Consider the following 70,670-nt stretch of genomic DNA (forward strand, 5'->3'; position numbering starts at 1 on the left):
CTGCCTACACCTCCTGATCTCTAGCTTCTTCGTTACCTCCTCCCATGCTTACTTCCAGGATATCTCAGAGTCTTTCCCTTCCTCTAGAATCCCCTACCTCAATTTGTCTCCTACTCTGTCTACCTTTACGTAATCCCTGAAAATGAATTTTGCCAGGGAAACCTATTCCCACCACCAGCTAAACAATTGTACTCTTACCTTCTCCATTAACTCATCCCCACATGCTTATTACCTTTTGTAACACTTGCCCCTGAATCATAAGAAGAATATCATCAGTTTTAATATGAAAAAAATATGTTTTAGCTGTTTATTTATATATAAACAATATGTGAATAACAATCCAATAGTCGTGGTAATTCAAAACAAAAAAGCAAATAACAAAAAAATGCACGAAAAAAAATAGTCTTTGCTGAAAAACTCCAACCACCGTGCTTCTGGTGTTAAAGTGCATTAAGTGCTCCTTAGATTAGTGCTCTACCACAGTGTTTACAAATTGCACACTTACCAAACACATCTAGAGAATAAGCCTTATGTCGCTTACACACGACCGGACTTCTTCAACGGACTAGGTCCGATGGTCCACCCGACAGACTTTTGGCGGAGTTCCGATAGACTTTCCGAATGAATGGACTTGGCAACACACAATCACACCAAAGTCCGACGGATTTGAACGTGATGACGTACAACCGGACTAGAATAAGGAAGTTCATAGCCAATAACCAATAGCTACCCCAGCGTTGTTTTTTGTCCGTCGGACTAGCATACATACGAGCGGATTTCTCGATAGATTTTCTATGATAGGAACTGGGTTTAGCGGAGTTCTGGCGAAAAAATTTGAAACATGTTCTATTCCTAAAGTCCGTCAGATTGTTGGACAGCAAAGGTCCGATGGAGCCCATACACGATCGAATTGTCTGGCGGATTTGTTCCCGTCAGACCTTTGCTGCCAAAAGTCCAGTCGTGTGTATGCGGCAGAAGCATCTTAGGATACCACCCTTTTTCCAGTTGTATTCATGATGTTCCACATTTACAATGCATAATAGGAATATGGCAACCATTGTCCTCTCAAATGGTCATCCTCAAACCTCAATAGTTGAGACCCAGAAAAAATAATGGTCAAGGATAGTGTAATACAATTTCTTTTTAAAAGCCAAAGCAGAGATAAAAATACAAATTTTGCACTTACATTTACAGGTGCTATAGTCAGCACCAGCACAAACAGCCTGGTATTAGTTGTCCTGCAAGCCGGTCTGTCCGAACCGGCGTGCTTTCCATTAGACTAATTGTGCTATTCAGATTCACGTCTGCCATATGTGACGTAATTTCCTGTTGGATCTGTTTAGCATATTGACACACTCAATTTTTTTTAAGCTGCATAATATTATATAAAATCTCTTCCTTTATTGTTAAATACAAAATAAAATAGCTGTGTGGGGGTAATAAATTACAAATTCACCAAAATGTATCCAGGTGCAATTATCACAAGGGAAATTGGTGAATGGGATTTTACTAATCTCTCTCCCCTGTATATTGTACATGTCCAGCAATCCAACTGTCCTAGGTTTAGGGTGAAGACTGCCTGCATCCAGGGCCGATCACTCACATGTGATAGCATGTGATTAAATGCAAATGGGTAAGATTAGCTGCGAGAGTCTGCAGCCTCCCATTGTTTTTAATGGGGCTGCCTCTCACAACTAATCGCGAAATACTCCTGCTGGTGTTCTCACATATAATCACAGACAGGGGGCATTCGCAGGTGTGAATGCATGCTTAGGGGAGCCTGGGGATTACAAGGATGGGAGCATTAAATGCCGGTGTGCAGAAGAATTTGGCTGACTTTATGGCTGCAGAAATCACTTCCACTACCTAGGGAAAATCTGACTGTCAACAATGTTTGTGGCCATTTAATTGTTTCCAGCTTTTTACTACCTCGCTATTAATAGTTTTTGCGGTAGCAATAAAAAAGTTAAAGAGGACCTAAAACCAGACTTGTGGTCCACAACCTCAAACCAGGGTAGAGCATCCTCAGGATCGGAAACCCGTTGATTGCGATCTAGGCTTGCAGACCCACCATCCCAGAGCACAGTGGAGGGAGCAGGCGGCTGCAAAGGAAGCTGGAGCTGCATAAGCCGATGCTTCCTCTATAGTGCCAGCTCCTGTCCTAGGCAGAATAATGCCAAGTACACTCCACCTCTAATCCTTTCTATCAGCCTGGAGAGCGATGCCAGCAGATGCTGCAAGAGGAAAAGAAGTTCAGTGTATTAACCACCAGCCCTGGAAGGATTGACCCCCTTAACGGCCAGGCCATTTTTTGCAATATGGCACTGTGTTACTTTAACTGACAATTGTGCGGTCATGCGACATTGTACTCAAACAAAATTGATGCCCTTTTTTCCCATAAATATAGCTTTCTTTTGGCGGTATTTGATCATCTCTGCGTTTTTTATTTTTTGCGCTATAAACAAAAAAAAAACAAGAATTTTGAAAAAAAAAAACAATATTTTTTACTTTCTGCTATAAAACATATCCAATAAAAATATATAAAAAAATCTAATTTCTTCATCAGGGACGGGGCAGCGGAAGAGGTCGGAAGCGGGTCATGAATTACGGGCGGAGGAGTGTGGAGGAGCACTGAGGTTCAGTAATAACAGCATGATACACAATCCAACAATACTATAGGTTCCAACCGAGTGACCGCAAGAGAACTCTGTGAGAATGATGACCTGGCAACCAGCTTGGTGCTTGATCCTTTAGTGGGATTCCAAACACACAAAATGAATGTCGGTCCACTGCCATCTATAAGGAGACAGCATCATTTGAGAGAGGCACTGCACACATTCCGTAAGAAGCGAGACCTGGAGGCCGCATTCCGTGCTCTTATAACAGGGGCTAAGCATCACCTGAAAAACCAAATAACACAGCAGGAAGCTACATTGAAGGCACATATATTCTGGTACCTGCGAATGTTCCTGCCTTGCAATCGATACTCTCTGGAAACCAATGGAGCCAAAGTAGTTGCTACAAAACCTTGGTCAAAGAATGAGAAAATTGCTCTGCTTGTTGGCTGCATACCTGAATTAACCAAAGCTGATGAAAGCCTCCTTCCCTTTGGTGAGAATGACTTCAGTGTTATGTACTCCACCTGAAAGAAGTGTGCACAGCTTTGGCTGGGGCCAGCTGCTTTTATTAATCACAACTGTCGGCCCAACTGCAAGTTTGTTCCTACAGATGGAAATGCAGCTTGCATAAAAGTTACCGGGGCATTAAGCCAGGCGATGAAATCACCTGCTTCTACGGAGACAGTTTTTTCGGAGAAAAGAATGAGATGTGCGAGTGCTGCACTTGTGAAAGAAAAGGGGAGTGAGCATTCAGACTGCTGAAGAAAGATCTCAGTGAATCTACCTCATCAGAGAAATACCAGCTCAGAGAGACTGATGGTCATCTGCAAAGGTTGCAAGGTCAAAGAGACAAGCAAACCCAGCATGGCAATAAACAAAAACATGTTTCAAATTCAAGATGTAGATTATCACCAAGCCTCAAAAAGAGCCCTGTAAATTGCAAGAATAGCACTTTTCTGTCACGTCTAAGGTCGTCATTTTCATCTCCATATTCCCGTTCTTGCCATAGAGCTCAGCGCTCTCCTATTAACAGGTCACAAATGCCAGTGACGTTTGCATTGCCTCCAGCAACCATCATAAGAGACATCAGGGGCGGATCCAGAGGTGGGGGGGCAACGGGGCAATTGCCCCCTCTGAGAATACGGCCAGCGGATGACAGCGCGGCTGGTTCCCCACGGCCCCCCTTCCCCAAGGCACCCCCCATGTTGAGGGCACGCGGCCTGGTACGGCTCAGGAGGCAGGGGCGCTCGCTCGTCCCCACCGCCTTTCCTGACCAGCCGGGCTGCGTGCTCGGATAGGGGTCTGGTATGGATTTTGGGGGGGACCCCACGCCGTTTTTTTTTGGCAAAGGGGATTCCCCTTAAAATCCCTACCGGACCTAAGGGCCTGGTATGCCCCCGAGAAGGCATGCAGGCTTCATGAGTGAGGCGACATTATCGCCTTGCTCTGGCTGCTATAGGAAAATGACATTTTCCTATTGCAGCCATCGCAACGGGATTGCACTGGTTAGAGAAGCCTGTCGCCGGGAACCAGCGCGATACTGTTGCTCTGGAAACACAATATCGGCGGCACCTACTGTAGCAGAAGATAGCGGAGGAGTCCGGCGAAAAGACCCCCGAAGATGGAAGAAGACCCCCGGAGCTGTGCAATAAACTATTTTAACCCTTGTGTGTTTTTTTTTTTTTTACATTTTTTTTACAGGTGAATGAGAAGGGGTAGACTTGTGCGCAATGGAAAATTTTGTTTAGTTTTGGTTTGTTGTTATTCATAAAATACATAATTTCGTTCTGTTATATTCATTATGTTATGTTAATACATTTTCGGATAATTCGTTATTATTCGTAGAGTGTCGAATTCATTCGTTCGTATTCGTTGAAATTCGCTATTTATGTATTTATAGACATTCGTGATAATGATTCGTAGTTTGGAAAGTCATTTGTTTATTGAATCTTTTAACACACACAATGACAACGTCTCTTCTCCTCGGCTCAAATACAATACAACACCCTTGTAACTCAGTTCTCAGGAATGCACTTTGCCAGTAATCCAACCTCCGGCACAAAATTAATTAGCTGATTGGACTATAAGATTTACTTTGAGCTGACCTTTTGTTTCATTAGATCTTTAACCACTTGAGGACCGCCGTATTGCCATTGTACGTCAGCACAATGGCACAGGCAGGCATAATCACGTACATCTACGTGATTGCCTTCCAGCGGGTGGGGGGTCCGATCGGACCCCCTCCCGCTGGTTACGGCGGTCCGATTCGGTCCAGGAGCGCTCCGTGATGAGGGGATGGCCATTGGTTTTCGGCCACCCCCTCTGGATCGCTCCTGGCCAATGAGAAGCTTCCTCCCCTGTGTATTGTTTACACAGGAAGGAGGAAGTGATGTCATTCTCCTCGGGGCGGTCTTTTTGACCGGACTACGAGGAGAACAGTAAAAGTAAGTGTGCACCAACACTACACTGACATGTAGGTACACACAGGCACACAAACCCCCCCCGATCCCCCCCCCGATCGCCCCCCGATCCCCCCCCCCCCGCCCCCCTTCCCCCCCAGTCACAGTGTCACTGATTGCATTGATCATTTCTTTACTGATCAATGCATTCAGTGTCAGTTGTGACAGTAAAAACTGTCAGGACAGTTAGTGTTAGGTCCAGGGTAGCCCCCTATCACCCCCCAATAAAGATTTAACCCCCTGATTGCCCCTAGAGTTAACCCTTTCACCCCCTTTTGCCAGTGTCACTAAGCGATCATTTTTCTGATCGCTGCATGTGTCGCTAGTGTCGCTAGGTAGCTAGTTATTTTTTTAGGTTCACCGCCTGGTTTTTATAGCGCTAGGTACCCCGATATACTACCCAATAATGTTTTTAACCCCCTGATTGCCGCTAGTTAACCCTTTCACCCCCTTTTGCCAGTGTCACTAAGCGATCGTTTTTCTGATCGCTGCATTAGTGTCGCTACAGTCGCTAGGTAGCTAGTTATTTTTTTAGGTTCACCGCCAGGTTTTTATAGCGCTAGGTACCCCGATATACTACCCAATAATGTTTTTAACCCCCTGATTGCCGCTAGTTAACCCTTTCACCCCCTTTTGCCAGTGTCACTAAGCGATCATTTTTCTGATCGCTGCATGTGTCGCTAGGTAGCTAGTTATTTTTTTAGGTTCACCGCCAGGTTTTTATATCGCTAGGTACCCCGATATACTACCCAATAATGGTTTTAACCCCCTGATTGCCGCTAGTTAACCCTTTCACCCCCTTTTGCCAGTGTCACTAAGCGATCGTTTTTCTGATCGCTGCATTAGTGTCGCTACAGTCGCTAGGTAGCTAGTTATTTTTTTAGGTTCACCGCCAGGTTTTTATAGCGCTAGGTACCCCGATATACTACCCAATAATGTTTTTAACCCCCTGATTGCCGCTAGTTAACCCTTTCACCCCCTTTTGCCAGTGTCACTAAGCGATCATTTTTCTGATCGCTGCATGTGTCGCTAGGTAGCTAGTTATTTTTTTAGGTTCACCGCCAGGTTTTTATATCGCTAGGTACCCCGATATACTACCCAATAATGGTTTTAACCCCCTGATTGCCGCTAGTTAACCCTTTCACCCCCTTTTGCCAGTGTCACTAAGCAATCGTTTTTCTGATCGCTGCATTAGTGTCGCTACAGTCGCTAGGTAGCTAGTTATTTTTTTAGGTTCACCGCCAGGTTTTTATAGCGCTAGGTACCCCGATATACTACCCAATAATGGTTTTAACCCCCTGATTTCCGCTAGTTAACCCTTTCACCCCCTTTTGCCAGTGTCACTAAGCGATAATTTTTCTGAACGCTGCATCAGTGTCGCTAGTGTCGCTAGGTAGCTAGTTATTTTTTTAGGTTCACCGCCAGGTTTTTATAGCGCTAGGTACCCCGATATACTACCCAATAATGGTTTTAACCCCCTGATTGCTGCTAGTTAACCCTTTCACCCCCTTTCACCAGCGATCACAGTATAAGTGTCACTGGTGACGCTGGTTAGCCAGTTAGTTATTTAGGTTCCCCGTCAGGTTTTTATATAGCGCCAGGGACCCCCATATACTACCTAATAAAAATTTGAACCCCCTGATTGCCCCTAGTTAACCCTTTCACCACTGATCACCGTATAAGTGTTACGGGTGACTCTGGTTAGTTTGTTTTTTATAGCATTTTATATTCAAATCCGGAAGGCAGTGCTTGGTTTTCGGGGTCCCGTACGTGGCTAGGCTCCCAAAAAGTCCTCCACATGTGGTATCCCCGTACTCGGGAGAAGCAGCAGAATTTATTTTGGGGTGTAATTTGACTTCTGCACATAGCATGTGTGAGCAATATATCATTTAGTGACAACTTTGTGCAAAAAAAAAAAAAGTTTGTAATATTCCCGCAACTTTTGGCAAAATATAAAATATTCCATGGACTCAACATGCCTCTCAGTAAATAGCTTGGGGTGTCTACTTTCCAAAATGGGGTCATTTGGGGGGGTTTTGTGCTATTTTGGCATTTTATGGCCTTCGAAACTGTGATAGGTAGTGAGGAGTTAAATCAAAAATTTGCACCCTTAGAAATCCTGAAGGTGGTGATTGGTTTTCGGGGTGCCGTGCGCGACTAGACTCCCAAAAAGTCCCACACATGTGGTATCCCCGTACTCGGGAGAAGCAGCAGAATGTATTTTGGGGTGTTATTTCACATATGCCCATAGCATGTGTGAGCAATATATCATTTAGTGACAACTTGGTGCAAAAAAAAAAAGTTTGTAATATTCCCGCAACTTGTGGCAAAATATAAAATATTCCATGGACTCAACATGCCTCTCAGTAAATAGCTTGGGGTGTCTACTTTCCAAAATGGGGTCATTTTGGGGGGTTTTGTGCTATTTTGGCATTTTATGGCCTTCGAAACTGTGATAGGTAGTGAGGAGTTAAATCAAAAATTTGCACCCTTAGAAATCCTGAAGGTGGTGATTGGTTTTTGGGGGTGCCGTGCGCGACTAGACTCCCAAAAAGTCCCACACACGTGGTATCGCCATACTCGGGAGAAGTAGCGGAATATATTTTGGGGTGCAATTCCACATATAACCATGGCATGTGTGAGCAATATATCATTTAGTGACAACTTTTTGTAAAAAAAAATTTTTTTTTTTTTTTTTGTCATTATTCAATCCCTTAGGACAAAAAAAATAAATATTCAATGGGCTCAACATACCCATCAGCAATTTCCTTGGGGTGTCTACTTTCCAAAATGGGGTCATTTGGGGGGGATTTGTACTGCCCTGCCATTTTAGCACCTCAAGAAATGAGATCGGCAGTCATAAATTAAAAGCTGTGTAAATTCCAGAAAATGTACTCTAGTTTGTAGACGCTATAACTTTTGCGCAAACCAAAAAATATACGCTTATTGACATTTTTTTTACTAAAGACATGTGGCTAAATAAATTTTGCCCTCAATGTATGACTAAAATTTAGTTTATTCGATTTTTCTTATAACAAAAAGAAGAAAATATCTTTTTTTTTCAAAATTTTCGCTCTTTTTCCATTTATATCGCAAAAAAAAAAAATCGCAGAGGCAATCAAATACCATCAAAAGAAAGCTCTATTTGTGGGAAGAAAAGGACACAAATTTCGTTTGGGTGCAATATTGCATGACCGCGCAATTACCAGTTAAAGCAGCGCAGTGCGAAATTGCAAAAAGACCTCTGGTCCTTAAGGTGTTTATTGGTCCGGAGCTGAAGTGGTTAAAGAATTACAGAATCATGTCGAATTCATTCAAATTCATTCGTTATATTTCTTTCGTATTCGTTGTTATTCGTTATTTTTTTATTCAGACATTCGGATGCAAAATTCAGCTGAATTTCGATTCGTTATGAAACGAATTGCACAAGCCTAGGTAGGGGTATATTGTACCCCATACTCATTCACATAGGGTGGGGGTCGGTATCCGGGGGCCCCCTTATTAAAGGGGGCTCACGGATTCCGATAAGCCCTCCGCCCGCAGACCCCAACAACCAACGGCCAGGGTTGTCGGGAAGAGGCCCTTGTCCTCATCAACATGGGGACAAGGTGCTTTGGGGTGGGGAAGCCACGCGGCCCCCCTTCCCCAAAGCATCCCCCATGTTGAGGGCACATGGCCTGGTATGGCTCAGGAGGGGGGGGCTCGCTCATCCCCACACCCTTTCCTGGCCGGCCGGGTAGCGTGCTCGGATAAGGGTCTGATATGGACCTGGGGGGGACCCTCACGCCATTTTTTCAGCGTAGGGATTCCCCTTTAAGTCCATACCAGGTGACGGGGCCAGCGACGCTTCCTTCGCTGGTCCTGGCTACCTGGAGCCGGGCTCAAAATGAACGGACTTTCCTCCGTGTGTGTGTGGGCGAGTCCGTTCATTTCAAAAGTACGGCAGATAGTCCGGTGGTACGGCGGAAAGTCCGGCGGACTTAGTCCGCCGGACCTAGTCTACCGCAAAAATACCGTGTTTGGGCAGGTAGCTCGTTCGGAAAGTCCAACGGACAGTCCGGTGGTTTGTCCGCCAGACTAAGTCTGCCGGATAGTCTGATATGTGTGTACGCGGCATAAGATGGCAACATGTAAGTCCTAATAAGCTAAGATTTTACCAAGGTTTGGATCAAGCTCTTCACAATTCATCTCCACCAGCTCTTCAAGGCAAAACTAATTCTCTGGAGAAAAACGCCAAATGTCCTACTTTGAATTGTGCACTTTTTAATGAGCCTAGTGTGGCGGAGGAGCATTTAGATCTTGAATACCTCTTAGCCACCACCAACTTGGGTATAGATGAACTGGATGTAGATGTCTAAAATGTCTGAAAATCAAAACTCTGTATCTGATTCCATTTCAAACTCTGACAGACTGAGCACAAATGGCGCCAATATCTCCATGTTTCAACCAGAGTTAGATGTTTCTCCTTCCAACTCTAATAGATTATGTTAAACTGTTGTATCACAAATGCAGGATGCTAACTTTCCACCAGCTGGATCCTTACCTGAAAACACTGTGAACCTAAACATTTCAAGCTTTGGATTATTTTCAGATTCTATGTCACCTAAACAGTTTGGTTTTTTTTTTTTTTTTTTTTAGCCACGTCAGCGATTCATCAAGGAGACTAGAATCAACTTTACGTTCATCGCTGTCTCTTATTTATTTTCACATCATTGTAGCAAAAAAATTTTTTATTTTTTTATTTTATATTATTATTTTATTTTAAGATTGGAGTAACTCACTTTTATAGCTTTATTTCTTTATAATTTAAAATATAACATTATTACGTCACCCCACCTATTATATATAAATTTTTCTTCTACCCACCTCACCCCCCCCCCCACCCCACTCCCCCCACCCCGCAGTGTCAGTGGTGTTCCTCCTCTAAACGTCCTCCTCTGATTCTTATCTTTTTGGCCTTAGCTGTACTGCATAACTCCAGTTCTGTTTAAACTCATTCCATCCTTTCCATTTTTTTACAAATGCTATTCTTTCATCCTTATCATTCGTAGCTATACTTTCGCAATTAAATATTCCCTCCACCGCGTCTACCCATTCCCATATCGTTGGGCATTCAGCCTCACACCATTTCCTGGGAATCAGTTTTTTTGCGGCGTTTAAAAGATGTGGAATAATTGTATCTTGATATTGTTTAACTCCCCCCTCAATCCCGTGAAAAAGCACTATCCAGGGGTCCAGTTTTATGATTGTTTGGGTTATTTCCTTTATCCTTTGAAGGATCTCCTCCCAATAATTCTTGATTTTTACACAACCCCACCATATGTGTGTCATTGTTCCTATGGCTTTACAGCCCCGCCAGCACTCAGCCGTTATTCCTTGTTGGTATTTCACCATTTTATCTGGTGTATTGTACCACCGCGAGATGAGTTTATAATTCATCTCGGCTGTCTTATTATCTCTTGCCGAACTATGTGTTATTTTCAGTATTTTATTTAACCTCTCTTGGTTTATTTGTGTCCCTAATTCTTGTTCCCATTTTTTTATATAGGGCGGTATCTCCCTCTGGCTATCCAATATCAACAGTTTATATAACCTTGATATTATGCCCTTACTCCGATCTGCCTTACAGAGTTGTTCTAACCCCGTGAATTCATTTTCCACTCTGGGTGGCTGAGGCAGTCTTTGTATAAAGTGAGCCAGTTGTAGATATCGCCATCTGTCATTCACCATAAATCCAGTGCGTACTAATTCTTAAAGTGAGATTAATTTCCCATTTTTAAATATGTCATTTAATAGTGCCCCTTCTTTTTTTATCCAATTCCCCGCTATCTTACTTTTACCTGGGGGAAAATATTCATTCTCCCTTAAAACTATCATCGGTGAGTTATAGTGTCCATTTAATCTTTTATATACCCCGTCCCACATCTTAAGTGCCAACCGTGTCAACTCATTTGTATTCATATCCAGTGCTCTATATTTCGGGGGACTCCACACTATCTCCCCGAGTCGTGCCTTACTGTATATACATTCCAGATTCACCCACCTTTTTTCATACCTTTTTCCCCTTACCCATTCGACTATCCTAGACAATAAGATTGCTTGGTAATAGAAGTACAGATCCGGTACTGCCAGCCCCCCTTTCCTTTTCTCCTGTTTTAATACCCTGTGGGAGATCCTAGGTTTTTTATTATTCCATATATATTTACTCATTAACGAGTTTAATCTTAAAAAATAACTGGAGGGTATATTAATCTGCAACATCTGGAATTTGTAAAGTATTTTGGGAAGGATGAACATTTTAAATACATTTATTCGGCCAAGCCAAGAAATAGATCCGTTAGCTACCTTCCTAAGTTCCGCTTTAATTTCGTTTAATAATGGAATATAGTTTAAGTGGAACATCTTCTCCAGCGTACGTGCTAGTTTTATTCCCAAATATTTCAGTTCTTTTGCCCACTTAAATCTACATTTTCCCTGAATTACTTGTTCTTCCTGTTTGCTAACGTTTATATTAAGGATTTCCGATTTTGTTTGCTTTATCTTAAAATTTGATATTTTACCGTATTCATCAAGGGCCTCTATAACTTTTAATAATGAACTTTGGGGGTTGCTGATGTAAAATAGCACATCATCTGCATATGCAGCAAGTTTGTGCTCCTCCTGTCCTGCCATAATTCCCGTTATTTCTGGGTTATTTCTGATCGTCGAGAGTAGAGGTTCCAATGAAAGCACGAAAAGAAGGGGCGAAAGCGGACAGCCCTGTCTAGTTCCGTTTTTCATCTCAAAGGGAGGGGAGGGCAACCCATTGATGTTTACAGTCGCAGTGGGATGTTGATACAATGTTTTAATCCACTTGACCATCCTTGGGCCAATACCCATTGTTTCTATTGTCTGAAACATAAATCCCCAATCAACCCTATCAAAGGCTTTTTGGGCATCTGTTGACAATAATAAAGCCGGGGGTTCCGTCTTCTCCCTTTGAGATAGCAATAGTAGAGTTCTAACCCCGTTGTCTTTTCCCTCGCGGCCGGGCACAAACCCCACCTGGTCAGGGTGTACCAGGAAGTTCATTACTGTCTTCATTCTATTCGCCAGTACCTTTGCAAATAGTTTGGTATCTACGTTTAAAAGTGAAATTGGTCTATAACCGGCACACTTGGTCTCGTCTTTCCCTTCCTTTAATATGACAGTGATGGAGGCAGACAATGCCTCTCTACTTATATCATGTTTTTCTCCAATTCCATTCATATACCGACAAAGTTCCGGTACCAGAATTTCCTTGAACCTTTTATAATAGTAGATTGTTAATCCGTCAGGTCCTGGGCTCTTCCCTAAGGCTGACTCTGCCAGTGCCTTATTTATTTCTGCAACAGTTATGGGGCTTTCTAAATTCTCTTGATCTATTTCCCCTATCTGAGGGAGTCTCGCATTATTGAGGTATCTATCTATTTCGTTTATATCCCCCCCCTTTTCCGGACTTCTTGTTTTTTATAGCATATAATCTTGCGTAATATTTTTTGAATGTTTCTCCAACCTCCCTTGACGTATGCACCAAGTCCCCATGTTCTGTTTGTATTTTCTCTATGTAATTAATAGCTTTTTTCTTTTGAAGTCTATTAGCCAGATATTTAGTGGGTTTATTCCCATCTTGATAACTTGTTTTCTTTAGTTGATTGAGGTATTTTTTTGTTTCTTGTTCTCTTAGCCCCTGTAGTTCTTCCCTTTTAATTAGTAGTTTTTGGTATACCTTCTTATCCGCGATCCCTAGTTTATGTTTTTGTTCTATCTTACGGATTTCCTCACTGAGTTTATTAATTCTTTCGACCCGTTTTTTTTTTTCTGTGTGCCTCTAGCGATCAGGATCCCTCGGATATAGGCCTTATGGGCATCCCAGAGGACTTGCCCAGAGATGCCCACGGTATCATTTATAGAAAAATAGTTTACTAATTCTCTTCCTACTACTTCACCCCCTTCTTTATCTCGAATTAATTCGTCATTTAGCCGCCACCTAGTGGCTGGTTTGCTAAACCCAGGAATCTGTATCTTCATTTTTATTGGAGCATGGTCTGATTGTGTTATTATTTCTATGCTTGTTTCCAAAACTGTTTCCAGAGCTCTATGTTCCACCAGGATATAATCAATCCTGGAGTACGTCCCATGCACAGGAGAGAAGAACGTGTAATCCAATTTTTTGGGATGTTGTGCTCTCCAAACATCTACTAATTGATTCTTATTCAAATCTTGAATAATCTTTTTCAATTGGACCCTGCTCCCTCCCCGTGCATGGGACGTACTATCCATTTCAGGATTCAAACAGAAATTCAGGTCTCCCATCAAAACCACGTATCCACATTTAAATTCCTGTAGTTTAGCTAAGATTCTTTTCAAAAATATTATGGGGTTTTTATTCGGGGAGTAGATATTAGCCAATGTGTAGGCTACATTGCCCAATTTTCCTTTCAAAAATAGATATCTTCCTTCAGGATCTGTTTCTCTTCCCTCTACTGAGAAACGGGTATTTTTCCCGAACCCGATTGCGACTCCTCTCGCTCTATTGGTAATCGTATCCCCGTAATACCAGCTTGGGTAATCTTTAGAATGGAGCCTAATCTTAGACGTGTGTGGGATATGCGTCTCTTGTAGAAAGATCACATCCGCCTGATAGTATGTCAGTTCCGCCAAAATTTTGTGCCTCTTTTTTGCAGTATTGAGCCCCTTGACATTGTAAGATAAAAAATTTAAATCCTTTTTTTTTTGTTATCCATATCTTATCTTTTTAACCAGATTATTTTCTTTTTCCTGGAGGATTTTACCACTGACATATCCCCTTGCCCCCCTCGTTCCCCTTAATCCCACCCCGCCCCCCATTCCCCCCTCCCACCCCAACCCCCCCCCCCTTCTTTTAGCCACTGATCGGCCAATAACTTGTCAATCAGCCAACCTTCTTTGGCCATTTCCAAGTCTTTGGTGTTCTAAGGTGGGATTCTACCATTGGCCTCCATATCCGCCCTCTTTAGATGTATCTCAGAGGAAAGAGGGGGGACATTGGGCCCATTTCCCGTCCAGCCATTCTCTTCAAACGATCTCCTCCCCCCACCCCCCCCCCACACCCCCGCCACCCCCCCCTATATTTTACAATAAAGCTCTCATAGCATTTCTTCCATCCCGACCAGCCAGCCAGGAAGGGTTGGAATTTGAATTTCCAGTTTTTCACAGAAGCCCCCTAACTCTTCCGGAAAACTCAGTTTAGTGACTCTTCCATCTTTGAATGCTAACAGACACGCCGGGAACCCCCAGCTGTATCTGATGTTCTGTATTCTCAGCTGTTCCAGCAGGGGTTTTAAAAGACGCTTCCTGGCCAGAGTCTCAGGCGCTAGGTCTGGAAAAATTTGTATTTCAGTTTCAGCGTATTTTAGTGGGGTTTTCCCCCTTAATTTTCTCCAGATCTCTGCCTTATCTTCGTAATGTTCAAATCTGACGATGATATCCCGCGGCCTTCCTATCTCATCTGATTTTCTTCTCCCGACCCGATGCACCCGCTCCATCTTAGGGAATGCCTCTCCTCTTCTATCTATTATTGGCCGGAATATGTCTTCCATAATCTCCCTTAGCTCTTCTTTCTTATTTTCAGGGACAGATCTTACTCTCAGATTTTGTCTGCGATTTCTATTCTCTTGGTCTTCGAGACGATAGAGAATTCTGCTCTGGTTTCGGTATATATCTTTGATTTGTTCCTGCGCTTTATCAAGCGCCTGGGCTTGTATGTTAATTCTTTCTTCTGCTGCCTCGACTCTTATTAATAAATGTCCCAAGTCGCCTCTTAGCTTACTTATCTCGGATTTTATGGCGTTTTCCATTTTTAGGAGCATCTCCCTCATCACCTCTTTCGTTAACCCATAATCATCCGGCCTTGGATCTTCACATTTACTTGATTCTGGTTCGCTCTCAGTCATCAAATCCTCTCTAGAGTGGTCTGAGATTCCCTCAGTTTTTTTATCCGTCCCCCTGCTCTTCTCAGGGTTAGAGGACTGCTTCTCCTTCCCTCCCCCCTTCGGGCTCGCTCCTTGGGACATATATTGTTTTATGGTACTTTCGGTAGCTTTGTTTTTGGGGGTCTTAGGGCCACCTCCCTTAACGGTTTGTTTTGAGGTTCTGCTCATGTTATTTTTTTTTATCACCCGTGGTCGTCTCCCCAGTTTGATAGTCTTATTTGTATCCTCCTAGTCTGTTAGTTCTTCGTAACTTATATTATGGGGCGGAGTCCAGTATTTAATGACCACCTATGTGTTTCAGCTGTAAGTTTCCAATCACCGTCTGCCAGGGGGGTTTCCCAGATGTTATATCATTCGTTCTATTCCCTGCCTTTTGTAGACCAATAATGATTAAATATAGTTCATGCATAGTCGGACAAAACATTCATACCAAAGACCGGCCGTTTGTTTACAAGCAACTGGGGAGAGTTTCACAGCGGCTAAAAAGATTGCGCCGCAAGTTTCTCATACCCAGTTTCCTTAGCCTGCAGCCGCTGGGGTATTGTTAACCATCCATAATATATGCTGCTGTTTTGCGGAGGATTCGAATATTACAACCCCACATTCCAAGCAAATTATTCCTGTGTGATACACGGTTCCCACCAGCTAGGTCACTACATACAAATCATCATATTAGAGGTCCAATGATGTTCCAAGCTGCAATGACTTTACACCATCTCTTTTCTATTGGTATGAAAACAGCGCACGTTTAACAACTGACTGTCTGAATATCAAACACAGGTTATCAGCCAATAAATCAGAGTAGACAGAGAAATATCAGCTAGACTTATCTGAGTACAAGCGTTGCTCCTCCACATGCTGGTGTCCCTTTCTTTTTGCCTGTGTTCCGTGCTGGTTACAGGTCTCTCAGGCACTCAATGAGGTTTTCCTGTGCATAGGAGGTGTCGTGGCCGGGGGAGAAGAGCGGGGGGGAGAGCGAGGGGGGGAGAGCCTTCGATCGCGTTGATTACGAATGGGTACCTGAGAGGTCTCGGGCGGTGGTTTCAGGCTTGCATGTTTGCGTTCTGCGGGTCTGCCGGAGCCTCTCACCTTCCGGCTGACCCGTTTTTCACTTCCAAGCGAGCCTCTCGGGCAGCCGCCTCGGAACCCCTCCCTCCTCGCAGAACGTCCCTACGTCATCTCCTGATCCCTAAACAGCTTGGTTTAACACACTATATCACAGTCAACTTGAGCAAATCAAGAGTTTCCGGTGCTGAATATTCAAATACACCAAGGTCTTTCCATTCTGATGTCAGAAAGCATAAGCGTAGTCGCAATCAAAAGCCATTTACTGGAATTGCATGATCAGACAGTTGCAAAAAATGCTATTGAAAGTCAGGTCATGGATGCAAACATCTCCTTAAGGGAACTAGCTGATAAAAATGTGAAACCTAGGACAAGGACATACACAAATTAAGTTTTCTCTTTACGATCCAGACCTACATTGTTTAAAGTTCCAAACAACCGAAGAAAGACCACTTCTCATAAAAAGAGGCGGACAGCCCATCTAGACTTTAATGGGCACATTAAAGTAACAGGCAAACATAGAAGAAGCAGACCTGAAAGACATCACTCTGCTCCTCATACACTACTCAGTAACGAAATGCAGTCAGATCCCAAGTTATCTTTAAAGCCATACGTAGAATTTGGTTTAAACAACAATCTCAAAAGAAGAGTCTCTGTTTCAGAAGTACAAATGTGTCCTGTGTTATTAACAGAGGGAGCTGCTGACAAGAGCATGCTCATCTCTTCACAGTCTGAACTGAACAGCAGCAAGAAAAAAAATGTGACCTTTAGTCCTTTTACCCCTTCCAAAAGACTGCGTCTTGTTGTTTATAATGGTTCTATAGATCTGGACATTGCATCCTCTGCTAGTGATGAGTCCAACTGAAAAGCCCAAACCCAATAGCCCAATGTCATTCCCTTTTTTTTTCTTGTCAGTGATTCCAAAGTTCAGATGAAGAAACTGCAGGATTTACAGGGTTTTTTTTGTTTGTTTTTTCCGGGTTAAACATTTTGACTGTGTTTGCTGTTTTATACCCTTTTTTTTGGTTTTATACATTTTTCAATGACTTTATCATCCACTCCCAAGTTCTTCTTTGAATTAACACACCGGTTTGCCTTAGTCTCCAAAGCAGGTTGACATCCAATTTTATGTAGTGTCTTCATCCTCTATTTTTAAAAGAAACAAAAAAAAAAACCTGATGGACATCATTAGACATGCTTTGTCCGGGTTTTGATTTGCACTCCCATTAGTTAGCTTTTGTGTTTATCATGGGTTGTTAATCTCTATGGTGCTATTTCTATTATCTAAAAGGTTATCCCTTTTAGAATTGGAGACTTCTTGCCACTAAACATTTCTTTATATGTAATGGCAAAGTTTCTGTATTGGAAAAATAAAAAATAAACTGCGCTCAGGTGAAAACAAAAAATAAAAATAAATAAAACTAAAATAAAGGCCGCAGCTCTAAGTGAGATACACACACTTAGGCCGCGTACACACGCGGGGACTGTTTGCTCAACTTTGTCCGCTGAACAGTGTTTCGGCGGACAGTCCGCTCGTGTGTGGGCTTCAGCGGACAGTTTCAGCGGACAGTCTGACGAACAAAGTTTTTCGGAAATTCCGTAAAACTGTCCGCTGAAACTTGGTTTGAGCGGACAGTCCGCCCGTGTGTAGGCTTGTTCGTCAAACTAAGTCTCGCGCATGCTCAGAAAGAATTTACACGCCGAAGGTTGCATTGCAGTGTATAGGACGTCGTTTTCTAGTCCCGTCGTACGTGCCGTTCACGTCATTGCGCACGGTTTCAGCGGACTGTTCGTTCGTCGTGTGTGGCCAAGTCCGTCCATGCTAATTTTGAGCGGACTGTCCGCTGAAACTGTTTGACGAACAAAGTTGAGCGAACAGTCCCCGCGTGTGTACACGGCCTAAAGTAGACTATAGAGAGATTTTGAATGCTGCGCCACAACCCCTATTACCTAACCAAATCAATATAAATTAATAAATAAATAAGTGAATACTTGATATGCACATAAATAAATAAATGAATAATACATGAATAGATGAATTACATTAATCTCACATAAATTGATTAAACAGAAAATCATAAATAATAAATCAGCTTGAAGAAAACCAAAGCTAAAAATAGAGCCCTCTATATATGTTCTTATAAGGACACTACGGTGAATCCACACGAAACAGCAAACCAGTGCCCGTCACTGAGAAGTGAATGCACTTACCAGATAGAAATCAAAATACAGCCTCAATAGTAAATCATCTGTGTCTTTCTCCATACATCAGACGCTAATGGATCAGCTATCCCCAGTATGTGGCGGCATCGAACAAATAACTTCCACGGTCAGCAATCCAAAATACCGCTAACATTGGCTCAAAAAAGAAGAAGATGCCCTCATAGTGTAAAACCGCTCAGGCAATTTATTAAACTATAGACAATTGCACTTACATTAAACATCCATTTAAAAACAGCACAGAAAATTTTCAAAAAGCCGGCCGGCATTCAGAAGCCCGTCCTCCCCTCGTATAGTGGTCACAAATGACGTTGTCAATGGGGAACGGGCAGCACAGCGACTCACCACCATTTATAGCCAGACTTCATTCTGAGGTGCAAGATCCGCCCATCGACGCCATCTTAGTTAGTGGCAAAAACCTCTATCTTTTCCATATTGCATAAGGGAAAGACTAGAAAACAGTCATATAAATGCGACCATTAATACCAAAATGACAATATGTGACTCCAGATGTCAAAGGTTATATGGTTAGAAAGGATCACATTGGATCTAATATATTGTAAATCATACTTAAGGTAAAGACCCAAAAAGATATATATAAACTTAAATTAAAAAATATATATATAACTTAAAAAATAACTAAAAAAATTAAAATTAAAAATAAATAAATGAAAAAGAGTATATAAAAAAATATGTATTGAAATAAAATTAAGAAATAATAAGTGAATATTTAAAGTGAATCACCCCCCTCGAACCTAAGATGTTTGTGTGTTTTGCACACACAAATATCTAATCCAAAAAAATGTATTTGTGATAATTAATATATGCTGATATAAATTAAATTAAATACAGCATCTAGTAATATATTATGTGAATATTCATTATATATACTGCAAATGAATATGTGTGCCCGTAATGAATAAATCGAATCCATTCATAATTGTTGAAAAAATCATAAATATAAATCCCAAATGTGATAACATTATATTTAAAATACCTATGAGTGGCTAGCCTAATTATATATATTATATACTAGATGAATTAGTAAATACATTTCATCATTCCATGAACTAAAGAAAAAGATATATATAGTGGGTGAAATATGGAATTACGGTAATATTAAAATTGGATATTCCCATAACAGGAAAACTAAACCTGCATATTTTCACAATAACGTAATTAATATACCCAGGGCCCATCTCACATCTCAGAATGAGTTTACAAAAACAACAAAGGTACAAAATGCATGAACTTCATTTAATAATAATCAAAAAAAAAAAAAAACTCACTAAATCAAATAAAATAAGATCAAGAATTATCTATAAAAGCATTAACATCAGTGTCAATATTCAATCCATATGGGGTGTATGACTTTAAACGATGGATCCAGGCCATTTCGAGCCTTGAAATCTCTCTCACCAAGGAGCTACCATGCCAATGAGGCTTAAATTTATCTCTTCCTAGAAATAGGGTGTTCGAAGGATCCTTATAATGGGCCACCAAATAATGTTTGGATACAGAATGTTTCGGAAATCCAATCAGTATATTGGTAATATGCGCATTAAGTCGCACCTGTAATGGGCGTTTGATCCGTCCCACATATTGCAGCCCACATGGGCACTGCAACATGTAGACTACCCCAGTTGTAGAACATGTGCATGGCTTGATAACATGCCCTACCCCTGTAGCCGTACTATCAAACAAAGTGGTACGTCTACGTGAACATGAATTCAAAGAACAGACCCTACATCTCCCACACTTATAGAAGCCCGTTAATTGGTCAAAAAAAACCCCTACCTCTCAAGGGTGGGTCGATAACATTAGGTGCCAATTGATTTCTCAATGAAGGAGCACCCCTAAAAACTATTTTTGGTCTCTCTGGCACCACATTTTTAAGTACAGCATCACTGCTAACAATATGCCAATGTTTGTTAACTATTCTTTATTTATACTTCTCTGTTGAACAGAATAGGTAGTTACAAAAGGGACACCCCCCTGGATATCATTACCACGTGGACCTTTCTCCACAAGTAGCTCATGTTGATTCATGTTATTCACACTATTGATAATATCAGACAAGAAATCCTGTTGATAGCCTTTCTCGAGAAACCTTGTGGTGAGAACCTCTGCCTGTGTCAGGAATTCTCCTACCTCTAAGCAATTACGTCTTAGTCTAATATATTGGCTTTTGGGAATAGACTTGAGCCAAGGAGTGTGATGACAACTGTCGGTAGGAATAAAAGAATTCCTATCCGTATCTTTGAAAAACGTGGAGGTGACAAACTGATCATTCTTCGCAGAAATCACAAGGTCTAGGAAATGAATCTTTGATTTGCTCATCTCGTAGTTACGTTTTTTACCCCTTTGGTTCCTATTTAAAGACTCCAAAAATTCCTTCAAATCATGGTCCCTGCCATCCCATAGGAGGGGGATGTCATCTATATACCTAGCCGATAGGGCTATTTGTGGTATATTTTGGACATAGATGATGTCCTCCTCCCACCTGGCCATAAAAAGATTCGCCAGACTGGGGGCATATTTAGTCCCCATAGCCACTCCCTTGACTTGTCTATAAAATTTGTTACCAAACCAAAAATAATTGTGGGAGGCCGCAAACTCGAGTAAGGATATAAGGAAAGCCACTTGTTCTCCAGAAAGGCCAGAATCCCTTTCTAAATACGTTTGAACTGCTTCAAACCCCAAATTATGTGGGATGATTGTATATAAGGAGGCAACATCTGCCGTAACCATCCAAATAGCAGGTTTGGCAAAAATATTTGCCAACAAGTTAATAATATGCCTTGAATCCTTGACATAGGAAGGCATTCCCCGAACCAAAGGTTGTAAATAAGAATCTATATACCTGCCCACCCGGGACGTGATGGAATCAATCCCACTAACTATGGGTCATCCCGGGGGGCAGACAGGATTCTTATGTAATTTAGGCAAATAATATAAAACTGGAGTGCGTGAGGCCCTAGGAATCAAAAATAAACTCTCCTTGATGCTCAAAAGACCAGCCTCACGGCCTACTGTAACTATTCTTTCAAGTTCCTTCTTATATTGCATCTTTGGATCAGAAGGCAACACAACATAGGTGTTAGTATCATTCAAGATCCTACTCATTTCGGACAAGTAATCAACACGGTCTAATACTACTATCACCCCGCCCTTATCCGCTGGCCTAATAACCAGATCCTTCCTATTACACAATAAGTCGAATCCTTCCTGCAAGTTTTTATTCATCCTGGTTTTCCTGACCTCCAATGAGTCAAGATCCCTCAGTACCACATCCCTAAATACCCGCAAAGATGACGGAAGTGTTCCTGGGGGGTTGAAAAGTGAGGCATTTGCTAATCCTGAATGGACCACCTGTGTAGCCACAATACTTGTATTATTCCCATTATTATTATTAGAAAGCCCCACCATGTATCTCTTTATATTGAGTTTCCTCACCAATTTATGGACATCCATATATGTCTGGAATTTATTCAGACTAGTGGGTGGCACAAATATCAACCCCTTATCCAAAATCTGTTGCTCTGGTGCAGACAGAGGTTTTGAACTCAAATTAAAAATCCCCATACCAACTACATTCTAGGCCTTTTTTGCTGCTCTGGCTCGCCTCCCCCCTCTGGTTCCTCTCCTCTTTCCCCCAGCCTTTTGATGCCCTGTGTGGATTTGGGAAAACCCCAACTATTGGGTCCCATCAAACCAAGGGGACCTCTCCCCAACGGGTCAATAATTGGGGCCCGCTGGGGCCCAACCATTGGGGTTCCACCAACAGATGGAAACGGAGGTTGTAAATTGCATTCCCCCTCTGGGCCATTTAGGTCACTCAGTGGAAAGAATGCATTTCTGGTGGGAATATTAAAATCCCAATCAGAATGTCCTCCTATATTATCTTGGGCAAAAGGTTCATAACCATATTCGTTGCCATTAGGGTAATTCCATCCATCCTGATAGTTTATAGGTGGACCCCTTCCTCTTTGGTTATAATATTGACCCCCAATCCCTCACTCGTGGAGGATAATTTCCATTTTGGGAAAATGAATAATTTGCACCCCCATTGGCATAGCCATTAGAAGGTCTTGGGGGACCAGGAGGTCTCAAAAACCCCCGTTGGGGCGCTGCCCCTCTATTGTTACCACGTCCCCTACGAGGGGATTGGTAAGAATAATTGGTCATATTTTGTTGGACTTTATTAACGGGATACATACGTTTCTGATTGGGGGTTGGGTAGGTTGCAAACCCACACCCCCTGAGGCCCCCACTGGCTGGGTTAGCTCCACCTCCATACTATTCAGTTTAGGAAGGTCTTCCAAAAGTTTTTTCTGCCATTCAAAAACAATGTTACCATTATAGTTCGCAAGGTCCCTATTATATGTCTTCTTTTTTTTAACCCTTTGATCTCTGTCTTCCTTTTCAAGAATTTTCAAAAGATTTTGGGATTTATCCTGATATTCAGCACTTCCTTTGGCAGAAGTAAGTTTAACCTGAATATTCTTGATCTCTTCATCCAGTTTAGATTTAACTGTCTTCCTATCAACCAAAAATCTGAGAAAGGCAACACCAGCTGCATTAAAGTATTTAAATCATTCCTCTAGATCTGTAAGTTTGTGTATTGTATGATCTGTATTGTTTGATGCATCTTTCGTTGTAAAAAAAACCCAAAAAAACCCACAGGAAACTGACTGTACTAAATGTGGTACCAGCAGGATTAAAAATCTTTATAAAAGTAAAAACAAAAAAAAATGTCATCATCAGTTTAGGTCAATTTTAGGGCTGAAACAACTAATCGATTAATCGACAACTAATCGATTATGAAATTAATCGATTACTATTTTCATAATCGGTTTATCGGCCAGTAATATAATGGGGTTAAAAAAAAATGAGCCCTTTATAGTACAAAAAGAGCAAATAATCGCCACTGTAAATATTACTTTCACTGTTCTACAGTAAAAAAATGAACCCCTTAGGGCCGGTTCACACTGCGGGCGATGCGAGGCGACACGACTTGCCTCGCCGCGATCTGACAAGTCGCCCCCGTTCTGTACAATGGAACCGTTCTGAGAGGAGCGACTCGAGTTGCTCCGACTCAGAAAAAAGGTTCCTGTACTACTTTTGGGCGACCTCGGGGCGACTTGCATTGACTTCTATACAGAAGTCATTTGCAAATCGCCGCTGAGGTCGCGGCAGGTCGCGGCGAGGCAAGTCGGTGTCGCCTCGCATCGCCCGCAGTGTGAACCGGCCCTTATAGTAGTGATTATCTGCTTTTTTTTTTGTACTATAAAGGGCTAATTTTAGTTTTTTTTAACTCCATTATGTTACTAAAGTTAGTCTTAGACCTGGTTCACATCTATGTTTTTATTGGTGCTTTTTGCAGAAATGCACTACAGTTCATTTACATGGTTTTCTATGGGATACGTTCACATCTGAAAGGGTCAGGGACTTTTAACGCAAAATGGTGCTTTATTGGTTCAATATACTTGAATGGAGAAGCTGCAGAAAAGCATGTAATGCGTTTCTGTAGCAATTTGTGTTTTTTAATCTGCCCAAAAAAAATGCAAAAATGCAAATTGCAGTAAAATCACGTGATCAAAAATCAAAACGTACAGCAAAAAGCACTGCAGAAACAGATCAAAAGCAAACTGCATAGGTGTGTACCGAGCCTTATGCTGGTCACACGGATCAATTTTCAGATGAGAATGTTCAGATTAAAAATCTTTGTACATTCGCTGAACGGAAGAATTTTGTTTGAAATTTTCACTTGTTTTTAACATTCTGTTACATACATTGTCTGAAAATTCCTTTGACTAAGAAGTTTTCTATTTTTTTCAAATTTTCCAGTCACTGTGGTTAAAAATGAACGTCAATTTGACCCACTTTTTTTTTAAAAAGTTATTAACCGATTAATCGAAACAATAAACGGCCAACTAATCGATTATGAAAATAATCATTAGTTGCAGCCCTAGTAAATTTGTATTGTTACATATTCTTGATAAAAAAATCCCAATTAGCATATATTGATTGGTTTGCACAAACGTTATCGCATCTACAAACAATGGGATAGATTTAAGGACTTTATTTTATTTTTATTTTTTACTAGTAATAGCAGGAATCATCGATTTTGGACTGGGACATTGCAGCGGACAAATTGGACTAAGTGACACTTTTTGGAGGCCAGTGACACCAATACTGTGATCCGTGCTTAAAAAATGCACTGTCACAGTATAAATCACACTGGCAGGGAAGGGGTTAACATCAGGGCCGATCAAAGGGTTACATGTGTTCCATGGGAGTGCTTTCTAATTGTTTGGGGGACGCTGACACTAGAGAGAGATTATGTTCCTGATTAATAGGAATCCCAGATCTCTCTCTTGCTCTGAGACAGAATGACTGTCTGCCTTGTTTACAGATCGCCGTTCTCTCATTCCCCCGAACGATTGCAGGTAGCCTGCTGAATAGCTTCTGCTGTGTCCAATCACACCAACAGTGGGTTGCCGGACCAGGTACTTTGTTTCACGCAGTCGCAGTATATGTGCGGTGGGCGGTCCAGAAGTAGGTAAACAACACATACACTGGGCAAAACAACTATGGCAATAGACATATCAGCACCTATAAAAGGCTTAACAACTGTTAGGCTGCTTTCAAACTGATCCACAGGTGCAGTGCACCTGCGGCTTTCCTGCAGGTTTGCTGCACTGAGCTATATAGTTCTATTATATCCTGTGGGTTTGGTGTGCTTTCTGAAGGTGCACTAAAACTCCTGAATGCATGAGCCACAAGATGTAAAAGTAGTCTATGGCAAAGCGCAGCTAAGCTGCAAGAATGGCGCAGGTGCACTGCGCTGCACCCACAGCACATCAATGTGAAAGCAGCCTTAGGACAGTAAAGACTCATTTACATTTGCCGTTTTTGGGGTGTAAAACCCCATAGTACATTGTGGCCCGGTTACCAGATCAACTAAGTGGTCCTCACTCTTCATAAGGCTGAGCACCCCATATTTAAACAGTGCAAGACCATTAGGTAGTGAATGATAAAGCACTTCCAGTAGGCACTCTACTGTAGGCTATCACCATATCAATGAAGGTACAAACTATTACCAGACAGCTCTTTCTGGTGCTAGACTCCACCCCATGGTTGACAATATCAATTTAATCTAGTGATAGAAATCTTTATGGATATGATATCTGACAAAAACCATTATCTAGCTACATTCATTAGATGGTTGTTGGATGTGCAGCTACAATCCTTCTACCAAGCTTCGAATGTTTATTGCCCTTATGGAAAAGGAGCATTCTTTCAAGGACAGCGATGTGCACATTTCAAGAAAGAGGACAAATGGTTTGCAGGAGTTATGAATGTCAAACTTGGACAATCATCATTGACCAGAGGTGGGGCCTTCAACACCGTCTGTCTTCCACATATAATGCCATTTTAACTTCCTAACCATGGCATTTTAAAAAATTTTTTACACCTTCTGCCATGGAAATTAAAGGTTTAACACCTGTGCGGACTTCCTGACAATAAGGATGGGATTACGTAACTAGAACAGCTTGGTTCCACAACTTCACATCTTTCATCCTATTACTGGGCAATCAACTTCTGCCTTGACACTTCCCATGGTGAATGGCCAAGGTGTCTGTGCTACCTGTGTTATTATTGATATTATTATTATTATTAATAATATTATACAAGATTTATATAGCGCCAATAGTTTTTGCAGCGCTTTACAACATGTGTTGGTATAAATGAAGCGGCTTGAGTAAGCTACAAAATATCTTCAACTTTACAGAACAAGTCCAGTTAAATGTAACTTACTTCTACTAGAGTTACCACAACCTGGGTAAATGAAAACCTTCACAGGCATGATAGAGGAAAACAAGAGGAATTCCAGACAACTCTGGAACAGCTGGAGAGATGTACTATAAAGTGATATCCCTCTCTATCATTGGTATCTTAGGTATTCATTAATAGGGGAAAATCAGTAAGAAAAAACACAACTATAACAATGGGCTGTTTGGTAGGTAGATTTGAAAATAAAAGATGAAGGTGGATTTTTCAGTACCAAATAAATCAATGCATAAAACATAGCTGGGACCTATAAACCTCCATATTAGCTTCCACTAGCTATTAAAATGTTTCCATATGTTATTAAATTATTCTCATACAATGTCTATATGAAAGTAATACCAGCAAGAATTTTTAAAATCTCAGATTAGCACACTAAAGAATGAATTATGCATTTATAATTGAAGACAAAGATATTTTTTCACTTTTGTCTATTTGCCCACTGTACGCTCTGATAAGAACTGCAAATATTTAAGAAAATTACTGTAGCGCCCTGGAGTTTAGGCAGGGTTACCCCTGACAAATTTACTTGCCAGGTGTAGTTATCCTGGTTGATTGCTAGAGGTCTATTGATTTCTCCCTAAAGCCTCGTACACACGATCCAATTATTGGCAGGGGATTGTCTGTTGACAGACTGTTGTCCTAAAATCTGAGCGTTAGTACGCTCCTTCTGACAATTGTTGTCCAACTTTCGGCCAACAAATGTTGGATGGCAGGCTAGTAAATTTTTGGCGGACGATTGTCTGTTGTCTGATTTTCATATCATCAGTACACTAGTCCATCACACAAACGTCAAAAGCTGTGTACAAAGTGCAGAGTTCAGGGGAACGCTGTCTACAGAGTGCAGAGTTTAGGTGAGCACTGTGTGCAGAGTGCAGAGTTCAGGGGAGCACTGTGTACATGTCAGAAACCATGAATCAGACTGAGACAGAAGTACAGTTAAATCACACTTGTTTAATAATAAAAGTAAATAGAACCAACTTAGTCAAAACATAGCCAAAGTTCGGTAACCGGAACGGATAGTCAAACAAGCCAGAAAGTCAGGAAGCCAGAGATCAGCATAGTGGAAATGCAAGCAGGATCTGGAGCCAGAACGAATGTCAGCCAAGCAAGTCTTTAACAGGAATCCAGGAGGTAGTCTCTGTGATGTTGACCAATGCAAAGGCAGAGATCATCTGGGCTGGAAGGCTTAAGTAGGCAGGACTGACGAGCAGGATATCATCAACAGGTAAGTCACTGTGGAGAGCTAGGAGCTGGCAATTAGCCGACAGCTGAGTGGCCAGCTCAGAGGAAGAAAGGGCTGAGCCCAGCCCTGACAGAACAGAGGTCAGAGTTCAGGGGAGCGCTGTGTACAGAGTTCAGGGGAACGCTGGATACGGAGTGCAGAGTTAAGGGAAACACTGTGTACAGAGTGCAGAGCTCAGGGAAACGCTTACAGAGTGCAGAGTTCAGGGGAACACTGTGTACAGAGTGCAGCGTTCAGGGGAAGGCTGTGTACAGAGTGCAGCGTTCAGGGGAAGGCTGTGTACAGAGTGCAGCGTTCAGGGGAAGGCTGTGTACACAGTGCAGCATTTCGAGGGAAGGCTGTGTACAGAGTGCAGCGTTCAGGGGAAGGCTGTGTACAGAGTGCAGCGTTCAGGGGAAGGCTGTGTACACAGTGCAGCATTTCGAGGGAAGGCTGTGTACAGAGTGCAGCGTTCAGGGGAAGGCTGTGTACAGAGTGCAGTGTTCAGGGGAACACTGTCTACAGAGTGCAGAGGTCAGGGGAGCACTGTGTGCAGAGTTCAGGGGAACACTGTGTACAGAGTGCAGAGTTCAGGGGAGCGCTGTGTACAGAGTGCAGAGTTCAGGGGAGCGCTGTGTACAGAGTGCAGAGTTCAGGGGAGCCCTGTGTATATGTCAGAAACCATGAATCAGACCGAGACAGAAGTACAGTTAAGTCGCACTTGTTTAATAATAAAAGTAAATAGAACAAACGTAGTCAAAACATAGCCAAAGTTCGGTAACTGGAACGGATAGTCAGACAATCTAGAAAGTCAGGAAGTCAGAGATAAACTTAGTGGAAAAGCAAGCATGATCTGGAGCCAGAAGGAATGTCAGCCAAGCAAGTCTTTAACAGGAACCCAGGAGATAGTCTCTGCGATGTTGACCAAGGCAAGTCTTGGTGGGCCATATGTGGCTATCAAATCTAAGTACACGCTCAGCCACCTATCAAAAGAAAAAAAAAAGTTCCAAAACAAGAAGAGGAGTTGGCAGGAAGACATAATGCAGAACGTCTACTTTAGGGTGAAGTTCCCCTTTAATAGTATATTGTGCTGAAAGTTGTCCCTCTGTCTACTCAGAAATTTGGGAGTTATACAAGGATTATTAGCAATCATTTGACCTAGGTTACTGCACTTCAAACTCTGAACCTTAAATCGTGTATTCTCTCTTTGAAGCTGGACTACATTTAGAATAAAGGAACGAATCATTGCCAGTATCACAGAAAATCGAAGAAAGTCTGCAGCTACCTCACTAGAGCTCTAGCAGCAATTTTTTTTGAGCTCCGAGAAAATGGCTTCCATAAAGCTTTCCACGGAGGACGTAACATGCAAACATAACAGAGTCATGCCCATCTGTCAAGTCGTTTATGGAAGCGCATGCGCACTAATATTCCCGCGTGACAGCTGAGGCGTCGATGCGGGAGGAGCATGCGTTCAGTTCGCGCTCTGTGATGACGTAACGGAATGCGCCCATGAAGTATGGTTCTCGCATGTGCACTGTTCTGTAGTGATAGATACAGTGAAGTTGTATGAGGAGTCAGTATGAGGGACACACCGCTATCCAACTGCGAGAGAGCGTTCCTGCTCCAGGCAATCAGCGAGCATAAGGTACGAGCAGTCATGAGCACTCCTGAGAATGCTTTTACATATATAACCCTTAACCACCTCAGCCCTGGAAGGTTTTACCCCCTTTGTGACCAGGCCATATTTTGCTATTTAGCATTGTGCGGTCATGCAACGCTGTACCCAAATGACAGTCATATTTTGTTTACACACAGAGCTTTCTTTTAGTGATATTTGATCAGCGCTGGTCTTTTTGTTATAAATAAACAAAAAAAGACATCAAAGTTTGGAATAACCCCTAATATGTTTTACTTTCTACTTATAAAACATATCCTGTAAAAAATCGAATGTCTTTATTAAAATAATTCCAATAAGTGTACATTGATTAGTTTGTGGGAAAGTCATAGCGACTACAAATTTTTATTTTTTAATACGGTCTTTTATTTTTTTTTATATATAATAATAATAATAATAAAGCATATATCCCAAGTAAATCCCAGTGTTCTGCCAATCCAGGCTGAATCCCGCAGCAGAGCCTAGTGCCTGTGTCCTGTTGAGAAATGTCCCGCATCGGATAGTTTCCGTTCTGTACGGCGCAGCACTTGCACAGTACGGAGGAGAAAGGAGACTGTGACACCGAAAGTCTCTGAACGTGAAGAGCTGTCTCCGAACACAGCGCCTGCGCAATTAATAGAACATTCTGTCACACGCTCCCGCACCTCGTGCAACTCCGCTAGGGGCGACGTGCCTACACAATGGGCAGAGCTGATTACACAACTGAAGGAGTTTTACAATGATGGCCAGAGCTGATTAGCAATTTCAATACTTTAGCCGCCCATCAGCATTGCTAAACCCAATCTTCAGTTGTGTAAACAAGCCCTGCAAAGATCTGCCCATTTGAGAAATACACTCCACGAGCATCGGGAGCGTGTGACAGAACTATTCATCGCGCAAGCGCCGTGTACAGCTCATGAACAGCTGTTCATGTTCGGAGACTTTCGGCGTCTTCTTTGTCCTCCGTACTCCACATGCCCAGTACAGTGCGGACATTGTCTGATGGGGGGACCTTTCTCATGAGAACACCGGCACTGGACTCTACAGTGCATGGCTCTACAGACAGGAAGAGGAGGGCAGCTTAGATCTTCACCTCCTCCCCGTGTCCCTCTGTGCCAATCGTGTTACTCTGAAGGGGTTGTGTGGGTGGGAATTTTGAAGCAATGTCACCGCTTGAGAACGCTTCCTGCTTTCCGTTTGCTAAAGTGCCACTTCCTTGTGCCGCAGTGATCCCTCCTTTTTTAGAACAGTGATTCTCCCCCCCACTCCTATTCCCCAAATCTCTCTCCCTAAGAGTTGGTTCCCGCTGGAGACTCCAGCTTGTGGCACAGCAATCAACTATATTTTATAGGTACAAGGAAGCCCAGGTTTTGTTTACCCTTGACCCTTAAGCCACTCCCACTATCATGTTTGACCACACCCACTTTTTGTTAATATGCAGGTCACTGTCTCCCTGAAATGTTCCTCATTCTCAAGATCAAAACTTGGGAGGTATAGTAATGGTGGTGACAGTGCAGTGGGGAACTGACATCACCATTACCACCTATACAGCGATCAGTGCTAATAATATACACTGTGATTATTATAATTACACTAGCTGGGATAGGGGGTTACCATCTTGGGATAATCAAGTGGTCAAGTGTTTGCCCAGCAAGCATTAATGTGTGTATCATGTGCTGCTTTTTACTAACAAAGGGATAGTTCCCTCTGCACAGAGCTCTGTGTTTTGTCAACACAGGGCTTTGGGCTGTGATTGGACACAGTAGGTCTAAGCCATGAATCATTGGCTGGGACTTGCTGACAAAATCCTACTCTGTCCAATCACATCGGCAGTCTTAGGGTTCCTGGAAGCACAGAGCAACGTACACTTATGTTGCTGTGCCTGCAGGATCCACCCGTCTTGATGCGGTAAACTGAACAACACTTACTTTGTTACTTCACAAAGTTTTTTATGAAAAGGCATTCTTTTAAAAATAACCCCCCCCCCCACCTTTTTTTTTTTTTTTTTTTTTTTTTTTTTTTTCTCCCCCCTCCTTCCTTTGTGGCATCTCAGTGCTGCTGATCTGCAGCCTTTGCTTGACCACTTACTGTTTACATGCATACCAGCCATGTCTGCATGCCATTTCTTCGGGTGGGTCCCTGATGGTGATAACATTGGACCATGCCTGTGTAATGTGTGTAGAAATGGTTAGTTATCAATAGGGAGACGCTCAGGCTTGTGTCTGTACACACCTCAGCTATTCCGCAGGGAGTCTGTCAAAGCCGAAAGCCAATTATAGTTAGTGGAGGCATTCCCTGCAAGCTTGTTGTCCTGTTCCATGTTCTGATATCGCTGTTTTACTAACCTGGATTATTATTCTAAATAGGAAAACTTCATTTTGTTGTGAAATATTAAAGATTCTAACTACTAGTAAGAATAAGTCCTTACATTTAAAGAGCATCTGCCATTTCCATCGTGGCAGCGCCTGTTAAAGAGGAAGTAAACCCTGATGAGTTTACTTCCTCTTTCATTCCCTGCAAAGGCAAAGCATAATGGACTACTATGCATCGCATAGTCCATTATGTGTCACTTACCTGACACAGGAGCCAGCCAAGTCACCGCTGTGCCCTGTAGTCTGGCACATCCATCTTCTCGGTGGGGTCTCGCAGCTCCGCCGCTGTCATTCGGCGAGGCCGCAATGACGTCACTCCCGAGCATGCGCACGGGAGCCGGCACGCGCGGCAGCTCCGTCATTGAAAATGCCTGTGCGCCGTAGACAGCGGTGTCTGTCTTCGGGCAAACATCTCCTAAACCGTATAGGTTTAGGAGATATTTCTTGGACCTACAGGTAAGCCTTAATCTAGGCTTACCTGTAGGTCAAAGTGTGTTGTAAGGGTTTACAACCACTTTAAGGGGCATTCGCTCAACTGCTGCTGCCATGTTTTTCACCTTGTGTCACTGCCGCATCACTAGCCCTCCCATGGAAGGTACTGTCAGTGAGTCAACAGCGGGTCATAGCAGGAGCTGCTACAGTACAGAGATGACAGTTGCTCGTTAAACATGATTTAAATCAAGCCCTTTTACTGGTGATTTAAATTGACTTAAATCAAATCCACCCTGAATGCAGCTGTCATTGATTTCTGAATGATCTCGGCAATGTGTCAAACTGATGCCATTGACACATGCCCAAGTCTGATGACACAGGCCCTTGCCTTGATTTTACACTCGCATTGACTTGTATTATAAAGCGGATGAGTCCTGACATGAACGAATGTCTTTGTACATTATCCCTAAAGGTGGCCTAAAATGGCCTAGTAGAAGCAAGTGATTCAGATGTTTTTAGTATTGGTTTCAGTGATCAGAAGTGTGGAGGTGTTTTTGTTAGAAATCATGTTTGCATTTGAGGGCTCATGCAACAGAGGTATGGGCGGACAGTACAACATAAAATACGCCTGTATTTGTGCAGCGCCCTAGTGCCCCAGGTTGTGTGCAATTCTATCCATTGGACTGTATTGACAGAATGACTTACACGGGTATACGTCTGGAAACGGTTGCACTTTCGCTTACAGGTACATGCTTATGGACATGTTCCCAAAAGTGTAAGTTTCTGATCCACTTTACAATACAAGTCAGTGCAAAGTAAGGACTTGTGTCATTGGGCTCTGTGTTGATAGTTGTAATTTATGCTGTACATCCATATACCTATATTTATGTCTCTGGGCCTCATGCATAAAATATGCCTGGCTTAAAATTCACTTTTTTTTGTTTTTTTATTATTATTCTTCCAAACCCAGGGGATTGTGTGTGTGTGTGTGTGTGTGTGTGTGTGTGTGTGTGTGTGTGTCATACAGCTGACCACAGAAGTTAATGGTTCTATACCATGTACTTCTGTAAATCTCAAGGCCTCTGTGCATTGATTTTCACTCGTCATTTCTGTGTGCATGAGGCCCAAGTATATATTTTTATCAATGTGTTATGCGGCTTTTTAATTCGTATCATGAGTTTAAATGAACATTCATTTATTGTTGCCCATTATCGGCACCTTTTTGAAGTGGTGTTAAAAATCCTGCTTGCTGCATTTTTTTTTTTTTTTTTTTTTTAATGCATATTTGGTCAGTTAAAACACATCAAAAATACACAGTGTTATGTTTTTGATGCATTTTTTTGAGTTACATGACTTATGAAAAACACACCATAAGCACAGTAAAATCACTGGCATTTTCAGCAACCATTATCGGCACAATTTTTGGCGGCTGAAATTTCAGTGCATCACTAAAGAAAACGACTCCTGGGATGTATATCATTTGCCTAGATTCCCGTGTGTGTGGTGTAATGAGCAGCTTTTTTTTAGACAGGCCATTGTGCAAAATGGTTGTTTGTAAATCTGTACAATTTCTGTAACGTGTGAGCAGCTTTGAATAAACAAGTCAATATAATCCACAGATGTCTCATTTGGATATTGTATAAACTTAAAGTGCTTTACATTTTTCTTTCTAACACTTTGCTTTGTTCATATGACCAGCGTCTTGACGGCAGACAAACCTATGATTACAGAAATATTAAAATAACTTTTGGAACAGAGTATGGCTGCTGTATCGTCGAGCTTGGGAAAACCAGGTTTGTCTTTCCTTTATTGCATATTATGCAGAATATTTTAGCATTATTACTTTATATATGTTTGGCAAACAATATGCTTCATGTAATTCCTAGATGCGCATGTTTTACACAAAACCATTAGGGAACTGCAAAAGTTAGCCCTTAAACATATTACACAGGGTACAATAAACTGGTACTAAAAAAGTAGATGCGTTTCTCATTGTAATTCATTATTTATTTATTTATTTATTGGACCACATATATATTGCGGCAGGGCGGCCTGGTTGTGCGAAACGCCGTACCTGTATATCGTTTTGTGCATGAGATGCTGTGGGTATCCACCCGCCGCACACCAGGGGAGAGCGCCGATTGCCCTACATAGAGGCAGAACAGGGATCTGCCTACATAAACAAGGCAGATCCCCATTCCGACAGGGGACAACACTGAGATCAGGAACAGCGATCTCTGTGTTGTCCTAGACCTAGTGAGTCCATCCCCAACACAGAGCACACACTGAGGGAACAATGTTAACTTCCGGACCTCCCACATCTTGCGGCAGTGGGCATTGGTTGCATGTTTCCTCATACACACGGGTTCTGGTTACTTTATTTCTCTTGGTGGGAGAGTAAAGAAAATATGCATACTGTATGTGCTGCAGAGGAGGGATGAAATAAAATAAAACTCGCTGCTTTGCCCAGGTTACATTTTCTAACTATAGAGCCAAGATTCAGCAGAGCAAAAGTAACTAAAAAAAACAAATCTTAAATTAAATATAAGATTTATAAATATTCTTGCGTTATAATTTAGTAACAAAAGTATTTGCATAAGACCAGCCATGAGAGGTTCTCGAAGTTTAAGCAATTGTAAACATTTGATTTACTTACCTGCTCTGCGCAATGATTTTGCACATAGAACTGATCCTCCCCTTTTGGGGTCCCCGCCAACACTTTTTATGCACCTTGGGGCCAATTTAAGTTGAAGTAAGCTCACCTACTGTTATTGATTGTGTGTGGAAATTGAAGGTCCTGGTGAAAACCAAATGCAGGGAAAAACGTATGGCCCAGGTTGGAATTACTCCAGGACCCCATGTTCATAGTGAATTGTGCTACAAACACAATTGAAACCGCATATATATTGACCCATGATAAATGCTTAGGCCCCCCCATTCAGACTGGCAAGGTCTAATGAGTTAGATGCTGCTGACTAGTGAGGGTGCAGACTGGAGAAAGGTTTGTCCACACACAAAGCATGCTGCTGAAATAGGAAGAGATAGCCTGGCCAATGTGGTTAGCAGGTACCTTGACTCGATTCATCCATGCCATGCTTCCAGCATGTTTTGCCCCACCCCCGGGGCTGAAATTTTTTTAAATTTGAAAAAGAAAATGACTGCAGTCACCACATCCACAAAACTAGGCTGGGTTTAGTTATTCTTTAATTGTATTATGAAAGACAATAAATGTCATTCTGCATATTTCCATACAATGAAATAACATTTTCTTCAGAGTTCTTGGACAGGTATCCTGTGAGCTTGTGGCTCCCAAGATGAACCGCCCCACTGAAGGAATTCTTTTTTTCAACCTTGAACTTACAGCTATGGCATCTCCAGCATTTGAACCAGGAAGGTAAAAACAGTGCATTCATCCAGTATATTGAGAACAAGTTTAGTTTATCTGTGGTCAAAATGTAAAATCTTACTGTTTATTCATTTCCACATGGTATTTCCATTATTTCTAGCCTACTCCGTTTTTAATCTGAACAATCTTTTAAAAAAAAAAAAAAACACTTTTTGAAAAACCATACACATTATTGATCTTTATTAAAGTGATTTTAAAAGTACAGTTTGTTATATTAAAAAAAAAAAAAAAAAAAAAAAGTCATACTTGCCTGCTGTGTGAAATGGTTTTGCACAGACTTCTCTTCTTGGGTCCCTCGTAGGGGCTCCTGGCTCCTTCCCCCTGCTGAGAGCCCACCATAGCAAGCTGCTTCCTGTGGAAGCACTCATGCAGGCTTGCTCCCGAGCTGCACTCTATTGACACACAGATCATGGCTCGGCCCCAGCCACCACTCTCTCCTCACTGGCTGTGATTGATAGATGCAGCCAATAGCTCTGAGCCTATGAAGTGAGAGAGCCACTGCTCTCATGCACAGCGTTAAATCGAGATCAGACTGGTAAGTATAAGGAGGGAGACTCGGCAAGAGCAGAACACAGGTGTGTGTTTTTTTTTGTTTTTTTCCTTGATGCAGAGAATGCATTAAGGTAAAAAAAATAAAAAATAAAAATAAAAAAATAAAACTTCTATCTTTACAACCACTTTAAACCATGGTAAAAGGACATCATTTAAAGCCTAATTCCAGGTTTTGTGTTACATTAAATGGTTGGTTTGGGACAAGCTTGCCCAAACTATTTTCCTTTACTAAGGTATGTGGCTGCTGTCAGTGCTGTAGGACCTGTATGTAGCATATACAGCGCTATGTTTCAGCAGCGTTACAGGGATTTCCTGTCCCATTCTGCTCAGCCATTCACAGGAAGTCCTGTATTTTTATGAATTAATACAAAGCTTCTTCTGATTGCTGAGGTGGGTTAATGATGTCATGGCCTTCTCTTCAGCCATTCAGGGGACGTTTCGTATTCAATTTAAAAAATAAGACTTCCCTTAAATGACTGAGCAGTGCTCAGCCCAACTTGATTTTGTTTTAGGGACAGGAAGATCTCATATCGCTGCAATTAAACACAACGCTGTATACTGTATATAGGTGAGGCTACATACAGTTTATACAGCACTGACAGCAGCAGCATCTCTTTGTAAAGGAAATTGTTTCTTTGGGCCAGCGTGATCCAAATAAACTATATAAAGTAATACAAATCTGTTATATTTGTGATTTGAAAACTCATTCATACATGGTTTTAGGCAAAGCGATAGCTTAAAAAAAAAGTTGTTTGCTTAGACTGGAACAGGGCAGAGCTTGTCACTATGCTGAATTTTCAGATCTAAAGTTGCCATTTACCAGATGGAGAATGATTCTCGGAAACCAAATATAAGGTGAACTGTATATTTGTACATCCCTGTCTAGTCATTTTGTATAAAGGGAGACTCTTCTTTTCCAATATGTGTTTAGATAAAAATGTTGAATAGCTATCAGTTTCATAGTAGAAATATTATGGTTCTGCACTGCAGTCATAAAAAAAAAATCTAGGATGGAGGGGAAGGGGGAGAGGGTGTCTTTCCTCCAATCAGCTCTTGGAGCTCTCTACTGACCTCTGACTAGTGTAATTTCAGCTGTCTGTCCCCTTCTTTCTGAACGTAGATTTAGATAAAAAAGCTTTCAGTGTGCATCAGCCCCCCTAAAACTTTTTTTTTACCTGAGGTCCTTCTCTGTCCTGAGACACAGCAGCAGTGCCATTGGCTCCCGCTGCTGTCACTCAGCTAGCCAATCAGGAGAAAGAGGGGGCAGGTCGGTGCCCTGTGTCTAAAATGGATACAGGGAGCTATGACTCGGCTTGGGTGCCCCCATAGCAAGCTGCTTGCTGTGGGGGCACTCAACAGGATGGGAGGGCCAGGATCACAGAAAAGGAACCCGAGAAGAGGAGGATCACATTTATAAGCTGTGCTAGGTACAATGTAATGTAGGTGCATGAATCAGAATTATTTTAAAGTTGGCCATATGTATCTGATTGCACATTTCTTGTTTTTTGTCAGGTGATCTCTGGATTGTACTCAATAGCATAATACTGGCTTATGACTGATTCGGTAGATAACAGTAGACAGTAAATTCAATGTGTTAATCTAGCAGATGACTCCTGGGGGCATTATAGGTCTGCTGAGAACTATGATGCAATCATTTATTTAATTTACAATATTGTAATCTCATGAAAATGCCTAGTACACACGATGATGAAATCCAAATGAAAAATGACACTTTTGGAGCGATCCTTGACAGTTCATGTGACATTATCTGAAGGAACAAGCATGAAAATGTTTCTTGTGCGATACCAGCGTAAACTATTTTCGTGTAATTTAGTATAGTATTTCTAGGGGAAAAAAATGTGTGACCAAGACCACCATGCATGCTTGGAAATGAAGAAAAGTTCCAATTCATTACATAACTTCCAAAGTTGTATTTTGTTGTTTTGAGTATTTGGGTAACTTTTAGTTACCTATTGTCTTTCGATAGAAGATCATTTGTGTGTGTGTGTGGGTGTGGGAGAGAGGGAAGCAAAGATGACTATGTCCTACTGGGTAAGCTAGTAATTTAAATTACTATTTCTTTACCTTGCTCGGGCAAAGCGCATGTTTAGGTGAAAGGGGCCTTTGGCAATATATGGTCGGCTTAAACTAACTTTTGATATTTTAGACCATCAGAACTTGTGGTGAGACTTAACAGACTACTGGAACGGTGTCTCAGGAATTCCAAGTGTATTGACACTGAGTCACTTTGTGTTCAGGCAGGAGAGAAGGTGAGTGGATTGTTACAAGTACTGTATGTATTTGTTCTATAGGTGTGTGTGTGTGTGTGTGCGCGCGCGCGCAAACCAATGCCAGAAAAAAAGCTTAAAGAAGAAGTCCAGCCTGAGCTCTTTAGGCTGGGCTTCTCCTCTGGGTCACAGGAGCGAAATTCGTTTTGCACTCCTGTGACCTGTTTTCAGCAGAGAGCAGTCTGAAGTCAGCTCTCCGCTGACATTACTGCCATCAGTCGAGGCAGCACGTCCTCCCGACTTCCAAGTGTGGATCCGCCAGCTGCCTTGATGGCAGTCTCAGCGAGCCGCTAAGGACGGCTGCTCCCCCACCCCTCCACAGCTCAGCGCACCAATGAGCGTGGAGAAGCAGAGAGGAGAGACGCTGACTGACAGTCAGCAGCTCTTCTCTCGGATCTGTGAAAACCGAGCCATCGGCAATGTTTGGTAGCTCAGTTCTCAGTGCAGAGATGGTGGGGGACAGCTGCAGCATCGGTCTGATGCTCCATCCACATAGGTAAGTATTAATCTAAAAAAAAAAAACAATACTTCTGTCTTAAATACTAGCTGTGAGGCTTTATACTTATACTTATATTATACTTTTTTTTTTTTTTTTTTTTTTTTTTTTTTTTATGGAAATCGGATAATGCCAGATATATCTAACATTTCTGGCAACAAGCTCCACGTTTTTTGTAATTTTGATTTTTCAATAGCGATGCAATCCATTGTAGATGAGCATAATTATCTTTAACCACTTGACCTCTGGAAGGTTTTCCCCCTTTCATGAGCAAGTCATTTTTTGCTATTTGGCACCGAGCTCCTGTAACTGACAATTGCATCGTCATGCTACAATGTACCCAAATTTAAATTTTTATATAATAATTTTTATTTTTTTCACACTAATAGAGCTTTCTTTCAGGGGTATTTGATTACCACTCATGATTTAATACTTTTATTTATTTAAAAAATAAAATAAAATGAACCAAGACTGAACATTTTGAAAACATTTTCTACTTTGTTATTAAACATATCCAGTAAAATCTAATTTACTCAAACATTTAGGCCAAACTGTATTCTACCTGACTTTGTTAGTTAGAATTTTTTTATAAAAATCCCAATAAGTGAGTATTGATTGGTTTGTGTGGAAGTTATAGTATCTACAAACTATGGATATATACCGATGCACCAATGCCACTCTTTTGACACAGAGTGCCGATATCCATTACCGATACCTATTGCGTACGAAGAGGGGGGGGTTTGGGAGGTGGTGGGGAGTTGTTGTTTTGGGAGCCGGGTGGTGGGAGGGGAGGGATAAGTGAGGGCAAGGTAGTTCAGGGTGGGTTGAAATGGGGATTGTGGGGTGGGAGAGTTTAGATGCAAAAAGCTGTGATCGCTGGGGGGGGGGGGGAGGATGGGGATAGGAGGGTTATTGGGAGACATGGGGGCAGAGGTGACAGCTGGTAGAAGGAAGGAGAAGACGACAGGCAGACGTGACTGCGGACATGGTACAGGAGACAGTCAGGGACTGCAGGCATTTTGCAGCAAGGAAACAACGCTTGTGGGCTGTTATGTTGGACGGGCCTGCCCCTAGAGATTCCAATGGGAGGAGGTGGCGGGGAAGGCACTGTCCGGAGGGGAGGAGGAGGCGGTCCGCACGCAAGCGACATCACTTCTGGTATCTGAGCATTTTCACGAGTACCAATACTCGTGAAAATGGCTAGTATCGGTGCATCCCTAAAATAAATATATTATATATTTTATTTTTCTCAGTACTGATGGCCTATCTAATTTCTTGAGGCCATTAAAATGGTACAAATACCCCAGATGACCCTTTTTTGGAAAGTAGAAAATGCCAAGGTATTTAGTAAGAGGCATGGTAAGTTGGTGGTGGGGTTTTTTTTTTTTTTTTTTTCATACTGTCACAGTGCAGTACAGCTTTATCGTATGACTGATGTGGTGGTGATCAGGGATACTGACTGGTGCGACAGTATGTTTAACAAAAGAAGATTATTTTTTTTTTATGATGATTGTAACCGTAATGTTTTCAGCTGTCATGAATGAGTTACACTCATAACAGCTGTGATTTATTAGTGATCTTTGATTGGATGCAGCTAATTGCATGGTACAGGGTGCTGTGATTGGCTCAAGTCCGATGTGAGCTGTGGGCCAATCACATCATCACTCAATCAGAAATACAGCCGTTATTAATGAAATGCATTCATAACAGCTGTTTCCTATTGACTGATGCTGTGATTCGCCCACAGCTTTGCCTTCGGCAGCCAGGTGCTGGGATCCGCAGTCTGTTTCCAGGGGACACAGAAGCCGTCGGAGCAGCGTGATGCATGCCTCTTACCCGAAACAGGCTGGATGACTAATATGTACGTAATCCAGACTGGTGCCGGCTGTCCATAGTAAATGTACTGTGGGCGGTCGGCAAGTGGTTAATTGTGCTTGAAACATTCCCAACAAATTAAGGATCGTTTCTTTTTTTCTTACCGGTAGAAAAGAGACATTTGCAACTCCTGGCCAAATATATTATCCAAATGCATAAGGAAGATGACAGGTTGTTAGGTGCTTTTATAAAAGCCTATGAAAATAGGTAGCATTTTATTCTGCCAGAATTTGTCAGAAAAAAATGTCTGTAATGTATGCATGTTTTATGTGCAATTGGTGCTTGAGCCTTAATGCATTCTACTGGCCAGAATATATATTTATCTTGGCCATTGAATACATATACATGCTTATGCATGTGTTTTTTTTTTTTTTTTTTTCTCTGCTCAAAAGCCCCTCTCAGAAGGTGCCTTTTTGGTGCGGGTGTTTTTTATATTATAATATATATATATATATATATATATATATATATATATATATATATATATATATATATATATATATATATATATATATATATATATATATATATATATATAATATTTTTTTTGTAAAGCAGAAAACCTGTTTGTTTTAAAAGTTTCTTGTTTTGTACTCTTTCTACTGCAGGTGTGGCAGGTTCGTGTTGATTTAAACCTACTAAATCATGAAGGTAACATAATTGATGCAGCAAGCATAGCAGCTATTGCAGCACTTTGTCACTTCCGAAGGCCAGACGTATCTGTCCAAGGAGAAGAGGTCACTGTGGTGGGTTTCACTTTTATACTATACAATTTTACAGTGTGTGTGTTATATCGTATATGTAAACATAACTCAACTTGCATATCCGCAAGTTAAGTCAGACACAGATTGCTGCATATTGTTTAGTGATTTCTTATAAAATCTCAGTATGAAGTATCAGCACTTGAGTTTCTGGAGCTGCCCAGCCAGTAGGAGTGTCTCACTTATTGTTGCTTTTCAATTATTCACCTATTATTTTTTTTTTATATATTAAAGTGGTATCAAACTCAAAAGCAAACGTTTAATATATTGCAGCTTACCAATTCTTAGACGTGATGTCTGCATTAGTTTTCTTTTTTAGGCATCCTTTCTTCTGTTTCATTGGTGATGTGGCCAGTAAGTGTTATTTTTCAACAGAACAAGCTCTGTTCCAGATGTATCAGTTTACAGGAATGAGACAAACTATTTACCACAAGGGTGCTTACAATAAGCTTTTATTTATTAAAAAATGTATCTCAAAAGGAAAGGAAATGCCTCCCTCTTCTGCAGCTCATGTATTTTCTTTTCTTTTCAATCCCCCACCATGAGAAAAAAAGTAACAAGTAGCTGTTTGTATGAGGAATCATGCAAACGATTCCCTTCCTCCTATGTGCTTGGTAAGGCAGCAGTGCTGTTAACAGGGGTGGGGGGGACCTTTCCTAACCCTGTGTGATCCAATGACTAGAGTTACACAGAGCTTACAGAGGGACTTCCTTCCTTGCCCTTTCTGGGTTTGTAGAAGGAAGGCAAGTATGCACTACTCTTGGGCTCAGTGTTATTTAAATCATTTTGCTTTGGCCTTCATGGGTAAAGTGCAGGTTTGTTTTAGAAATAAGAAATAACTTTTTGGATGAGCTTAGTCATGGTTGGGTTCTATTTAAGCTGTTTTCTATGTGTAATTAAAATCATGTTTTGTATTTTGTTTTTTTTGTTTCCCTTATTTTGATTAGTATCCCCTAGAAGAACGGGAACCTGTTCCACTGAGCATTCATCACATGCCCATTTGTGTCAGCTTTGCCTTTTTCCAGCAAGGGTAGGAAATAGAAGACTAGAAAATACATCCTTGTATGTTCTTTTATATTGGGCCCACTTAAAACTTTGTTTCTGATTTAAAAAGTGTGTGTGCTTTTGTGGTTCTCTGCAATTTATGTTCCAATAGTCATATTTTGACTTGGCTCTTTAAAGAGGGATTCCACCAAAAAAAAAAATATTAAAAGCCAGCAGCTATAAATACTACAGCTGCTGACTTTTAATAAATGGACACTCACCTGTCCCGGGTTCCAGCGATGCCGAGGCCGATCGATCTCTCGGCTGCTGCAGTCACCATTCTAGGTGAGTGAATCAGGAAGTGAAGCGAATCGGCTTCACTTGCCGGTTCCCTACTGCGCATGCGCGAGCCGCGCCGCGCAATAGGAAATCTCCGCGCTGTCACTGGGACCCGTGTGTGTCCCAGCAGATAGCAGGGCAGGAAATGGCGTAGACTCCCACGGGAGTCTATGCCCGGAAGTGGGTGAAAATACCTGTCTTGGACAGGGATCTCCACCCCCCCCTCCCCCCTGAAAGGTGTCAATTGTGACACCGGAGGGGGGGGAGGGATCCGATCAGCGGAGGTTCCACTTTACGGTGGAATCCCGCTTTAACCTATGCCTTGGTGTTTATAAATGGACCCCTAAAGTTTAATAAACCACTTACAGGAGAGAAGATACCCCTATCCACTCTCTGTTATACGCCACAAGGCTACTCCATACCACACCACGGTTTTATGCCCTATTCATAAAATGTAGGCCATGATGTGGATTTTTCTTTTAAAGCAGTAGTAAACCACTGGAAAAAAAAACCTGCAAGACAAATCATAATATGCTAGTATGCATATCGCATACTAGCACATTATATAGTACCTTAGAACAAAGCCCCGCAGTGCTTCGGTCACCACTGAGGGAGCTGACATGTTCTCTCTGCGTTTCTCCTCAGGGTTTGCGGGCTCCGGTGCTTGTGTGTGGGACTTCTCTGTTCCGGCAAGGAGCTCTGAAGTTCCAGCACGATCTGCCGGACCTTCAGAGTGCATGCGCCTCTGATGTCTGCAGCTGCATGCAGGGTGAATATCTCCTAAATGGTGCAGGTTTAGGAGATATTCATTTTTACCTACAGGTAAGCCTTTATTAAAGGCTTACCTGTAGGTAATAATGACCAAGGTGGGGTATACAACCACTTAAATTTGTTTTATAAATGTGCTTGGTTTAGTTATAACTGAGATAAGCCTTTACTGCTGCTTTTTAAACACTCTTCAGGCCGCGTACACACGCGGGGACTGTCTGCCGAAACTAAGTTCATCAAACAGTCCGCTCAAACTTTTGAATGAACGAACACGCCCACACACGGCACTTTTTGAGCGGACAAATACGGCAAACTAAGTTCGTCGTACTAAGTCCGCGCAACTTTTGAAATGAACGGACTCGCCCACACACGAGGCAACAGTCCGCTCATTTCGAGCGCGTGTCAAGGTGGGCGGGGCCCGCGAAAAAAATCGGCGTGGGGGTCCCCCCAAAGTACACAACAGACCCTTGTACGAGCACGCTACCCGGCCAGCCAGGAAAGGGGGGCGAGCGAGCGCCCCCCCCCCCCCCTCCTGAGCCGTACCAGGCCGCGTGCCCTCAACAAGGGTGCCTTGCCCCCCCACCCCAAAGCACCTTGTCCCCATGTTGATGAGGACAAGGGCCTCTTCCCGACAACCCTGGCCGTTGGTTGTCGGGGTCTGCGGGCAGGGGGCTTATCGGAATCCAGGAGGCAGCGGCGGCGACGACAGCGGCGACAGAAGACCGGGCCACCGCCTGTAAAAGAGCTATAAGAAGGCGCGGTGGCCCGGCAGAAGAACCGAAGAGAGGGACAAGACCCCCGAAGTCGGGAGAAGAGGCCGGCGGCGGGGAGGAAGAAAGCCGGACTCCTCCGCTAGCAAAAGAGCTACAAGAAGATAGCGGAGGAGTCCGGCGAGAAGACCCCCGAAGACGGAAGACCCCCGGAGCTGTGCAATAAAATATTTTATCTCGTGTGTTGTTTTTTTTTGGGTACTTTTATTTTACAGGTGAATGGGTAGGGGTACATTGTACCCCATACTCATTCACATAGGGTGGGGGGCCGGTATCCGGGGGCCCCCTTATTAAAGGGGGCTCCTGGATTCCGATAAGCCCCCCGCCCGCAGACCCCGACTACCAACGGCCGGGGTTGTCGGGAAGAGGCCCTTGTCCTCATCAACATGGGGACAAGGTGCTTTGGGGTGGGGGGGCCGCGCGGCCCCCCCTTCCCCAAGGCACCCCCCATGTTGAGGGCACGCGGCCTGGTACGGCTCAGGAGGGGGGGGCGCTCGCTCGCCCCCCTTTCCTGGCCGGCCGGGTAGCGTGCTCGGACAAGGGTCTGTTGTGGGCTGTGGGGGGACCCCCACGCCGATTTTTTTTTCGGCGTTGGTGTTCCCCTTTAAGTCCATTCCAGGCGGCGGAGCCCGCGACGTCTCCGTCGCGGCCCCCGCCCACCTTGACACGCGCTCGAAATGAGCAGACTTTTCTCCGGGCGGGAACAGTCCGCTCATTTCGAAAGTACAGCGGACTGGCCCACACACGGGCGGACTGTCCGCTCAAACCAAGTTTCAGCGGACAGTTTTTCGGGATTTCCGAAAAACTTTGTTCGTCAAACTGTCCGCTGAAAGCCCACACACGAGCGGACTGTCCGCTGAAACACTGTTCAGCGGACAAAGTTGAGCGAACAGTCCCCGCGTGTGTACGCGGCCTTAGGCTCTTGGTTATGATAGAGTATGTAAGTATGGCCACACAACATTTTTGTGCAGAATATATAATGTGTATGTATAAAGTTAGGAATGTGTGTGTGTGTGTGTGTGTCACAGGCTCAATTTTCCTACCTTCGTCTCTGTATGCCACCAGAATAAAAATTTTAAACAAAAGACCCGAATAAATTTTAAGTGCAGACTTTCAGCTTCAATTCCAGGGGTTGAACATAAATATCAATTACAAATTTTAGGAACTGCAACCCGCCCCCCATTTTCAGGGGCTCAAATGTAATTGGATAAATGAATATAAATTATAAATGTTCATGTTTTTAATATTTTGTTGAGAATCTTTTACTGGCAATAATTACCTGAAGTCTGGAACCCATGGACTGGATTTCCTCCTTTCTGATGCTTGACCATGATACAGCTTTTGATTCAATTGTCCAATTACTTTTGGCCCCTTTGAAAAAGGGGGAATGACGATTAAGAGCTGTAATTCCTAAATTCTTCCTCTGATTTTTGGATGTACACACCCTCAAATTTAAACCCGAATGTGCTTTTTCAGCCCATATCCATTATATAACGATAGCCTGAATGTTTTGGTAAATGCAGTACCTAGAAAAAAACAAACCAAATTGTGTGTGTGTGTGTATATGTATGTATGTGTGTACATGCATACATGCATACATGCATGCATACATACATACATACATACATACATAAACATTTTTTTTTTTTTTTTTTTGCACATATAAAACTGGGTCAGAAGTTTCCTGAGCTATTGCTAAGAATAGCAATGAAGTTTTTTTTCTATATATTGCAAATATTTGTAGTTATGTTGGCTAAATATGTAACGATTTTTGAGTTAATTTTCATTTAATTTTGCAAATAGTACATATTTATTGGTGGATCCCAGTGAACGTGAGGAACGGGTCATGGATGGCCTTCTAGTGATCGCAATGAACAAGCACAGAGAGATTTGTACTATCCAATCAAGTGGGGGAATCATGCTGCTAAAAGAACAGGTGATACCTATATGTTCAATGATCTTGCATCCTTCGGTAGGCTGGTTGATTTGAAGTACAAGTTCACCTTTTTTTTTTTTTTTCTTTTTTTTCCAAATATAAATTTTATTTATTTAAAACAATGCCCAACATGGGCGTATACATAACATAAAACATATAAGTGGGATACATGGGGGGGGGGGGGGGGAGGGGAAGTGCATAGTGAGTTTGTTACAGAGATCGAGGGAGAGGCAGATATACCGTACATACTTCACATTATATACTTAACATGAGTCTATGTAAGATCAAATTCAATGCTTAGTCTGGTTACCACTGCCTACTTGAGCAGAAAATCTGCGTGAAGACAAGTTCACCTTTTTCACAAAAAACAATGCACATTTTTTGCAGGTAAAAAAAATGTGCATTTTATTTTTTGTTGCAGGAGCCTGTAAAGCATTGCACCAGCGGTCAGCAGATGCTAATTCTGGTATAAAACTGCTGAACACCATGTTCTCGTTGGGCTATGTAATGTAAATCATCCTAATCCTTGTGGTTTCCTGGAGCTATGGGGGAAAATAAATAGTGCTTGGTAAATGTCGTGGTCAGGCTTGGCTAAATATTGTATCTATTTTAAATCTATGCAAGATAGAAGACTTAAAACACATGTTAGCTCTTCCCTTCCTTTTTTATCTGCGGGCATAAGGAGGCATAATCAATATACGTGCTTTGACATTGGGTTATGGGGAGGAAGTTGCCTATATGTGCTTCCCAGCCCCCCCTCCTTTTTTTTTTTTTTTTTTTTTTTTTTTTTTTTGTTAGGGAGGAAGGGGCTTGTACATGCGGTGCATGAAGAAGAGGCTCATATATGTACTATTGCATGAGGAAGAGGCTCGTATATGTGCTCTTAAACAGGGACACGGGGAGAAGGGCCCATGTGTGTGTGCGCTTTTTTTACATAGTGGCATGGAAAGGACCCATATATGTGTGATTATACAAGGGCACATTGGAAAGATTGGAAAGAAGGGGCTCATATGTGTGCTTTCACACAAGAGCATGTTCCTATAGAAGTGGCCTATAAATGCGTGCTTTTACATGGGGAGGCAGGGGCCCATTTTGTGTCTCATTGTACATCAGGGACATAAGGAGAGATGGCCAAATGTTTGCTTTTGGATGGAGAGGAAGCTGCCCATATATGTGTACTTTTTCACAAAGGAAAGGGGTTTATACATATGTATACATTTTCTTGGGAACACGGGAAGGAAGGGGCCGTGTGTGTGTGTGTTTACACCGGATATAAGGGCATGTATTTGTGTATATACAGAAATGATATACAGTATGTGTGCTTTTTACGCAGGGGCATGGAGGGTAATGTGTACTTATACAAGGCGCGTCATTGCTGTATGTGTGGCTTACAGGATAGGGCAGATGAACTGGTTGCATGGGAGGAGGGGGCATAGATGCCATAAGTGCAGTTACACAGAAGGGCATATATGCCCTTACAGAGTGAGGGCCTAAAAGAAGCACATGTCTGTTAAGCAAAAAGCTGAGAGGAGGCATTTGCATTCAAGGTTGAGGCTCTCATGCTTCTACATGTAATTTTGATACTGAAAAAAAATATCCTTGAATTTTGGGTACCCAACTATAATAATACCTCAAGACTATTAGGAAAATAATATTGGCAATAATGCATTGCAACCTGTATAAAAGGGAACAAAAAGTAGGTCCTATTTGTAATCCAGATGTGATGGTTTTACATGTGTGCATCTTATAACATAAATGTGAATACCATGGCATGGCGTGCAGGCACATCTGCACATCAAGTTACCAAATGGCCATACCAGTCACATGCCGTGATCTCATGTCTGTGAGGGCTTTTAGTGTCATACTGTTTCTCAAACAGGTTCTGAGGTGCAGCAAAATAGCTGGCGTTAAGGTGGCTGAGATTACGGAACTGATTCAGAAAGCCCTGGAGAATGACCGAAAGGCCAGGTGAGCCAAGACTTGCAGTGGAGATAACACCTGAATGGTGGTGTGCATGTCATTCCTTATGGTTTTTATGTTTTTACAGAAAGGAAGGTGGTAAATTTGGATTTGCAGAGTCTCTTCCAGATCAGAAAATAACTGCTCTAAAGGTGGAAAAAATCCCTGTAGATACTAAAGATGTAGAGAACAAAGCTGAAGAAATCATTTGTAAATCGGAGCCTCCATCAACTGTGTATCCTTTCTAACAAATATTTAATTTGGACATGTATACTCTTAAAAAATAAGTAGGGAAAAGGGGACTTGTCACTAAATGCTCCATTTTTATAAAAGAGTGATATGGTCTAACTGCTGCTTCCAAAAAAAAGAAATTTAAAGATTAATGATGTACTTGGTGGTCTTGCATGCTACTAGAATAAATGTGTTTTAGAAATCATTGATACGCCCAAATTCTCCTTCAGTCACTGACTTATGCTTTATGCTCTATTATGCAGAAATACTGAAAAGCCCTTCACCACAGTTGTAATGGTCTGTATAATGCATGCCCATTTAATGTGAGTCTACCAACTTATGACCCTCTGATTCCCCCTATGGGGGTGAAGACTGTTGACCCAGTTCTGGAGACCTGACCTTCTCCGCTGCCCAGTCTTGTACCACCCCTCTTAGTGATATGCAAGAGTCTCTGAGAGCCTGAGAGGACCATGCCATTGGACAGCTCACTGTGTGTCCACCTCAGCTAGGTGATGATGTGGACATGCAAAAAATGGCCCTTCCAGTCTGCAGTCCAGAAGACCTAGGTTTCACACTTGACTGAATTTAAATAAAGATTTGGGGCTTTGAGATTTTTATTTTTCTTTCGTCCTGGGGTGGGTTAGGGTATTGTTTTGAAGGGAGGGGCAGGGCTTTTTTTTTTTTTTTTTCAGGAGGAACTTGGTGGAACTCGGTTCCACCACCTCTTGCAATCACTTGTAAACACAGAAGTGACAGCTCTGCACTCTGTGTGTAACCCCCATGAACTCTGCACTCTGTATTGCAATCCTGATATTTAATGCCCCTTTAAGACCCTTCTACTGTTTGTGAAATATGACCACACCCACTATTTGATGTGATTTGGAGGCTGTGTGTGGGGAGGGGTTTTGGGGGGTCGCCGTTGAGTTCCAGTACCTATTGTTTGAGGGAAAAAAAGCCCTGGGTTGGGGTGCAGAATAAGCTGAACATTCCCACAGTACTGTGTAATGTAAGCAACGTGGCTTGAGGGCTCCAGATTTCTCAAATTTGAAAAGGGAGTTGACCTCTGCCTGTCACAACAATGCCAGGGTTGAGAGATATTCTCGCTGGGATCCAGGAAAGTAGCAAAGACTTGCCTTGGGATCAAACTCCCTCAACCCAACTCTACTTGAAATGGATAACCATAGCATTTATTTCAGAGAGCGAGTTATTCTTCTTAGCTTTTTTTCACCCAGCAATGGAAAACCGGTTGTTTGGGCTGCTGGCACTGCTCAGATTGGAGAGGGCGCTGGAAATGCATGGGGAGAGTTGGAGGAATCAGAAGAAGAAGAGGAGGATGACGACGATGAAGCAGTCCTGTTAATAGAGAGTAACACTGTCACTGCAGGGGCTACAAAGAAAAATTCAAAAGGTGAGTTATTGAATTATTGGTCAAGATCCTAGTGTGATTTGCAAGTGGAGAAGTGTATAGGAGCTGTTCTGATGTTATATATAATCTGAAGGTGAAGACCGGATGCTATGCATTCCTGTTCAATATTCACTGTTTTGTTGCATGAGCTACTGTATATGTGTAAAATAAGTGAAATGGCTAGTATGTTTGTTAGGGCTGGGGAAAAAAATCGATTTAAATCTTGAATTGAGTTGAGAGGTCAAATCGCTTAAAAATTTCAGCAAATTGATTTTTTTATAATATTTATTTTTTGGACTGGCGCCGACACCGCGCCAGTCCTGACCGGCTGCGGGCAGGAGTTTTTAGGCAAGGCTGCAGTTTCGCCTAAACTCCTGCCCGCAGCTTCTTAAAGAGGAAGTAAACCCTGATGGGTTTACTTCCTCTTTCATTCCCTGCAAAGGCAAAGCATAATGGACTACTATGCATCGCTTAGTGTCGCTTACCTGACACGAGCCAGCGATGTCACCGCTGTAGCCCGTGGCTGTCATTCAGCGGAGCCGCGATGACGTCGCTCCCGCGCATGCGCGCGGGAGCCGACACGCGCGGCAGCTCCATTGTTAGAAATGCCGTGCTCAGTGCGTCTGCGCGCTGCTGTCTACGGCGCATGCGCCGTAGACAGCGGTGCCTGTCTTCGGGCAAATATCTCCTAAACCGTATAGGTTTAGGAGATATTTCTTGGACCTACAGGTAAGCCTTAATCTAGGGTCCCGCCAGTATTGTAGCACCTCGGATCTATATGGCTCAGAGATCCTAGAGTCTGCTAGCCAAAACCTGGACAGCCTCCACAAGCTGTCCCCCGTGCCGTGGACACGCACAGCTTTAAAGCAAGAGGAGCATGGTCTGATATGCCCCGGGGGAGGATATAGCTTTCCTGAACCCTAGAAAGCACAGCGTATGCAGGTCAGCCCCATGGTCACGTACCGTATCTTCGGTCTGAGAGACCCTCTGCTCCACCTCAGTCATTTGGCCACGGAAGGTATAAAAGTCTTTCCTAATAAATTCCATGTTGGCCTGTATATGGTCCACTTTGTCCGTCAGGGTGGTGATAGCCTGTATTCATGAAAGTGTCCCTTTTCCCCAAAAGTTGCGTTTAAAACACCACTGCACAATACCGCGTGACATAATATTGCAACAATCGCCATTTTATTCTCTAGGTTCTCTGCAAAAAAAAATGTTTGGGGATTCTAAAATTTTCTAGCAAAAAATAGAGATTTTAACACCAAATGTCAGAAATGGGCTTAGTCATGAAAGGGTTAACCTTATTGTTGCTAAATGTTCACTGTGTATTGATTTTATGCTGTATTGCAGATGTTGTCATGGTATCTGACGATAGTGAAGAGGAGGAAGTGATTATACTACAACCTGGGGCACAATGAAAAAGGTATCATTGTCATTCGTGTTATAAAGCGCTGTGCAAACTGTTGGTGCTATATAAATCCTGTATGCTAACTATAGATGACCCAACTTTTTTTTATTTTTTTATTTTGCCTACACCTATCCCATCAAGTATTAATGTGGTTGCTGGTATTTTACCTCTGTGTACGCTGCAATCCTATATGTAAACGTGACGTTTTGAAATCGAGTGACATCTTGGCCTACCTGCTGTGATTGCCGCGTTACATTCCTTGTGGCATAAAGCTTGTAGTTGTCATTCTCTTCTCTCCAAAGGTCCTAAATCTTATGAGCTCATAAAAATGCAGTGCTGACCTGTGTGTTCAGGCCATCCTCTCTGCCGTTTTATAAATACTGTAGCTATTAGAGCAGGAGTATGGACTTGGGGTTATCATGGTTGCTTAAATTACCCATCCTTGACCCTGGAGTGTGCACAGGGCAGAGGTTAAAGTTCACTGGCTGCAAGCTTATTTAGGACCAGTGGGGAAAAAAAATGATGGCAGTTTCAACAATTCCATTCATTGACTGCCATCCTTTAATTCCATTTTGTACCTTCTTTATTTTGATAAGCAGCATTGCCCTTTTTTTTGAGAGAGTTCAAATGTAGTCACTTGTCACAGATAAGCCTGTTTAAAAAAAACATGAACTACATTGAGCCATACTGGGCTGCTTTTTCTTCTAGGAACAGCTTAGCTGCTGCAGCCTCCGGAGGGGGCAGTGAGTCTACAAGCAAGATGTCCAAACGTAAGAAGAAAAATACTCCCTGACGTCCACAAGGCAACAATCTTGCCCATGTAGCCAAATACTGGCCATAATATATTGCTGAGAACTGTGCAACACATGGAAAAACAGTTTGGATGTCTGTTTCCTAGAGGAGTTATCCTTTTATTTTACTTTTGTGAAAAGACACAGGAGGGCGCAGACACTCGGTGCATTACCACCACCAAATTGTATTCAATGCAAGAGCCCAAACATGAGAAGGTACAAGCCTTTTGATTCTTGGCTCCAGCTTCAGGCAATGCCATTGTTGCTGTAGTTGGAAACTGACGCATTTTGAGGGACGTTCCCCCTTCCTTAAAACTGACCCAACCTGATACAGTTTCACAATTTTAGAGTGAGTTGAGTCTTGAAACTCACATTTTGGGAGTATCTTTTTGGGTCTTGTATTTAACCAACAACAAACCTGTATGTCACTGGACTTTAGATGGTTATACTGGGATGATGCCTGCAGCTTTTTTTAGAGCCGGCGGTCGGTTCTCGTGTAAAAGCAATCCTAGCAGCTTGGATTGCTTTTACAAGGTGCGTGAGGGGACGCCTGTCCCATCCCGTCAACAGTGCCATTTTTAAATAAAAAAAAACACTGATCTTGTTGTTTTTGAATGCTTTTAAGGGCAGAGGAGGGATTTGGGGTCTTATAGACCTGAGATTTCTCCATAAAGAGTACCTTTCACATGCCTATTGCTGTCACAAGGATGTTTACATTCCTTTTTGACAGCAATAAAAGATTAAAAAATAAATTCTAATAAAATGTCACGCAAACGTACCCTTTCGCAAAGGTAAATGTGCGCGTCGGTCACACATGCACACACTCCCACACATGTGATATCACTGCGAATATCAGATCATGGGCAGTAAATCTAGCACCAGGCCTCCTCTAAGTCTAAAGTTGTAACACGTAAAGGCTTTTAAAGCGTCGCTTATGGATAATGGCATACATTCTATTTGTTGCCATTGGAAGGGGCGTGTGCAATTTAAAGTGTCACATGTTTTGGTATCTTTACTCGATGTAACCTTCTTTTAGATCTTACAAAAAGGGGTTTGAGAAACTTCTGCCCAAATAATCTGTGACAGAAAAAAAATTGCAAAACCCACCAATTTTATTCTCTAGGGCCTCTGCTTTAAAAAAAAAAAAAAATTATAATAATAATAATTATATATAATATGTGCATTAGACATTTGCGCCATCCTGTGTATTTTCACAGGAGTGTCTGGATTTTCCCAGCTTGAGGAGGGCAGCATCGGATGTAGGACTGAGTGAGCGCTGAAGTGTTATTACGACAAGAATTGCTGTTGCTATTGCCTATCTTGTAATTTTTCTGTAAATATCTTTACATTGTGGCTTTTTTTTTAAATAAAAGGAATGTAAAAAAAATAAAGGCTCTAGGAATTAAAGAACTTCAAAGAACTGTGTAAAGTGCTTATATTGCTGTCTGGACATGGCAGTGAGCATTACAGACATTTCCTATAGGTCAGAATTGCAACAGATGCTAAGAACTGTGTGAGTTAGGTTAAAATGCCCCAGTAATGATCTCTGTCTGCTGGCACTTGGATTGTTGTCCTGGGATCTGAAAAATCTCAACACAGTTTGTTGTGAGTGTTCATTGTCGCATTCTGATAGCCTAAGTCAAATCCTAAACGCCTGTGATCATGCTGGAGACCTCCACCAAGCAGAGGCCATTCTGCTTCTTGTAACTGGTGTCAACGGAGAAAATATCAAGCAGTTTGTGGGAACCATTCAGATGGGTTGCAGAGACACATTCCTTTCTGCCTAATGAAGCATCCTGCCACTGACCATAAAGAGGGATTTCTGCTGTCCTTCTGCCTATTGATGTAAGCCACTTCAAAAACACTAGTAGATGCCCTCTGACTCCTGGAAATATGTCAGAGCTATTCATACTGCAGTCGGCTTCCTCCAATTGGACAACTACCTGGATGTTTCCTTGGTGCAGGTGTGATTGAATACTCCACCATAAACTGTATTTTGTATAGTTTCCACAGCCTCATGAATCCCATGAGCAGTACTTAGAACGGCCTGAAAGGGCTTCTGGTAAAAGAGAACTCACCGAACTGCAGAAAACTAAGTTGTTAAGAGACAGCTATAGAATGGGATTGGTTTTTTTTTTTTTTTTTTTTTTTTTTTTTTTTTTCCCCCCCATATTTTCTGTTGGTAGAAACATTTTCTGAGCCCGTGTTGATACTGGCTGGATAGAATATCCTAGGAACCAGTTTGTAATTGAATGAGTCATGCTTGTTTTCTTTGCTATGACTTTTTATTTCAAGATTAACAATGTTTACCTTGTGTGTGTTTTTACCAAGACTTGTGGCCACTCATTAAAATTAGAAAAGAAGGTTTAACCTTAAACTATGTAGAGGGTTCTTTACTGTAAGAGCCGCATGGATGTGGAATTCCCTTTCACAGATGGTGGTCTCAGTGGGGGGCACGCATCGATAGGTGTTTTTTATTTATTTTTTAGCTATTTTTATTGTAATTTCAAAGTGAATACAAAGCAATACAGAGCCTTTTGTACATACCCAGGCTTGGTCACTACAACTACAAAAGTAATAAGGAAAAAAAAAAACATTAAACAAAAAAAAACACCTCAACCACCTGTGTAGAATATCCAAAGCAATCCTCCCAATTCTACATATACCCTGCAAAGCTTACTTTAGTCACTTATGAAATAAAGTGTACCGTATATACTCGAGTATAAGCCGAGATTTTCAGCCTCTTTTTTGAGGCTGAAAGTGCCCCCCTCGGCTTATACTCGAGTCATCGCTGTCTGCCTGCTCGATCAGCGTGTCGAGCAGACAGACAGCGGCCATTCTATAATTCAAAAGCCGCGCCTCCGGCTCCGCCTTCGCCTGTGATAGGCGGAACACTGAATTTCCCAGCAGCCTGTGTTCCGCCTATCACCGACATCGTCTCATCCTCGTACTACGGACGAGGATGAGACGATGTCCGTGATAGGCGGAACACAGGCTGCTGGGAAATTGTGTTCCGCCTATCACAGACAGGGAGGCGCGGCATTTGAACAGGGGAATGGGCGCCGACGAAGAGCGGTGATCCTGGGACGGGACCGGACGGAGGCTCGGCTCGGGACGGGACCGGACGGAGGCTCGGGACGGGACCGGACGGAGGCTCGGGACGGGACGGAGGCTCAGGACACAGGTAGGCTGGACACACAAGGCCACACACACACACACACACACACACACACACACACAGGGATGGATGGATGGATGGATAGATGGACACACACACACAGGGATGGATGGATGGATGGACACACACACACACACAGGGATGGATGGATGGATGGATGGACACACACACAGGGATGGATGGATGGCTGGATGGACACACACACACAGGGATGGATGGACACACACACACACAGGGATGGATGGATGGATGGACACACACACAGGGATGGACAGGCATATCTCACCCTCGGCTTATACACGAGTCAATAGGTTTCCCAGTTTTTTGGGGGTAAATTGGGGGCCTCGGCTTATACTCGGGTCGGCCTATACTCGAGTATATACGGTATATTAGTTACATATTCACCCCCCCCCCCCCCCCATAACTATTAACTGAGCAACCCAGGGATGTTTGAGATCAGAGATGCCACTTGGGCCATTCACGGCGCTTAGACTGTTACTAATCATCCATCGAGTCTGCATTAGTGGACAGGAAATCCATCCAATTATTAAGATAAGATTTTACGGGAATGGTAAAGTAATAATCCTATCAGGATTCTGATTGCCCGATGTGGGGCCAGTGGTTCTATAAGTCCCAGCAGACATACCTCTACAGACAATGGTACAGGAAGAGTGGTGACAGTCAAAATTCCATTTTTTTGGGTTGAGGTAACCAATTTTAATCTGAGGACAGCTCCAAAAAATGTGAATGAAGTCCACTGAAGATGAGTTGCATCTCCAGCAAGAGGCAGGAATAGATTGATAGATTTTGTGTAGGGGCACGAGAGTATAATACACCTTTTTTATGTACTATTTTAAAATGTACTAATTTTAGCTCTAGCTGTGAAAAGGGACACGCCCACATTTCTTCCCATTCTTTTGTGTCTAGTGTAGGGAAATTGATCACCCATTTTACCATAAGGTTTTCTAATCCCATGTGTATGTGGGGGAGTAACGCTTTATATATGGTGGATAAAGGCTTCGGTAGAGCTTCGTCCCTGAGCAGTCTCCAGATTTGAGGTGTAAAAGGCCACTTGAGCATTTTCAGACTGAGTGTTAAAGGCATGCCTAAGCTACAGGAATCTAAACAAGTCTGAGTTGGCTAGATCGTATTGTTTCAACCTGTCAAAAGTCCGTAGTCGGCCTTCAAAACAGATCTGATTTATATATTTGATGCCCTTGCATGCCCATACACTAGGGTCAGGAATGGACTGGAAATCCGACAAGTGCAGGTTAAACCAAAGAGGTCTATGTGGGAATATGTGTCCAGAAGGTATTCCGATCGCTGAGTGGGGAGATGCTAATGTAAACGAGCATCTGCCTAGTGACAGTGTGTCATTGATCTCTGCTCCCTGTCATCGGGAGCAGAGATCAGTGATTTGCCACACGTAGCCACGCCAACAGTTAGAAACACTCCTCAGGATACACTTAACCCCTACACTGCCCCCTAGTGGTTAACCCATTCACTGCCAGTGTCATTTACACAGGAATCAGTGCATTTGTGTAGCACTGCTGTATTAATGACAATAGTCCCAGAAATGTGTCAAAAATATCCGGTGTCCGCCATAATGTTGTAGTCACGATAAAAATCACTGATTACGTTACTAGTAAAAAAAAAAAAAAAATTATAAAAATGCCATAAAACTATCCCCTATTTTCTGAACGCTATTTTTTTTTTTTTTTTTTTTTTTAACCAAAAATATGTAGGATATGTATCGGCCTAAACCTGAGGGGGGAAAAATATATATATTTTTGGGGGATATTTATTATAGCAAAATGTAAAAAGAATGCGTTCTCTCCCCCCCAAAAAAAATTGTTTGCTTTTTTTTGTTTATAGCGCAAAAATAAGAACCACAGAGTTGATCAAATACCACCAAAAGAAAGCTCTATTTGTGGGGAAAAAAAGACGTTAATTTCAGCAGGGTGGCAGTACGTTTGGTTGGTCTGTCACATGGGGGGACGCAAACCAATCAGAACCAGTGTAGCTCGTCCTCTGAGTGGGGAAGAAGAGTGAAAGCTGCAGGGATTTCTAAGCCCCAGACCCCCTGAGGCAGCTATACCAGGGTTCAGAACTGGAGATTGGTGCACTGCAGGTCAGCGGGACGATGGGGAGGGGGGGGGGGGGGTTTGTGTCCAGTGTAAGTTCACCATTCAGATATTTCTGTAAAAAGTGAACTTGCACTTTTTTAAAGTGGTAAAATTCAAGTTTTTAAATTTCCTGTCTGGACCAATTCTGACATTCTTCTTTTGTATTCTCTTCTCTGGCCCTAAAGCAGTGATGGTGAACCTTGGCACCCCAGATGTTTTGGAACTACATTTCCACATGATGCTCAACTACACTGCAGAGTGCATGAGCATCTTGGGAAATGTAGTTGCAAAACATCTGGGGTGCCAAGGTTTGCTATCACTGCTTTAGAGAAAAAAAATGGTGGGTGTTGCATATTTTTTGAAACAATATTTGTGCAGCAGCTTTTCAAACGCAAATTTTTTTGGGGGGGGAGGGAAAGTCCAATACATTTAACTGCTTGCAGACCAGGCACCGTCATTATATTGTGGCAGGTCTGCTCTTCTGCGCTAACTGCCGTAGCTGTACGGTGGCTCGTGTAGGCGCAACAGTGGGCACGTGGCCACGGGTCAGGTGGACTCTGTCCGCCAGCGACTTGTGATTGCCTATTACAGAGGCAGACCGGGGTACTGCCTTTGTAAACAAGGCGATTCCTCATTCTGACAGGTGATTTTAACAGAGATCTACTGTTCCTGGTAATGCGGAACAGTGATCTGTCATGTCCCGGGCTCCCCCCACAGTTAGAACACACATGAGGGAACACATTTAACCCCTCGCTTACCCCCCTTAACCGCTTCCCGCCCGCCCTATAGCCGAATGACGGCTATAGAGCAGACGAGAGCGTCCGGGAGGCCGTCCTCGTGTTTACTTCCGCAATGCGCGCGCGCATCGGGGAAGTTTTGTGTTTGCCTGTCTCCGGGGACACGACAGATCGCTGTAAACGGCCAATCACAGCGGCCGTTTACAGCACGATCGGCGTGTCAGATGATCTCATATGTAAACATATGAGATCATCTCTCAGCGCCGCTCTCCCTCCTCACACAGACAGCGTTTGAGAGGGGAGAGATGAACTGCTGCAGCGGCCGTAAGTGGGGGGGAAAAAAAAGGCCATCCTCCCCAGTGCCAGCTGTTGTCAGTGCCACCTGTTGTCAGTGCCATCTGTCATCAGTGTTCCCGCATCATCGGTGCCACGTATTAGTGCCACGTGTCATCAGTGCCACATATTAGTGCCATCTGTCATCAGTGCCACGTGTCATCATTGCCACGTATCGGTGTCATTGTCCTGGTGCTCCAGGGCCTTCAAAAGTGTAATAAGTAGTCAACAAGTTAGATGTGTAATTTATGCTCCTAGAACACCTGATGGCGTTCCCTGCATGTTGGGCCTCTCTGAGTGGCCAGGCTGTGAAAAAGTCCCACACGTGGTATTGTAATACTCAGGAGGAGGGGAAAATTTTTGTTGGGGGTATCATTTGTGGTATACACATGCCATGTGAGAAAAATAAGCTATTACAATGACAATCTTGTGGAAAAAAATTAAAAATCTTAATTTTGTAAAGAATTGTGGGAAAAAAATGACATCAAAAAGCTCACTATGCCTCTTACTAAATACCTTGGAATGTCTACTTTCCAAAAAGGGGTCATTTGGGGGGTATTTGTACTTTCCTGGCTTGTTTGAGTCGCAAGAAGTGAGATAGGCCACCAGTACATCAGATGTGATCAATTTTGTATGATTCGCACCACAGCTTGTAGACTCTCTAACTTTCTCAAAGACCAAATAATATCCACTAATTTGGGTTATTTTTACCAAGATATGTAGCATTATAAATTGTGGCCAAAATTTATGAAGAAAAATTAATAATTTGCATAATTTTGTCACAGAAACAAAGAAATATGCGTTTTGTTTTCAAAATTTTCGGTCTTTTTTTCATTTATAGCGCAAAAAATAAAAACCCCAGAGGTGATCAAATACCACCAAAAGAAAGCTCTATTTGTGGGGGAAAAAAAGGACACAAAATTCATTTGGGTACAGTGTTGCATGACTGAGTAATTGTCATTCAAAGTGTGAGAGCACCGAAAGCTGAAAATTGGTCTGGGCAGGAAGGGTGTTTAGGTGCCTAGTAAGCAAGTGGTTAATCTAGTGTTAACCCCTTCCCTGCCAGTGACATTTACACATTACTAAGTGGCTATTTATAGCACTGGTCGCTGTATAAATCTCAGTGGTCCCAAAAAAAGTGTCTGATCTTTCAGCTGCAATCCCGCTAAATATTGCAGCTCACCGCAGTTACTAGTGAAAAAAATAATTATACATAAAAAAAATTTAATAAAAATGCCATCAATCTACCCCCTATTTTGTTGTGCAAACCAATCAACAGAGAGCAAGAGATGTATATAGATATTTTATTACTTGCCAAGAATATATTGGCCTAAACTGATGAATACATTTTGGGATTTTTATTTTGGGGGATATGTATTATTGCAAAAAATGTATTTCTTTTTTTTTTCTAAATTGTCGCTCTGTTTTATAGCACAAAAAATTTAAAAACGCAGAGGTGATCAAATACCACCAAAAGAAAGCTCTATTTGTGGGAATAAAAGGACATCAATTTTGTTTGGGTACAGTGTTGCACGACCGCGCAATTGTCAGTTAAGATGATGCAGTGCCGTATCACAAAAGGCCTGGTCATTAAGGGAGCAAATACTTCTGGGCTATATATGATAATGCGCAAAAAACACAATATCCAATTTTTTTTTGTAAGCTATAAAACATGAGTGTGTGTGTGTGTGTGTGTGTGTGTGTGTGTGTGTATATATATATATATATATATATATATATATATATATATATATATATATATATATAAATAAATAATCAAACATGTAATGCTTTAAAGCAGATCTCTGGGATCAGCAAAAAAAATGCCCTATTAGTAAGGATTTTTTGCTGTGATAGATCTTGTAGGTGAAACGCTGGTTGCCATAAAGTCTGTCTGTCACAGGAGGAGGGACTTTACAGCGATTGGCATTTCACCTACAAGATCTATCACAGCAGGAGATCCCCACCACCTCCATGAGTGGTACAGACTGGGGGTCTGTGAGATCCCTCTGCCCACTACAGCAAGTGGGAAGGGAACTAAAAGTCCCTGCTTGCTGAAGAGAACTACAAATGGGAAGTCCCAAGACCGGTGGCTGGGGGTACAAGAGCAATAGCAGCCACTGGTTTTACAAATAGGAAATCACAGGGCAGTAATGGTTTAAAGTAGGGCTGAAACAACTAATCGATTATGAAATTAATCGTTTCCTATTTTCATAATCAATCGGTAACATAATGGGTTTAAAAAAAAAAAAAGCCCTTTATAGTACAAAAAAAGCAAATAATTGCTGCTGTATTACTTTCACAGTTCTAGAGTAAAAAAAAGAAAAAAAAATGAACCCCTTACAGTGGTGATTATCTGCTTTTTGTGTACTATAAAGGGCTAATTTTAGTTTTTTTAACCCCATTATGTAATTAAACGTCTTAGACCTGGTTCACATCTATGTGTTTTTTGGTGCTTTTTGCAGAAACTTGCTACAGTTCCTTTACATGGGTTTCCTATGGGACACGTTCACAACTATGCTTTTTTTTTTTTTTTTTTTTTTTTTTTTCCCCCAGCTGCTGCATATTTGCAAATCTGCTTTTTTGGTTCAATATACTTCAATGGAGAAGCTGAAGAAAAGCATGTACTGTGTTTTTGCAGCTAATTTGTGTTTGTTTTTTAATCTGCCCCACAACAAATTGGCCAAAAAAAAATGCAAATTGCAGCAAAATCATGTGTGCAAAAATCAAAACTCACTGCAGAAACACAATCAAAAGCAAACTGCATAGGTGTGTACCGAGCCTTATGCTGGCGACACGGATCAATTTTTAGACGAGAAATCTTTGTACATTTTCTGAATGAAAGAACGTCATTTGAAATTTTCACTTGTTTTTAAAATGTTAATTCTAAACGAAAACCACATACATTGTCTGTCTGAAAATCCCTTTTGACCTAGAAGTTTTCCAAATTTTCCTGTCACTGGTTGAAAATAAACATCCATTTTACCCCACTAACTTAGAAAATCAAACAATCATAAAAATTATGTTGTCTTCCTTCAAAAAAAAAAATAAAAAGTTTTTTTAAACAAAAAAAAAATAAAAAATAAATTGATCTGAGTCTGAGATTTACCAAATTCACCCTTTAGTAGTATATCTCCTAATAGTATATACAGTTTATCTCTTCTGTCTGTTATTCTCAGAGTGGATTAAAGATTTTGCTCTTTAACCATATAGTTGGTTATTTATATTTACCACTGTATAAAGATATTTAAGAATAAATTGCCTTTTTTTTTTTTTTTACTTTACACATTAACTGGATTATACACCACATTTTTTTTTTAAGGTTATTAACCGATTAATCGAAACAATAATTGGCCAACTAATCGATTATGAAAATAATCGTTAGTTGCAGCCCTAGTTTAAAGCAAAATTATCAGGCTATTACAGAGGAACTACTGAGCTTAGGAGAAGAAGGATGGCATAGTTGGTTAAAGTAGGAGAACGGCAACAAGAACATGGGTAAAGTTTTTGCCCAGAGTTCTCCTTTAAATTGCATTCCCCTGTGCATTAGTGCCAAACTTCAGTACCTAACGCTCCCCATATGCCAAACTTCAGTACCTAATGCTCCCCATATGCCACACTTCAAAAGCTAACTTTTATAAGTTGCCATTTTAGGGTTACACAGGAGCTCTGCTGCTAGAAATATTTCCGGCACAATTGCTGTTTACCTATGCACATATGAATGGTATGTGTGTGTTTACATTTGTGGCAACAAGCGTTTTGTCATCATCTGAGGGTGTCGACACGATGCACCATTCTTATACACTGGCCCAATAAGAGCTGTTAACCCTTCCTGTTGTATAGCTTACAACCACTACCTGGAGAATCCCTAACCCAGCAGGGATAACGTATATGTCAGCATAGGGGAGCTTGAGCGGCCCATATCTGTAACAAGGGAAAGGCTATCACTCCCACTTGCTAAAACAAAAAAAAAACCATTCCTAAAGGCCAGATAATGCAAGTGAGAAGAAACTGTACTACAGAAAATAATTTTTCACACAATCTAAAATTAAGGACAGATTCGTGCAAAAAGGATACAATGAACAACAATTGGATAAAATTGTTCATGAGTTAGGAGAAGCCCCATGTGAATCCTGCTTGAGAGACAAAGAACGTCTGGGTAGCTCAAAACAGGAATGGGGTTTTATCTCCAATTTTCAGATGAAGCTGTGGATGACAAAACGCCAGGGTGGAGTCATACAACGACTGATGGGGACGTCAGCATGCCGTTTGGAGACCCTGCTACTGCTATCACCAGAAAGCTGAGCAACGTGTGGTAGGAGACACTGCTAGGTTCTTCTACATATGGTTTATTGCATTAACAATATGATTCTGTAAAATGTATTTTGTGTAAATCCTAAAAGGGGGGAAGTTTTGATATGCAATAAATCTTTTTAAATGGAATTGCGCTATGGAGGTTTTGTTTTTCTTCCTTTCTTTTATTTTGGAATGAGCCCATTAGCATGTAATTCATCCAGAGACTATCCAAGTAAAAAAAGTTGGTGTTGATGCTTATTATCCAGTGTTGTCTGGTAAGTTTTTTTATTCAAAGAGGGATCTGTCCATCCCCCTATATTTTCACATGTGGAGGTGTTAGTGACAGTTTATCAACTCAGTGCCACAATTAAAACACGTTAGACTTTCTCACTGCATGTATTGTAATTTGGCATACATATGCAGCAGATTTTGGACTTTTATATGTGTACATACTTTTTATGACGGCATAATTGGAATATGTTTGCTATGTAACGCTGCCTTTATTTGTACTAGTAACGTGCTATTGGTAGGTGTGGGTGGTAGCAGCTTCAGCCCTAATTGGCCACACTCTTACCCATTAAGGGATTTATCCCTAGTTCACATTGGTGCGTTTTGACATGTCAAATCGGCAGCAATGGCACCATCCTAATCGGTGCACCTATGCTGTGTTCCACTTATTTTTTTAAAGTTAGTTTTTGTACTACTTTTTGTGATTTCAGGGTACGATTTTCATTGACATCTGTGCAGAAACCTGCACAGATGTCTGTGACGTCATCACCAAAATTGTTTGCGTTCACCTGAAGTTGCGTGGGTTCATTCCCACAGCTCAGTGTGAGTCTAGGCTTATATCTGTTTCACCTATCCGATAAACGCTTGTGGTGTTTGCAGATAGGGGTTTGACTGTTTATTTATAACTTGCATTCATTGTTTTGGCCCTTTGAAGCTCCAGCCACAATATTCTACCTCATTACTAGCTGTGTTGGCAATTTTATCCCTCATATTCCCTATCAAATCACTCATACAGGCACACCCCTCCACCCAACCTTTTATAAATTATTTAACCACTTATGGCCCAGCCACCATTGTTATACATCGGTTCTTTGACATGGAATACTGTTGTTATGGCGGTAGACAGTCCACTTGAAGCTAAAAGTGGTCTCCGTGCTGGTTTTTGCCTCAAGATCACTTTTGCTAATAAATAAAATCTGATTCTTAAAAAGGTGAAGATGACTGCCTTCTTCAAAATCGAAGAACAGAAAATTTCTCTCTGCAATCCCAATACTTTTGATTATGTAAAGAAAAAATTCTTGCTGTCCAGAATGGACTAAACATACTCTGGGAACAGCAAATTGAGAGGGTTGCCAGCACCACACTCTACCAATTCCTTTGTGTCAGGGAAGGACTAGGATTTAAAGGTTAGGCTCAGACCTATGCAGGCTGTGATTTATGTGTTTGCTGGGACGGGTTTCATTATTTCACTTTTTTTTTTGTTTTTTTATGTGCTTGTTCAGGGAACAAACCAGCAGAAATGCGTTAAAACATAGTGCTTGGTTTTTTTGTGGTGACCTCTATGAAATAAAATAAAAATATCCAACGCTTTACAAAAAAACAGATGTGAAATCACCTATAGGAAATCATGTTATGTGTAGTGCATTTCTGCAAATCTCAAATATAGGCATGAACCTAGGCTAACTGCTGACACTGGGGTGGGATGATGATGATGATGATGATGGGAAGGGGGGGGTACTTTGTTATATGTCAGTACTTTGAAGAGGGATATCATTGTTATGGCAGCTGCTAGCTACCATAACCCTGGTATCCTCTTCAACGGGAGGTCTGCTTTCAAATAAAAGTGGGCTCTGCAGCAGATTCGCATGTTTACATTCTTTGTAATGGAACAAAAGTGACACTTTTTTTTTTTTTTAAACAGTGTAAAAAGTTAAACAAATACAATTTTTTTTTTTAAAACAACCCCCAAGTTCACATGCAGAAGCGAACGCATACATGAGCAGCGCCCGCATATGAAAACTGTTTTCAAGCCAAAGCTATTGCTGCAATCATTAGAGCGAGAGAAATAATTCTATACCTCCTCTGTAACTGAGGACATGCAACCTGTAGCTCTCATTTCTTGAGGCCCTGAAATGTTGGGAAAGGACATTTTCCCCCACATGTCTTCGCAAAATGTGGAAAGAAAATTAAAACTTACATTTTTTTTTTTTTTTTTGCACTAAGTGGTCAGTTTATATATTTCTAACTCAAAGCATGTATATAGCAAAAATTACACCCCAAAACACATTTTGCTACTCCTGAGTATGGCAATAGCACGTGTGAGACTTTTACACAGCCTTAGACAAACAAGATATTTGAGGGGCACATCCTAAAAAAACAAAACAAAAAAAGGCATAAATATGGTGCTGCCATAGGACCATACAACAGAACAAAAATATTGCAGCGCACACATGCAAAACTAACATTTACCTCCAGCAAGGCTTTTTAAAAACACCTAGACATTTTCAAAAAAAATATGGGGATTGCTATATGGTGCTTAAGCCCACTACTTACTGTGACAAAGTACCCCATGATTAGTGGGTCCTACACTATTCATAGATCGGGAGATCCTGCTTCTCAGAACCATGGGAGCTATACTCTAGATGGGAGAAGCACCATATAGCAATATGGTGTGACCAAATCCCCATATTTTTTTGATAATGTTTTTTGAAAATGTCTAGGTGTTTTTAAAAAGCATTGCTGGAGGTAAATGTTAGGCTTCATGCACACAAGACGCAGATGCAAACTCTGCTGGACACATGTTTTTAAATGCTGAAACCGGCGTTTAGAAATGCCTGTTTTGCCGAAATTTAGCAGCGTTTTACCGTGTTTGTGTCTAGAAGCGTTTAGTTAAGCTAACATCATAGACCCTCCCCAGCTCAAAAAACAGTATTATTAACTATTTCAGCAATTTTGTGAGACCAGAGTGAGTAGCAGCAGTGTACTTGTATTTAGCCTGTCACTTGCCACAAGTTGTGGATTGTCCACTTGCCACATCACCTGCCACAAGTTGTGGATTGTCCACTCGCCACAAGTTGTAGATTGTCCACTCGCCACAAGTTGTAGATTGTCCACTCGCCACGTCACTTGCCACCTGCCACAAGTTGTGGATTGTCCACTTGCAATTGTTTAAAATATTTTTTTTAATGGTTTTTCATCAGTTGGAATCATTTTTGAGATTTTTAATGTAAAAAAATAGGTCACCTTTAAAAACCAAAACGCGGTAGCGGAGTTTTGCGTCTGAAACGTGGAAACTTTTGCCTCTGAACCTATTTTTTTGCTTCTGGAAAAACGAGGTTAAACGCAACTGCATAAAAACGGCAAAAAACAAGACTGTGTACATGGACACACAGGATAACATTGAATGAGTTCAGGGGCAGTTGAAAAAAAGTGTCCAACTGCCTCTGAACACGCGTTTAACAGCGTCTCGTGTGCATGAAGCCTTAGTTTTGCATGTGTGCGCTGTAATATTTTTGTTCTTTTACACAGCCTTGCTACATAGAGGCCCAACATTAAAGTAGTACCTTCAGGAGTTCTATGAGCATAAATTACAAATCTCATTTCATTCCTACCCATCACACTTTTGAAGGTGCTTGAGCACCAGCACAGTGGAATTTCCCACAAAATGACCCCATTTTGGAAAGCAAACACCCCAACTTATATTCTATGAGGCATTGGCTGCAGATAGGTACTCTTTTTTTTTTTTAAATCAAAGTGCTGGTGGCAGGTCCTTGGGTGCTCTGATGGGCTGGTGACAGATGATCGGGTACTGACAGGTACTTGTGCACTCCTAGGAACTGTGACCGGTACTCAGGTACCCTTTATGGGGGGGGGGGGGGGGGGGGTTGGTTGGTTGGTGTGTATGGTTGGTGTGTCCGTGTGGTTGGTGTGTATGGTAAGCGGTAACGAGATGTTAACGCAATCTCCTTCTCACACACAGTGAGGAGGAGAACCCGGTAACATCTTGTTACCGCAGTTTGACATTCTGTAACCGACTGTGATTGGACACAGCCAGTCACCGATCGGGCTTGGGCTGTGTCAGGGTGACAAGCCTTGTCCCAGATCACCGCTCTGTGCGCACCCTAGGGGTTGTTTACATGGATCTGGGATGGGATGTGTCCGAGGGACACATCTCATCCCCAATCTAGGGGGGCCCGGAGGAGTGCGAGTTACCGAGGACATCATAAAGTTTTGTCCCCCGTCCCCCCCCTCCCCCCAAAAAAAGTGCACTTTTAAGACCATTGTGCAAATAACGTATGACAGAGAGTATTGCAACAACTGCCATTTTATTCTCTATGGTATTAGAGAGGAAAAAAAAAAATACATACACTTTTTTTATTTAGTGTGTGCAGAGGTTCTAAGTAATTTTCGAGCAAAAAAAACCCCACACTGTTTTTAATTTTTTAAACACCAAATCTCAGAAAGAGGCTCAGGGCTGAAGTTGTTAAACCAGGAGCTCCCCAATTTAGATTCACAAACTGCATGTTTTCACTTGGGAACAGAAAATCCTCTTTCAGAAATTTTGGCCCAAAGGCATTTTGTAGCCGAAAACACAAATTACCATGCTCACACTAGCAAAAATTGCCAATGTGTCTAAGACAAAAAAAAAAACTAAAGTAAAATTTAGCACTAGACTACCAGTTTATTAATAAGCACAAAAAAACTCAAATCATATATACTTGCAGCAAAATAGGCAATGTTAAAAGGCTAAGTTGACATTTAGGACACATTACACCGTCAGCATCCCCCTTTTCCTGCAGCCAATGACCCATTATCAGCATGACTTTGCAGAGCTCAACCTGCAGACCTGGTGTAATTCCTTCACAGGAATCTGTGAATGAATGAGCTTAGCCGCCATAACCGACAGCTTGTCGTTTTCATGGATTAAAAGTCCACTGATCAGCATGCTCATAGCCCATTCGCTGCTCCTCCAGCTTTGTTAATGAAAGCCTGGACAGAGGTACAAGCAGAAAGCTGGAGGGAGTGTGCAAGAGCCTGACATGGGACAGGGCTACTGTGATTGGCAATCACATGTAAACAAACTTGCCTGTTCGAGGGGGGAATAAAAAAAACAAAACCCATTACCCTCAAAATTCTGTCTTTCCTCTAGTGACTGCAGCTATTCACCACTCTGCACATCCAGTGGTTGATTCTGCGATAGCTTGCAATGGGTTGTGGCAGCAGTTATGGGGTTAAAACCAGGCAGAGAGAAGGCTTCACCTCACGTCAAATGGCTCTGAAAGTAAGCCAAAATGGATCACTTTCAGAAGCATGGTGGTTTAGAGCAGCGTTTCTCAACTTAGGTCCTTAAGGCACGCCAACAGGTCATGTTTTCAGGCTGTCCGTTATTTTGCACAAGTATTTGATCAGTTTCACTGCCTGCCTGTAATTGCCACAACCGTTTCATCTGAGGGAAATCCTGAAACCACGGTCTGTTGGAGCCCCTGAGGACTGGAGTTTAGAGTATGGTTACCACCTCATTCCTTTAAACCGAAACACATTACACAAGTTCTGTGGCCGATTAAGGTGGTAATTAAAACTCACTCAGCAGTCACTCATTACCTGCATTTATTTAGTCTCAGAACCTGTGTAATTCAAAACATGTTCGGGTTTAAAAAGGGATGCGGTGGCAACTCTAGAGGCAAGACTAAAAACTTAGTATCCATTTTGCTAAAATTCAGCACATGCCTTGGACATTTAAATACAACCGAATCATAAAACCCAGGAAATAAAGTTCTACCAAAATAAAAAAAAATATTTTTCATCATACTTACCTGTAAAATACTTTTCTTTGAGTACATCATGGGACACAGAGTCAGGCTAATATTCATTACCTGCTGGGATGTCCCAGAGCAATAGCCTTGGAGGGGAGGGAGACACCCTGCCAAACAATAGCCATCAGAACTTATACGGCAGCCGAAAGCCGACTCCTCAACTGCTTGAACATCCACTTGATAACATTTTGTGAACTAATGCACTGAAGACCAGATAGCAGCCTTACAAATCTGAGCTACAGATAACGGATGGCGAAAAAGCCCAGGAGGTTCCTACACCCCTGGTACAATGAGCTCTCACCCTAAAAAGGGGAGGAAGTTTATGTTTCAGACTGTAGGCCTGAATGACCAGTTGACAGACCCAATTGGCAATGGGGTGTGATAAAAAAAAAAAAAAAAAAAAAGGGGGGGGGGCAAAATAATGTCCAGATTCACCAAAAAGGATGCAACAAGTCAACACGACTGTCATGGTGAAGGATCAAGTACTGTTCCCTGCATGAAAGGACCGCCAACTCCGACACCCTTCTAGCCGAGGTGAGCCAATTTGATTTCCAAAGCTGACTGTAGAAAAGAGAGAATTCTCCCAATCACATACTTCCAAGGATGCCATTTTCTGGCTTCACACCAAGCACAGTCTTCCAGACCTTATGATAAATCTGCCTAGTGACAGCTTTTCTAGCATTCACTAGAGTAGACACCTGGGGTTCCCGAGATGTGACTGTCCTTTAACACCCTGGTTTCAATAGCCATGCTGTCAAATTTAGAGACTGTAAATTGGGGTGGAATATAGGACCTTGAGACAGTAGATCAGTGGAACCTGGAAGCATCCATAGCCTGTCTATTGTCAGTCTCACAATCTTCAGAAACCAGGGCCTTCTGGGCCAGGCTGGTGCCACCAGAATGAGTGGAAACCTCCTCTCTCCAAATCCTGTGCAAGAAATGTGAAAGGAGCGGGATCAGAGGGAAAGCATAAACCAGGGAGTACTGGCTCCATGAAACTATCAGAGCATCTGCTCAAATTGCCTGAGGATCTCTTGTTCGAGACATAAAACTGCTGTAGCTTGTTGAATCTGGATGCCAGTAGGTCAACCTCTGGCCAAACCCAACATTGGCAAATTTCCTGGAACACCTCTGGGTTTAGGGACCATTGCCCCCCCTGGGCCGATCTGCCTTTTGGGTCACTACTACTTGGGATATGGACTGCCAATAATTTGCACATGTCCCTCTGCCCAGGCTAGTATGTATAGATGTTTCAAAATATAAAAAAAAAACAAAGTGGGAATCTGATGAGGATGAAAAAAAAAAAAAAAAAAAAAAAAGAAAGAACAAACAATATATTTATACAAAAATAAACTTTAGATAATAAAAATTTCTTTAAGATACATTACAGTCTTAGTAATTCAGTTTGAATTCAGGGATGTGCTAGTTCCCAGCAGATTATACAGAAAATGGCCTACGCTTTTCACGGCTGATTCTGCATCGTCAGGGCCTTAACCGGTTCCTGGCCAGCGCATGCTGATGTACGTCGGCAGAATGGCATGGGCAGGCAAATGGGCGTACGTGACCCCCATGAGTCTCACACGGCAGCTGAACTGAGAAATGCCGATGTAAACAGCATTTCCCCGTTCTGCCTAGCAACGCTGATCTCTGCTCCATGTGATTGGAGCAGAGATCAGTGTTCACTAAATGAAAGCTCAGCCCCCCAGTTAGTAACACACCCCTAGGAACACTTAACCCCTTCACTGCCAGTGTCATTTACACAGGAATTACTGCATTTATATAGCAGTGATTGCTGTATAAATGGCAATGGTCCCAAAAATGTCCGATGTGTCCGCCATTATGTCGCAGTTACAAAAAAAAAAAAAAAAAAAAAAAAACACACCTCAATTTTGTTTGGGAGCCACGTCGCATGACCATGCAGTTGTCAGTTAAAGCGACGCAGTGCTGATTTGAAAAAAGTGGTCTGACCAGCAAAATGGGCTCGGGGCTGAAGTGGTTAAGAATAGCATGGATGAAAGCATTGTGTAAATTCTAAAAATAGAGTATTTTGTTTACCATATGGATTGATTATTATAAATACATAATAATGTTAAACAACAAATGTATTGTTTTTCCTTTACATGAGTTTATAATTTGTATTACCGTATATACTCGAGTATAAGCCGAGATTTTCAGCCTCTTTTTTGAGGCTGAAAGTGCCCCCCCTCGGCTTATACTCGAGTCATCGCCGTCTGACTGCTCGATCAGCGTATCGAGCAGACAGACGGCGGACATACTACAATTTGAAAGCCGCGCCTCCTTCTCCGCCTCCGCCTGTG

General features: G+C 42.1%; 1 protein-coding gene across 1 annotated transcript; it reads left to right on the plus strand.

Moving 5' to 3' along the window:
• The first annotated feature begins 28,904 nt into the window (after nucleotides 1–28,904).
• On the plus strand, nucleotides 28,905–53,281 carry EXOSC9 (exosome component 9). The gene is made up of 12 exons (XM_077476836.1): nucleotides 28,905–29,078; nucleotides 33,590–33,684; nucleotides 35,166–35,285; nucleotides 38,017–38,119; nucleotides 41,117–41,254; nucleotides 42,217–42,299; nucleotides 45,934–46,066; nucleotides 47,946–48,034; nucleotides 48,114–48,260; nucleotides 49,489–49,664; nucleotides 51,012–51,084; nucleotides 51,778–53,281. Exons 1-11 carry the CDS (start codon nucleotides 29,013–29,015, stop codon nucleotides 51,077–51,079), a joined length of 1,218 nt encoding a protein of 405 aa, XP_077332962.1. The 5' UTR covers nucleotides 28,905–29,012; the 3' UTR covers nucleotides 51,080–51,084; nucleotides 51,778–53,281.
• Nucleotides 53,282–70,670: the final 17,389 nt, after the last annotated feature.

Source organism: Lithobates pipiens, unplaced genomic scaffold (genome assembly GCF_037356315.1).
Source record: "Lithobates pipiens isolate NorthernLeopardFrog02 unplaced genomic scaffold, aLitPip1_a1.2 Scaffold_13, whole genome shotgun sequence".
Classification (NCBI taxonomy): Eukaryota; Metazoa; Chordata; class Amphibia; order Anura; family Ranidae; genus Lithobates; species Lithobates pipiens.

Bases quoted from the DNA above. Each gene is read 5' to 3' on its own strand.
- EXOSC9 (XM_077476836.1), top strand. From the start codon at position 29,013: ATGAGGGACACACCGCTATCCAACTGCGAGAGAGCGTTCCTGCTCCAG. The intron at 35,286-38,016 runs GTAAAAACAGTG...TTGATATTTTAG, and splicing joins CCAGCATTTGAACCAGGAAG to ACCATCAGAACTTGTGGTGA. The intron at 42,300-45,933 runs GTAGGAAATAGA...TTTTGCAAATAG, and splicing joins TTTGCCTTTTTCCAGCAAGG to TACATATTTATTGGTGGATC.